General features: G+C 35.1%; 1 protein-coding gene and 1 non-coding gene across 3 annotated transcripts; one reads left to right on the top strand and one right to left on the bottom strand.

Annotated features, from left to right (window-relative positions):
• Positions 1-32,756: 32,756 nt before the first annotated feature.
• On the bottom strand, positions 32,757-66,728 carry LOC149411931 (endoplasmic reticulum metallopeptidase 1-like). Of its 2 annotated transcripts, none has more exons than XM_089646434.1 (18): positions 66,585-66,728; positions 64,647-64,889; positions 63,479-63,658; positions 59,968-60,124; positions 58,976-59,103; positions 57,371-57,499; positions 56,841-56,961; positions 55,907-56,061; positions 55,399-55,546; positions 54,192-54,332; positions 53,743-53,966; positions 53,102-53,282; positions 52,777-52,958; positions 51,709-51,864; positions 49,756-49,955; positions 47,955-48,079; positions 47,101-47,273; positions 32,757-33,347 (listed from the first exon to the last, which is right to left on the bottom strand). In XM_089646434.1, the coding sequence occupies exons 2-18, from the start codon at positions 64,881-64,883 to the stop codon at positions 33,186-33,188; spliced, it is 2,799 nt and encodes a 932-aa protein (XP_089502560.1). In that variant the 5' UTR covers positions 64,884-64,889; positions 66,585-66,728; the 3' UTR covers positions 32,757-33,185. The 2 variants fall into 2 exon arrangements, with proteins under 2 accessions (XP_089502560.1, XP_089502561.1); XM_089646435.1 differs by having other exon boundaries at positions 66,604-66,642.
• Positions 39,343-39,414, top strand: TRNAG-UCC (transfer RNA glycine (anticodon UCC)). The gene has a single exon. It is a non-coding gene; the product is annotated as a tRNA-Gly (tRNA).
• Positions 66,729-72,089: the final 5,361 nt, after the last annotated feature.

The following is a 72,089-nucleotide window of genomic DNA, read 5'->3' as shown; positions in this document are numbered from 1 at the left end:
GTTGGTTTGAGAAGGGGGAGTCTGGATTTGAAAGCGCTGGGAGACGGTCAAAGCAGTCAGCGTTGAAGGTCGGAAGAAGCAAGTCGATAGTCGTGGTTAAGGAGCGCGGGCGGGTAGTCAGTTTTTGGGAGTCTGGATTTGAAAGCGCGGGGAGACGGTCGGGACAGTTAGCGTTGAAGATCGGAAGGAGGAAGTCGATAGTCGTGGTTAATGAGACGGTCGAGACAGTTAGCGTTGAAGAACGGAAGAAGGAAGTCGATAGTCGGTGGTTAGAAAAAGCGGTTCAAGATAGTCAGTTTGAAAACGTTGGGAGGCGGGAAATACAGTCAAGGGGGTCAGAGTTTCAAGGTCTGGGAGACGGTCAGGAATAATCAGGATCGGTCAGCGTTTTAAGATAGTCGAGTTAGTAAAACTAGGAAGCGCGTCAACAAGAATTAATCGTCGGGACGCGAACACGGCTAAAATCATTTAGTGTAGAAGGTGCGGTTTTCTAACAGCATGAGTTTTCTGCATGTGACTGTGTTTGTGTTTTTTTAATTATTTGGATTGTTGACACTAAGATGTATCGGTAAGTCTATTATAATCTAATTATTAACACTTATTTCCTTAATGTAAACCGAATAATCCAATTGTATTTTGAAGTAAGGGTATTTAACTTGAGCACTATAGGTCCGGACCTGTTAGCAAGGGAGGCCATAAATCACCTAATGCATTGAAGTGACCGGGTCTTGGCGATTACAAAAGGACTAAGAGCGGTTACCCTGAAGCCGCTTAAGATCATTCAACAATAGACATTGTTTATGAGCTAGACAATTTTGTTTTCTGCAATTTAAGATGATTTAATAATTCTCCAGTAATAATATTTAACGATTAGGTTATACGGAATTCATAAAATATATTTAATTAAATATAACTTATTCAAACATCACTCTTTTCATTCATTTTGAATCGGGATAACGCAGCGGGTTACAGCTAGCCGCCGGGAGAATTCATCTGTCTGGCATTCCTATTCTATGAAGTGAGATTTTCATTTTTCATAAGTTTGACGGGGACGGAGTGTACGAATTTTCCGTAGGCTGTCCTATCTTACCAAAGCGACAAAAGCGAAGGGAACGAAATTTGTAATTTGGCTTGCCTAATAGGGACTCTTGTGTTAGCAAAGTCGATAACCCTGGATACCAAGAACGTTGAGAAACATTACAGTGATGCCGTTGGACCAGGAGGTGAGGTATTAAAATGTTTTACATTCTGTTTGGTTCAAGACAATGAAAAAAAAAATATAAAAAGCCAGGGCTAACAGTTCAGTATTTTAAATACAAAACTGCGGAAGGTAGTGAATTTCTACAATAATAGTTGAGCCATACGTGAATTTATCACTAGGGTAAAAATTAATTTATTTAAATTCCAAATAAAAATATACGAACGAAATTTTATGATGTTATCCAACCTCCGATAGGACATAGTGAGTAAAGGTATTACATTGTGGAGGGAGAAAATAGTTCCTTCAGTAGTAGACCTAAACCAGCGCATTAGTTTATTTGCTTTAAATGCAAATTATCCGAAATAAAAATATCTGTGAATTATAAGCAGAGAATAAATTAGTTTATTTAAATTTTAAATAAAATTGTATCCGTAATAAAAATATCCGTGAATTTATCAGTAGGGAATAAATTAGATTATTTAAATTTTAAATAAAATTGTAAAACAAAATTTTGTATTGTCATCCAACCTCCGATAAGACATAGCTATTAAAGGTATTACATTGTGGAGGGAGAAAATAGTTTCTTCAAGTAGTAGACACAAACCCAGTTCATTCTAGAGGCTGATGTCCAACCTCCGATAAGGACTGAATTAACAGATAAAACTTTTTTTTTATGTTTCCTTATTCATTGAAATTATTTATTAAATGCATTTAGGATTTTTTCGACCACCATGCTAGGCACATACCCGTGTTACTTTGGGGGTAGAAAACCAGGGACAACAAAAAAAAAATCACTTATGATAACAGTTTTTTTTGAAGTTCAACTTTGAAAGGAGACGGAAGGGAGAGTGCAATTTAAACAAAACATTTTAAAGTCAATAATAGGCGTACGGTGAGAAAGACCCTAGGGCCTAAGACGGTTGTAAAATCTAAACAAAGATGTATTGTACTACTAGACCGGACCCTCTCCCCGGGGACAAAAATAAATAATAGCTTATTACGACACTTATTACGAACTTGACCGTTATAAGTGGGTCGACGGAACAGATTTATATTATCTTGAAATGTTAGAAAAAATTCAGTGAACAATAAAAGTGTGCACTGGTAGAGTATTTATGTTTCGTTACCTAACGGGTATTCTTCCATGAAAAGAAGGCCGTGTCCTTGTGCAGTGAATATCTACAATAAATTGATTCAATTTTGATATAACCTAACTTGCTAATTGAATAAAGTGATGATGAGGACATTACGGCGTGAATCAGTGATTAAGTTTTGTGATTAAACCAATTAAATTCTTTTCAAATTAAACAAAAAATATGTACTACAATAATAAACGGAGGGATCAACATAATTTAATAATAAAAAAATAATCTAACTCATCTTAAGCACAGTTCGAATGTAAAATCGATGGGGGCCTTCAATTCAAAACGGTTGAATAATAATAGGATTCCTGAAACGTAATAGAAACACGAGTGTTAAGATTTTAATAAAAGTTGCGTATTGAAATAAAGGGTTCGATAAAAAAAAAATATGTATACATATAAACATATTTATACCTAGGGTTTCCCTGATAATTTTCAGACTCCCCATCGAATCAACATTAATTACCTCGGTAGTGTCATCAACATTACTAAACCTTTCCCTGTCCCGATTTTCGACCAACGATTAAACTTCATAATTGGAGAATTAGATAGTTTTGCTGTAATAATATCACACAAATATTAGCAAGCCGAAATGGGTTTTTTTTCCTGCGCTATCATGAGGACGGGGGCTCCAACATAGACTGGGCAGATCAGCGCGGCATACTGAAAGCTTCACTCTTTCGCGGTTTTATGCAATGTAAAAAGGAATGACAGACAGGGTGAGAAGACATGAGAGACTCTGGGATGAAAAGAGTGTAATTCGCTGTTGGAGGCGTCTAGCTGAAGGTAACCTGCGAGGTTCCTGCAAGGTTATGTGGAAGAGATGTTCGCGCGATATTCCGTAGGAATAAACCCGTTAAAGTTCTATCAAATACTCCAATGGCGTCGACCTGGAACCTGATGTAAGCCAACGCAATCTTGGCTTAATTACAACAGATTCTAAGAGGTGAAGTGTAGGTCTGACAGCACGTGGAAGGAGGGCTTCATCAGACGAAACTTACATGACACATTTTCGCGTCAGCATCGTGATATGGGATGCAATTACTTTCCCCATTTAGAGACAGTAAAGTAGGTTCACAGAAGTGAATACGCTGGAACAGTATCTGGAAGTGTTGGGAAGTCTCAATTCGTTTTCCTTCAGGCGTGGTGGGTTCTGGTAGGTCACGGTACCTTTGAGAAGTGGGTCGCCAGCTATTAGAGTATAGCCTAAGACACGCTGAGGTCAATGTTTGAGTTCTGATCACCATTCACCGTTATTGTTTGGCTAATGTAAGACAGCGTAGTTTGAAAGAGATTTCATTTGTATAGTTTACCCCTTTTTCCTTCCCCTCCCCCTCCACACTTCTTTTCACACGCCCTGGGATAAATTTTTTTTATTGTTGATTTATTATGGTGGGAAAGAAATTTTCAGTTGATTTCACGAAGTAGGAGTTTACCAGATGTTGGCCTTAAAGCTGCTTTAGAAACAAGTGTTTAGATTTATTAGGGTAGAGAAAAAAAAATGGGAACATGCACTGTATCGGCAGAGACCTCCGTGATGGTGGTTGATAATAGTAAGCCGAGCTAAAATGCTGGTGGGCCAACACGCCACTGGACTGGGGGTAGTCAAGTTTCATCCTTTGAACAAAGAATTAGACTTTACTGGAGAAGTAACAATTTATTGGTTTTGAAACGATTTAAAATTAATGTGACAGGTTCTAGGGCCATAATTGATGTGTTCCTTTAGTGCATTTCTGTCTTTTGAAAACAAAAAGCATTCAGAATTCAAAAGAACATAAATTAGAAATCGCATATGGTGATTTGGGGGGTTGGTTTGAGAAGGGGGAGTCTGGATTTGAAAGCGCGGGGAGACGGTCAAAGCAGTCAGCGTTGAAGGTCGGAAGAAGCAAGTCGATAGTCGTGGTTAAGGAGCGCGGGCGGGTAGTCAGTTTTTGGGAGTCTGGATTTGAAAGCGCGGGGAGACGGTCGGGACAGTTAGCGTTGAAGATCGGAAGGAGGAAGTCGATAGTCGTGGTTAATGAGACGGTCGAGACAGTTAGCGTTGAAGAACGGAAGAAGGAAGTCGATAGTCGGTGGTTAGAAAAAGCGGTTCAAGATAGTCAGTTTGAAAACGTTGGGAGGCGGGAAATACAGTCAAGGGGGTCAGAGTTTCAAGGTCTGGGAGACGGTCAGGAATAATCAGGATCGGTCAGCGTTTTAAGATAGTCGAGTTAGTAAAACTAGGAAGCGCGTCAACAAGAATTAATCGTCGGGACGCGAACACGGCTAAAATCATTTAGTGTAGAAGGTGCGGTTTTCTAACAGCATGAGTTTTCTGCATGTGACTGTGTTTGTGTTTTTTTAATTATTTGGATTGTTGACACTAAGATGTATCGGTAAGTCTATTATAATCTAATTATTAACACTTATTTCCTTAATGTAAACCGAATAATCCAATTGTATTTTGAAGTAAGGGTATTTAACTTGAGCACTATAGGTCCGGACCTGTTAGCAAGGGAGGCCATAAATCACCTAATGCATTGAAGTGACCGGGTCTTGGCGATTACAAAAGGACTAAGAGCGGTTACCCTGAAGCCGCTTAAGATCATTCAACAATAGACATTGTTTATGAGCTAGACAATTTTGTTTTCTGCAATTTAAGATGATTTAATAATTCTCCAGTAATAATATTTAACGATTAGGTTATACGGAATTCATAAAATATATTTAATTAAATATAACTTATTCAAACATCACTCTTTTCATTCATTTTGAATCGGGATAACGCAGCGGGTTACAGCTAGCCGCCGGGAGAATTCATCTGTCTGGCATTCCTATTCTATGAAGTGAGATTTTCATTTTTCATAAGTTTGACGGGGACGGAGTGTACGAATTTTCCGTAGGCTGTCCTATCTTACCAAAGCGACAAAAGCGAAGGGAACGAAATTTGTAATTTGGCTTGCCTAATAGGGACTCTTGTGTTAGCAAAGTCGATAACCCTGGATACCGATATAACGTCTATTTTAGTATAGCAGCGCCGGCTTTTTCCCCTGCTATTGGTGTGGTTGAGTTATTCCCGTACAAGCACCGGTTTCTGTCGAAGGTGTTGGCGGACCAGCCTTAGATAGTCACCTGGAATGGACCCCTGTTTCGAGTATTTTCAGCTGGTGAGAGGACGCTTTCACTGAGTTCAGATCGAAGGGAACGAAAATTGCTAATGGGCTTTCCTACTTGAGTTAGCTGGTAGACGAAGGAACAAAGCGGATAAGGGCTATGCTATTCTTGTCTGGCGTATGGTGAGGATTTTCTCGCTGACAGAACGAAGGGATCGTGACTAATATGAAGTTGTTTCGGCGCTTTCTGACGTCCTTCCTGTCAAATTCAATAAGTATTTACCCCACTATAGGAGGAGAAGTCATCCAGAATTAGGTTGGAAATTGACTCCGACTGAAACCGTTTGAGCTGACGGAGATCGGATGATTTCAGATTCACGACCTGATGATTCCAGTATCCCTGATCCTTAGCGCCGGAAGTCGAGGATATCAATTTCTACCATTCTTTGATATTTGAAGCGAACGGAGGGTAACAAACGATAGAGCGAGTGACCATGACTTTGAAGTGGGGTAAAATCTCCCGTCTAGGAAACTGTGATGGACTCGCCCTGGGATAAATTTTTTTTATTGTTGATTTATTATGGTGGGAAAAAAATTTTCAGTTGATTTCACGAAGTAGGAGTTTACCAGATGTTGGCCTTAAAGCTGCTTTAGAAACAAGTGTTTAGATTTATTAGGGTAGAGAAAAAAAAATGGGAACATGCACTGTATCGGCAGAGACCTCCGTGATGGTGGTTGATAATAGTAAGCCGAGCTAAAATGCTGGTGGGCCAACACGCCACTGGACTGGGGGTAGTCAAGTTTCATCCTTTGAACAAAGAATTAGACTTTACTGGAGAAGTAACAATTTATTGGTTTTGAAACGATTTAAAATTAATGTGACAGGTTCTAGGGCCATAATTGATGTGTTCCTTTAGTGCATTTCTGTCTTTTGAAAACAAAAAGCATTCAGAATTCAAAAGAACATAAATTAGAAATCGCATATGGTGATTTGGGGGGTTGGTTTGAGAAGGGGGAGTCTGGATTTGAAAGCGCGGGGAGACGGTCAAAGCAGTCAGCGTTGAAGGTCGGAAGAAGCAAGTCGATAGTCGTGGTTAAGGAGCGCGGGCGGGTAGTCAGTTTTTGGGAGTCTGGATTTGAAAGCGCGGGGAGACGGTCGGGACAGTTAGCGTTGAAGATCGGAAGGAGGAAGTCGATAGTCGTGGTTAATGAGACGGTCGAGACAGTTAGCGTTGAAGAACGGAAGAAGGAAGTCGATAGTCGGTGGTTAGAAAAAGCGGTTCAAGATAGTCAGTTTGAAAACGTTGGGAGGCGGGAAATACAGTCAAGGGGGTCAGAGTTTCAAGGTCTGGGAGACGGTCAGGAATAATCAGGATCGGTCAGCGTTTTAAGATAGTCGAGTTAGTAAAACTAGGAAGCGCGTCAACAAGAATTAATCGTCGGGACGCGAACACGGCTAAAATCATTTAGTGTAGAAGGTGCGGTTTTCTAACAGCATGAGTTTTCTGCATGTGACTGTGTTTGTGTTTTTTTAATTATTTGGATTGTTGACACTAAGATGTATCGGTAAGTCTATTATAATCTAATTATTAACACTTATTTCCTTAATGTAAACCGAATAATCCAATTGTATTTTGAAGTAAGGGTATTTAACTTGAGCACTATAGGTCCGGACCTGTTAGCAAGGGAGGCCATAAATCACCTAATGCATTGAAGTGACCGGGTCTTGGCGATTACAAAAGGACTAAGAGCGGTTACCCTGAAGCCGCTTAAGATCATTCAACAATAGACATTGTTTATGAGCTAGACAATTTTGTTTTCTGCAATTTAAGATGATTTAATAATTCTCCAGTAATAATATTTAACGATTAGGTTATACGGAATTCATAAAATATATTTAATTAAATATAACTTATTCAAACATCACTCTTTTCATTCATTTTGAATCGGGATAACGCAGCGGGTTACAGCTAGCCGCCGGGAGAATTCATCTGTCTGGCATTCCTATTCTATGAAGTGAGATTTTCATTTTTCATAAGTTTGACGGGGACGGAGTGTACGAATTTTCCGTAGGCTGTCCTATCTTACCAAAGCGACAAAAGCGAAGGGAACGAAATTTGTAATTTGGCTTGCCTAATAGGGACTCTTGTGTTAGCAAAGTCGATAACCCTGGATACCGATATAACGTCTATTTTAGTATAGCAGCGCCGACTTTTTCCCCTGCTATTGGTGTGGTTGAGTTATTCCCGTACAAGCACCGGTTTCTGTCGAAGGTGTTGGCGGACCAGCCTTAGATAGTCACCTGGAATGGACCCCTGTTTCGAGTATTTTCAGCTGGTGAGAGGACGCTTTCACTGAGTTCAGATCGAAGGGAACGAAAATTGCTAATGGGCTTTCCTACTTGAGTTAGCTGGTAGACGAAGGAACAAAGCGGATAAGGGCTATGCTATTCTTGTCTGGCGTATGGTGAGGATTTTCTCGCTGACAGAACGAAGGGATCGTGACTAATATGAAGTTGTTTCGGCGCTTTCTGACGTCCTTCCTGTCAAATTCAATAAGTATTTACCCCACTATAGGAGGAGAAGTCATCCAGAATTAGGTTGGAAATTGACTCCGACTGAAACCGTTTGAGCTGACGGAGATCGGATGATTTCAGATTCACGACCTGATGATTCCAGTATCCCTGATCCTTAGCGCCGGAAGTCGAGGATATCAATTTCTACCATTCTTTGATATTTGAAGCGAACGGAGGGTAACAAACGATAGAGCGAGTGACCATGACTTTGAAGTGGGGTAAAATCTCCCGTCTAGGAAACATTCGTTATGTCGGATGGACGCCCTCATCCAAATTAAATATTGACATGACTATTTTGAGTGTGGACGAAAGACTTGAAGTATGTTCTGTATTGTACATATGATAAATATGTGTCATTACCTCTACTGGAACGAGAAGCTGTATAGACTGGAGCCAGGAGCTATTTGGAGTAGCGTGACTGCAGAGGCGAAGTCGAACAAACTGAAGCTGAATTCATCATTATCCTTACGAGCGTAAACCAGAGGGGTGTTCACGGGACTCCCGAACTCCTGACGTTGCTGATGCAAACCACTTCAGTATATGTTTATGTTTGAGGTTAGTAGAGTGGACTCCTAATTTTCGGCATGCTGGCGAAGCTCAACTCATCATCGATTTGGGGGAGGTTGACGCGACCTAAACCTCGCGCTACCCACGTGGCCCAAATGGTTCCTGACACCAGGCTATCATGCCACCGGACCGGAGCAGCCCCTTGTACCTAACGGTATAAGATGAATCTTCATCATTCATCATCAACATCAACATCAACAGTTACCACCAAGGACCCACATTCCACCTTCATCACCCTCCGGCAGGAGGCAAAACATGTCATTATTTCATCTGTCGCTGAGCGATATTCAATTCATTTCTGGAGGTGTTGGGATTGGACCATCAACTTGGCTGCTCTCGAGCTGGTCACGTTGATGGGTGGGATTTGGACGGAGACCAATCGAAAGCAACACATGTTTTGTCTCTAGCTATTCCCGAAAATACCTACTCATAGAAATAACTCACAAAACTAACAATCCATAGTCAAATCATTAACTTAGAATCTTGTGCATCTTGAATTGAATTGTCTATAGTGAATTTTATGTACTTAATTTGTAATTAATTGTCTCATTATATTAGCACATTATCAACTGCAGCAACCGGAAACGTTTGGGCGAGCAAACAAGGTAGGAAAAGGTAGTTAAAATCAGGGTAGTCGGTCATTGTCTTATTTTCAAACCATACAGAATGTAACACGCCTCATCTAAAAAGAACCAAAGTTACCACAACCAATTAACAGGATCCTTCAATGAATTAATCCCTGTCGAAACAAAAAAATTGACACAACGTGACATATTAATTCGTTAAGATTGAAGGGTTGATAAACCGCGGGAAGTTGTAAACCAAAACGTGACAAAAGATTAATCCGTTAACGAGAACGTTGAGGGAGGGGGAAAACATTACACATTATATCCAATTTTTATGTTTGAACTTATTCATGTTTATTCAAAAATGCGTATTTGCGAATTCTTACGTTAGTCGTTATATTTTAACATTAGCTCTACGCAGAGGAAAAAAATTCCCCTCAAAACTTATTTTATCTTTGGATGTGCTGTGTGATGGGACTTTTTTATGAAAGGATGGAGAAGAAAATTTTGGAAGGACAAATGTATTAAGAGTAATTTGGGGATCAATTTGATCAGGTGTGACGGACTTATGAATTCATCCCTCTCACTGCGGTACAAGCTGATGTTCCGAGAGAGTCCTGCTGGAAAGGTCAAAAGGTCTCCCTCAACAAATCTCTCCAGATTCAGCCTGCGATGCATTTGGTTTATAAGATCCGGACAAACCTCACCCATGATTCCGAGGACCCCTGCTAAGTGAAAGAAGTTCAAACAATTTTCTGGTGGTCTAAAATAGGAAATTAAAATCAAACGTATTTTATTTGGTTACTGCATTATACAGATAAATATTTATTTTTCTGGTTTTGACTTGCTTGAATAGACTTAAAATGGAACTTTAAAAAGCTAATATGATATCAAAAACACACCGTCAGTCATTTTCAATTCTGTAAAAAACTTATTATCATAAATCAACGGAGGAAATATGTAATGTGTTAGAATTTACGTGTTGCAGAAAGATGTTACATTTTGTTTTGTGTTCCTAGTTGGTACATACAATGTAATAGTAGCGACAATTAGGCGGTTAATTACTATTATGCATTACAAACCTGTTGAAATTGTTTTTCTATTCAAGAAAATAATGATATTTTAAAACAATTAATCGATTTCCCCAGAAAAGAGGACAAATTCAGCATACTTCGAAGACACGTACAACTTATTTACATATCCAAAACACAGTTATTTTATCTCAATGGCGTTAAAACGTGTAATATAAATTAATTAATCAAAACGCACTACTCCATTTTATTTTTATTTTATTTTATTGATACATGATTTAGAAGAGTACATGTGGTTTTTGGTGTTGTTTATTTCACCCTCGATGCTAGGGATAACCCTGTGTTATAGCGAGTGAATTTCACAGTTTGCGGACATAGAATTTATACATTACTATAATATAAAAAAAGAAATATGATGTATAACTAGTTTGGATTACAAGAAGAGGAAGTAGAAGTTAAAGAATTATAGATGAAAAATTTGAGAAATTATTAGTAAATAGATCACACTAATTAATTATGTACATACTATACCGCTAAGTTAGGAAATAAGGATACCTACTTTAATATTTATTCTTAAAAGAGAAAATTGTATTCATATTTTTAAATGCTTGGACAAAAATAAGATATAATTGTTATTTTCAGATACGAATGGAACTCGTAAAGTTGTGAGTATTTATTAATCATTTTGTTTATCCACTTTGCGGAGGTCAGGTGAGCTCCGAACAAGTTTCAAAACTCGTTAAGGCACATAACTTTCCAGGGAAAATTATTAATTCCTTAACGCTGTCTGCCGACTTTATTGAAAACTACTAGTTTTCCGACAATTTCCATGGCGCTAAACGGGAATTCGAGGCTGCAGACTTTTAATGTTTTTCTACTTCCTTCATTTTGATTATCTTTGCAATGCGAGCATTCATTTTATGAACTGGGAGATTTTCCGATGGAATAAACAATTAATTTTTCCACATCATTCTTGAAAGAAATTTATTTGTAGGTTTTGATGCCTATTTTTAGCTTGCTTTCTTTATGAATAAAGTTCTGAAATCAACCCAGACGTACCTATACATTTTATCAGATAATTGGTTCATTAAAAAATAAAGGGATTATTCTAGTTTATATTATTCCTTATTAATAAGACAATTTGTTTGCATGATTTTGCCTATATATATACGGGAGTCGGTCGAATATCCTCCACAAACGACTGCTTGCGCATTTTTTGTTTGTTTTTTTTTCTATTATTATTTATTACATTATTAACGCCCTTTTTATGGGCTTTTACACATGAAAAGAATAACTTATATATTAATACAACACATAGTTATTATACATAACTAAACTACCTCAGTAACAAACTTTTGTATTTATTAAATGATAAATTGAAGATGTCCACTGACCATTACTGATAGTAAGCTATTTCCCCTCCATAAGTATTCTGGGCCATGAAGAATACAAATGGTAGTTAGTACCAGAATTTCTGCACTGAAATAAATCCCGACTTCGTGTTACGTAGTTCAATCCGAAAGCTTATAAATTATATTTATTTATGTGCCTATCTATAATAATATTAACATAACATTTATATAGCGCAGTTAAGTGTCATTTCATTTTAAGTTTGCTTTATACAAGAAACTTAAAAACGGTAATTTAGTATTAGTAGTAATGTTCTTGAAATCTATGTATTGTTATTTTGGAATGTATTGCATTGCATTTCTGGAAAAAACTACTATTGTTATTATTATAATGAATTTAATGAGATTTCAATTAAAAAAATTAAATTAGAATTTGAAAATATTTGTCTTAAACCAACATTTATCGATACACATAGGAATATATTTACACTTATACACAATACTCATACATATTATTCCACTCTAAATAATTAAATATTTTATTACATTCATATTTGGTTAACTTGATAAAAAAAAAGTTATTATTTTGTTATTTAAAAATAAGTAATCTCCTCACAGAATACAACAAAAAATAATCAGTAGTGTTTGTATGTAACAAGTGGAGTATGCACAAATACTATAAATTCAACAAAACACCGGCACACCTGGAAAATTTGATCCCTGAGTTGTTTAGATATACTGCAGCTTCTAATGGCAGCAGGAGCTTTGTGTGACTAGTAGAAAGATGGTCAATTAAACGACGTTTAATTTTTCCCGAGTACTGTGAATGAGGAATGACTGCTTGTACCAGCCATTTCTCTATTTATTGGAAAAAATTGTGCATTTACCCAATGTGTTCAATATGGGTGGTTATTTAAATCGGGGTGACCATCCTTGTTTCCTAACAGTAATGCCTGAGATCGCAGAGTTGAGACTTTATTTATTAAATTCCTGATTTGACAGAAAATTCATCAAAATTAATTGCAATGGTCCCATGATTCTTCGGTTAAAAGGATTTTATCAAAGATGTGCAATTGAACACAAAAAAATCAAAACCTCCTTATATCTTTTATTTATTTTCATCGCTTCACTCGCACATCCTTCAATACGGACAGCTCCCAAGTACAGGGTTTTCCAATAAGAGGTGTTATTTTGATATTCAATCGTAAAAGATCAATGGTTTCGTTGCTTGTGTGGCACGTGGTGCCGTTTTTTTGAAAATAAACGTTTTCCAGATCAATATCATTCAATTTCGGCCATAAAAATAAATTAATCATCTCTCGATAGCGCAATCCATTCTCCGTGACTGTTGCTCCAGCCTCATTTTCGAAAAAGTAAGATCCAATGACTCCGCCGGACCATAAACTGCACCAAACAGTCACACGTTGAGGATAAAAAGGCTTTTCAACAATAACTCTTGGGTTTTTTGAGCCCCAAATGCGACAATTTTGCTTGTTGACGAAGCCACCGAGGTGGAAATGGGCCTCATCACTCAAGATGATTTGCATTTGATTCACTCAAGTAAATTTTAATAGTTTCAATTCGTTGTTGAAGCTTTTATTGTTCTTTTTTTATTAGTACGTAGTTTCTATTTGTCAAATCTCAAAAAATAACAGCTTTAAAAGTAACATCTATTGAAATAGCGGGCTATTCAAAATAACACCTCTTATTGGAAAACCCTGTATTTACTCTTGTCACTTAGCTACATCGCAAACTTATTTAAAGTACTTCTTCAAATTTTTCAAATTCCCTTTGTGGCACCATTTTATTAATAAAATAATTAAAACACTTTGTTCTGACCACTTCTTTAAATTTTTCAAATTCACTTTGTGGCACCATTTCATTAATAAAATAATTAAAACACTTTGTTTTGACCACGAAAATAAAGATTAAATAAAGATTATCGTGGTCAAAACAAAGTGTTTTAATTATTTTATTATTTAAAGTATTACACGTGCAAAGAGGTTTTCGAAATCAAGATAATATTACTGGTGTACATAGCGATAACAACCATCCACACAATAAACATTTTTTTAAGAAGGTGCTACTAATTCTGAGATTCAATCATGGTCAGTGTTTAAGATCTTCTTCTTTGAATCCGGAACAATTGGGTTTGCATTCCGACTTGCACAAGTTGGTTTCTATTTATTTCATACGCATTATTAACTCTTGACAGGCCAAGATGCCAAACCAATTGGGTCTTCCGACGACCCCATGCATTTTTCTGTCTTATGGGCTTTTAAACTATAGAAATCCCAATTATTCAATCAATTATTAATTGTAACATGTGTTTGCGCAAATACTAAAATGATATGTCAATTATTCAATCATGCATAAGCAGGATAGTAATTTTGGGGACTACTTACTCCCCCACTCGGCTGCGGGATAGTTAACATAAACGATCACTGAAACTAAAATTATTCATTAAAATAAATAAAAAATCGTTAATCTTCATTATTCTATACTTCCCCATCTTCCTCTGTCCCTTCCCCACTTACCTTCAGCCTCACAACATCCCCCAATTGGGGATGCCATAGTCTCACTGGCTCCAGACTGGAGCAGCTGGGACTCTTGTGAGGTATTCACTGTAAAAAATATTTTTAAAAAATCTGACGAAGAATCCATTGGCTTTGATACGGGTAGATTATTATTAATTAAATGTGATGTATACAAAATATATCATTTTTATATAAATAAAATGACGCCACAAAGTAATTTTGCAACTATTGAAGAATTTTATTTATTTTCAAGCATATTTGTGGCACATTCCAGAGTGGTATATGCACTCCGTTCCCCTGGCGAAAGACATGGCTTTACATTTGTTTGGTGACTAGATCTTTTAAAGCTTCTGGCTAATAGCCGGGTAAAGCCTATGTTTCATCTTCCCTACACCTTGAATTCATGACTTCAATAAATATTTTTTTTAAAAACAAGTTCATAAAACATGTTTCTTGTAATCCAAACAAACGGGGTTGCCAAAAACTCACGCCCGAAATTTTATACTCACGCAAACCCGTCTGATGTATAGACTGGGGGCTAAATCATGAAATTTAAATACCATCCTCCAATTGGCCATACCTTTGGGTACATAACTGCAAAGGATACAGCAAAATTTTGAAATTGTCAATATTGCCGAATTTATTTAAAAAAAATTACAATATCTAACATTTAAATTAAGAATATAATATCAACCTAAAAAAAGGTACCATTTAAATGTGACCAGGCTTTGATGTCTTGTACTGATTTTTTGATAATATTTCAACGTTCGCTTATTAGTTACATGTATATAATACGAATACTACTATTACGCCTGTAACAATTTGTGTAATTATTTTGGAAACTTGTTTGTCTCTTTGCGTTTAAGACGTGTATTCAACCCAAACATTTGGGCGATATTCAACATTTCTGCATCTTTTGTTTCATTTCATCTTTATATGATGATATACGTACAACACAACATTTACAAATACCTGTAGCAACTGTAAAAATGGCTTTTCCGGAAACTTGAGTGTTTTTATGCTCCAAAAATAGGGGAGTGGAAGGAGAAAGTAAAAAAGAATTTAGTAACATTTGGTGGCAAAATGTGGTTTTATGCAATTTCAGCAAATCTTTCAACTCTGGTTAGTAGACATCTGAAAATATCACTATTACGATAGCGCGAATTTTTAAACAAAATTTGAAATTTTTGTGCAAAATTGCGAATTTTTATTTTACACTAGAATTTTCGAGCAAATCAAGCAATTTTTTGTAGTAAAATGTCAAATTATACTTTTTTTATTTGTCTGTGGTATTGAAAAGCTGGAAAAGATACCGTGCTGTTAAATAAATAGCTCAACATTTTCGCTGCAAAATACTAAACATCATTTTCGTTTCATGACATCATAACATTTTATGAAACTAACACCGCTTTTTCTAAAAATATAAGGCAAATTTAGTCAAAAATAACGCGAATATCACTGAAAAAATATTGCGTCCCTATATTTCCGTAGTATTTCACCGACTGAACAGATATCACTAATGAGGCTTATTGATACCTATATACATTTAAGGGTAAATGTAACGTAAATTGTAATCTATGCTTTCACACAAAGCACTGATATGAAAATACACTTTTTGCAAGTTATGATTTTAAATATTAAGACAAATTATTTGTTTTTGCCCCTACATACGCAATAATAATATGAATAAATAGTTGTGTCCGTATAAAAACTCAATTCAAGAAAGGCATACAAATACAATTTTTGATAGATACAATATTGCATTTGTATGCCTTTCTTGAAAGAATTGGGTTTTTATACAGACAAAACTCTTTATTTATTTTTAACCGTACATGTAATAATTGGTCTGAGTATTTTATAACATACCTTGCATAAAGTGTATTTTGATAAAATAAGAGGCAACACAGGTACTTTGTAATACTGATTTAGTCGGTAGAATTTTATTAATGGTAACTTTAAACGTACTGCACAGATTTAATTTTAGTTTGAGTTTGTTTTTGTAATAATTTTGTAGGTGTATATTTTCAAAATTATAATATTAAGTTTTCATGTGTTTTTTTTATTTACTATAATTGTAAATCTGCACATCTCGACATAGAAATTCCCTAGTGAGATGAGCTGCCAATGATTTTATTTTAATATACAATTTTTTTAATTAATAAATATATATTCGATACCTACTAATACCATATTGTAAGAAGCAAATGTATTATACTGAAAAACTATGTGTTTTAATGGTTCTTAACAAAACAAATAAAACCCAAATAAAATGTAATTTTTTTTTACTTTTCATATACCAATATCTATATGAGTCTTTATGTAATTTTCTTTGAATTTCTAATTTTTTTATTATTATTATGCTGTCTTATTAAAAGAACAGTCAGAAGGAGGAAATCCTTAAGTGGTTTTTATTGGCTTTACTTTACATGTACATATTATCAGTATATACTTTCTATTTCAAGAAAATAAATAAATAACTCTGCCTGTATAATGTATCCTTCCAGAACTAAGATGTTTAGCGTTCTGTTTGCATGTCATGATTATTTACGTAATTGTGAAATAATTCTATCATAGTATTGATCTGGACAAATCTACATCCAATCAACTCATCCTCTTTAAAATTGCATCTACGAAATCCGGCTCGGTCGGATAATTTTAACGTCGAATAGATTACAGGAAGTCGTACTGCCATTTTGGCTGTGGTCCAAATATGGCATTTGGTCAGCCGCCGGTGGCAATGGGCCAGTCTGCATTTACCTTTCCGTCTCTGCGCGATAGATGTCAGACAATACTTACATCATAACCTAATCTACTAGTTATTGTATGCGGTTACGTTTTACAGAAGCTTAGAGGGTGACCTACTTTAATACATTGCCACAGTTTATTTATCCCACAAATATGGAGAGCTTGGCACATCAAAATGGCTTCGGGTTACTTATCAGAACTATGCATTCCTGAAATTTCACATTCTCGACAGTCAATTCTTAGATCAGCTACGTCATCAACTATCAGAAGTTTAAATGAACCGAAACCCACACTTAGTTAGGTGAACATGCTTTTGGAGTGTCATGATTCATGACATAAAGCCTCAAATAAACTGCCACACCATTTGAGGATGATTAAGGACTCGACAAAGATCAGAGCGGAGCTTCAAACCATCAAAATTAAGTGATTTTCCCTTACACGAAATCTAGGCATCATTTAGACGAGCTTGAGGCAAACCACGTAACCATCTTTTTGGCAGGAAGTTTTGATAATGCTTTGAATAAATTAGTCATACACTGACCACCGAAGAGCGCACATTGAAATAACCAGACCATGCGTAGAAAAGTAAAGTTTTTTAAAGTAAACAAAGGTTTGCAGCGCTGTCCACTGTGCAACTTTTATGAGTAGGATCTCAATATTCGTTCTTAAATAACATTAAGAGAGGTGGGTAAATTATAACACATTCGTAAAAGTGTTTAACTAAATAGTATATGAAATTTTGGAAACTAGCCAGATCTTTTATTTTCTTGATTTTGGATATTTATTTATTTATTGTTTCTTTACATTGTATATTTTTACGTTAGAATTTTTAACCTCACTATGACAAGCCTGTGTTGAGGTTAATAATTTTACAAAATAATAAAAATAAAAAATAGCACAAAGATTATATATTAAGAGAACAATATTCTACATTCACGTTTCTGCGAATTGGGTACCTACATGGTATCTATTAACCTAATTCCAGCCAATTCATTTTTGTATAATGTAGTAAACATGTAGGGTAACCATGATAAATAATAAGATTTTATATAAGTCCCATTTACTAAAAACTGAATGTCACCCTATCTGTCTTTATTATCTACTTTGCTTCTTCTTTTGAATAATGATTAATGATTAGTTATGGTTCAAATATTGTTACAATATAATGTCAAATTACCCATCTGGTAACACATCTAATACTTATTTTTTCTTTAATTTTGAAATATTTTGTGTTTGTATGTAGAATTAATTTATGTTTGTGATTACTCTTATGTTTGCTTCACTCAAATGTAAATTTTTAACCTCGATATAGGCTTAGTCCTAGTGAGGTTGATTTTTATGAGAAAAAAAGTGTTTTATGTATATTGAGATGCAATAAATAAATAAATATTCATTGAAATTTAATTCCAAGAAAAAATATAATAAACTATTATTTTAAATAGAAGAGAAGAAAGAAAGAGAAGAAAAAAACATTATAAAAGGAAAAGGATGAAAAAATATTCATATACAAAATATTATGCCACAATTTAAAAGGACGAAGAAGAAAGAATGTGTTGTGAAAGAAGTGCTCGGATAGCTCAAATAATTTAACATTATTTTAAATATACACAAAGAATTTGACGACTTAATGTGATCTGGAGGTCTATTAAATAGAAGTGGAGCCTGGTACAAATAATGTCTTTGCCCAAATGAGTATTTAGGGTAAATTGCCATAACGTTCAGACCTGAGCCAATTCTTGTAGTACAAAATTTGCTACGTTCTTTTTGCAGAACTATTATTGTAAAAAAATCTGCACAGCTTTGTGTGATAATTAGAAATGTGTAGAATATCTAAAAAAAAATTTTGTGCATAACTTTGAAAATCAGTTTTTGGGTAATATTAAGTGGTTCTATTACAGTCTTCAGGCAAGAACCCCAGCAGACTATAGTATACGAAAGTAGACACTGAATTATGGCAAAATAAAATGTTTTTAATTTTTTTCTTTCTTGTCTGAGATCTTTAAAAATGTGAATAAGTCTTATAATTTTATTTAACAACATTTCGACATGATCATTCCACCTCAAAAATTTATCAATTTTTACCCCCAGGTATTTGACGCTGTCCCACCCTTTCCAAGAGGTTGCAGTTACACGTTTGCACATAATTATGAACAGTTAAATTATGAGAGGTAGATGGCTGACTTTTATAAGAAATGCTAAAAGTTATGCATTTGGTTTTTTTGTGTGTTCAAAGTTAGAATATGAAGATTGATATTACTCATATGATGTTAAGTTTTTTACGTAGCCAACAATTTGCGCACCATTGTAAAAAGGAGTAATTTGTAAGCCGATTTTATTTTCGAGAACTAAATATGAGAATGAAATTTTTCTGTATACCGTCAGATTCATTTTTTGACAAATCACGTCGCGCGCTCTGCGCGTGTTGGTTTATTCTTCTTTCCTTGATCGGCTCCTCTACTTATTTGAATGTCTATGCTTACAACTCATCAAGCTTGTACAGTTGTAAACCTAATTTACATACCTTAACTAGCCGATTAATATCTCGCGATACCATACAAGTGGGCTTGTATTTTTGTTGAATCAAGAAATGAGTATTGGAATTAATTTTCAATTCAATAGTCAATCCGGCGCTTAGAGATCATAGCACTTTTCTTTATTTTTTTCCGACTTTATGTCCGGGTTAAATCTTCCCTATAGGAAAAACTAAACCCTTCCACATACTTTTCCATAAATGATCATCTAGTCCAGTCATACTCAACTATTTTGAGCGAGCTATTTTGTGCGGCCCTCAATACATTTAATATCAGGAACATGATTTACAAAATCTGGCATTCTATGTCACGTTAATTTGAGATTAATTGCGACTTTGACGTACAGACATTGAAACCCGAATAGGATAGTAAAAGTATAATATACTATCTATATAATATTACTGCACACAATAACTGCACACCATAATAATTTTGCTCGTGGCAACACATAAATTTTTGACAGTTCCAAAGCTAAATGGTTACCAGTGTTACTACCAACGAAAATTTTTTGCGGCCAGAAATTTTCGAAAATGGAATTCCGTAGCTACCCCCCCCCCATGGATTTCGAAAAATTGTTGTGGGGAATTACATATGATGTTTTTGGCTGTGCGGAATTTTTTTTCAGCGAATTTCTGTAACAACCCCCCCCCATGGATTTCAAATAATTTGTGGGGAGCACTCATTTTGAACTTTTTTGTGGGGAATTATTATGTTTTACAGAAATTCTCTAACAACCCCGCCCCCCAAATGGATTTCGAATAATAAAAGGGGGAATCAAGCTCACGCCGTTGGCAACACTGACCAGTATAGTGTTGCGGCCCGCGTAGCTTTACAAACATATGAATGTGGCCCGCAGAAGAAAAAGGTTGAGTATCACTGATCTAGTCAATCCACATTATGCAAGTGCATTATGTAAGCATAATAAATACAAAATAATGCAAAAACAACACGTCAAATCACCAGAGATCAAATGGGAAAATAATTCACCGACTCCAGATATTTTCATATCAGAGTGTTCGGTTCGGTATAACTTCTAATTGGACCTATAAATCCTACTGATCCCTCAATATAAATATCTTGCATTATAATTTATAATATCTTTAAAAATGGAAAAAATATATATGAAACCATTTCGAAGACCTTTTTATTTTGGGTTATTTTTTTTTTTTTATTGAAAATAAAGACAAACGTTCCAGGGTTACGAATAACCTGACAATATTTGAAAATCTCCTACTACCACCACAGTAAGCGGAAAATGTTGCTTGTGTTGTGATGGAGGACTTAGCCGGCCGAGGAATTGAACACACTACGCCTGGGTGAAACCCAAGCGCGATGTCAACTCGGCCACCGACCGGTTATTTCTTATTATTTGCCTATCGCTAATCAGACAAACATAATTTGGTTAAAATTAGAAGAATAAACGAAATAATTTCATTTTATTTCGTTTTGACTATTTTGCAGAAATAGGTTTTCAACTCATAATTTCGAAATTTGTTGTTCTGTAGTTCCGATGCAAAATGAAATTTATAATTGAAAATAACAATAATTTGAAAAGTTTTAATTGTGGTGCAACATTGTTGAGTATCATAGATATACAAAACACTGGGTTAGACCTCAAATGGCAAACTATGTTAAAAAAGCTCAGTTGGTCTTCATTGCTACTGAGTTTACGAATCAAATTGAACGAGCGATAAGGTGAATAAAAACTTGCTCTTAGTTGAATCTAAAGATTAGTTAACATAGCTCTTATAATTGAGTTTGGAAAAGTGTGACGTAGATGCTCGAATGAGAGTGCAAATGTGTGAGTGCCACCTTTAATGTAAGCACCATATTTAATTTTTCTATACGATGAATTAGTAACTTTCCGAGAGATCCCTCTGGAAAAATATGAGATTTTAGTAAAACTTTCAACTGATTTTAAAATAAACTTCTCGGGAAGATCTATTTTCCAGTCCTGCTAGAGCAAAGTCGACCGTAGGTCGTCCATTACGCCAGGCCGCGCGCCGAATATTATTTTTACACGATTTTATTACTTATGTCGTTAAGATTACCACGATATTTCATAGATTAGATTGAGAAAATTCCATCACAGATCTGCTATCCAATACACCAAGGCTATAATTTGGTGAACGGCTGCTTTAGTGACGTATTTATTTTAGGGTATTGTCTCGTCTTAAGTCTTTCATTGTGTATCGTGATCTGATTAATATATTCTAAGGTGAAGCTGGACTTATTATTAATTCATCCAGATAAACCTAGGACATTCCAAACAGAAGAACTGTGCAAACTTTAATTTGCAGGAGTTCGCCGTTCGAGAGCTCGTAGAGGAATATAACTTCACTAGATCTTGTTATAGAAATATATTTGCTAAAAGCATTATATTTGTTTTCCTGTACTTAGATTACTGTTTATATAAACTAAAAATAAATTTAATATTTGTGTGGTGTTGAAAAAAAAATCATCATGTACATGAGTGGTAGATTGTTTCAATATCACCCTAGGGAATGACCATTAATCATTATCAAAATGCCGTTTATTGTTTCAATTGGCTACAACAATGTTAAGTGACACAACAATTCCCTATTTCCAATCTTAATGAAAGAATTGCAATATTAAGAGCTCAGATATGAGGTGAGAATCCTGTCGTCCTTCTATCAGTATTACTATGGAAGATTCTCCGAGAAACTAGCCACGTCGATCCCGTTGGCACTGCTGAATAGTCATGAAAGACGCCAAACACGCTCTCAACATTTGTATACGGTTGACATTCTTGAGTTCAACAGTTCAGTTGTGGAAAGATTTGCCACCTTGTGTTTCCTCCCTCTTACGACATGGGTCTATTCAAGTCCTGTTCACTCCTTATCTTCAAAAATACACTCCGCACAGTATCATCAAAGATGATAAAGGCCCTGCCAACTAAGCCTATAACCGGTCTAACTTTGTACTAGGATTTACCAGGCATCAGTCTGCAGTATAGGAAATTACTTTAAGAAAATATGAGATTTGATATTTCTGCAGAACCATCCCGTGTGCTCTGTAACATTGCAACCAGATGGTTTTTATTAATGAATCCGTTTCAGAATGGGTGAAGTTTATGGAAATGTTCATTATTTTCCAAAAAGCAATTATATATTTATCGTTCTCTGGCATACAACGATGCGAGTACCGAAAGGACGTTTGTGCAATGGCGCCATCGAAATTACAGTCAAACTTAAAAACTTGCTTAACGGGAAGGGTGTGAAAATACATAAAATTAATTTTGAACTTCTTAAAAGGATCAGCTACGCGGTCGTTCTCATTCAAAACTTAATTATTGTTTCGAGGCTTTAATAACCAATAAAACTGAATATATATTTGTTAATCAAAATTGCCAACTGTCCTATACGGATATGTGCCAGTTTAATGTATTCTTGTTTTAATCATAAAAATAGGCCATTAAAAAATTCAATTTTTCACGATTTTGGAAGAAACTTTTAAATTTTTTTTAAATGAATGGTTAATATTGAAAAAATAATCTTGCAGAATAAAATGAAATACAAAATATAATTTCGTAAAGGAAGGTATATTGGATAGTAATTTTAACTTAAACAGGGTGCTCGGGGGTGAAGTGCACTAAATTCGGGGGATGATTCTTTAGTAGTAGAAAAGAAGTTCCAACATTTTAAGGTAATTTTTAGGTAAAAAAAGAGATAAAAAAGATTCTATAGGGAAATAAATATTCTGCTATGGAAAAAAATATAATAATGCCAAAAAAAACTTCTGATTTCGAAATGATTTTTTTGTATTTTTTACTTCTACCATTATGTAGAATCAGCCCCCGAAGTGCGATATAAATCGATTAGAAATAAATCTGATTGCTCTCGCCTCATGTGCCCGGTGATTAAAATGATTAGCAATTTTTTAAAATGTCAATTATATTTTATTTTTGCTTACTTTGGGTACATACAAAACGCCCACAACACACTTTTATGTTATTTTTAATGATAAACTAATGTTTGGCGCCTACCAAAATACGATCCTGCAATGTACACTACTTCAAAGCTAAGCAGTTTGCTGGAAATCCTGTTTTAAGGCGTAATTGACGGACGCCTGCCAAAACACATTCCCGAAATCTACACTATTTTTAAGCAATGCAGCTGGTCTGAAGTCAAGTTTCAAGGCGCAATAAATAAGCGCGTACCAAAACATTATCCCGAAATCTACACAACTTTTAAACTATGCTGCTGGTTTCTAAAAAATATGTTGCATTTCTTATGTATTACTTGCGTCTCTTATTTCTCTATTCATGTCTTTTTGTCTATATTGTATTTCTCATACGTTCGTAGTATCCTTGAATACGCATCACAAGTGTGGAACCCAGGCTATACAATACATAAAAATAGAATTGAAAGTGTTCAAAATAGATTTTTAAGGTACCTTAATTTCCGCTCTTTTCGATCTCATATTAGTAATAATGACTCTGCAAAGTTCTTCAATATACAGACGTTTTTTTTTTTTTTTTTCCATTATTTCTGGCTTTCACCCTTCAAGGGTGTTCTTGGCCATCATTTAAAATTATTGAGAAAGGTGTATTGAAAGGTGAATTTAAATATTAATTTTATTTAAATAGGCAAATTTCAAAATTATAATGAAAATTGGAGTCGAGTTCAGACTTAAAAGAGATGAAATGTTGAATGGAGGGGAGGCAATTTTAGTTAAGGCTTGATAGAAGAGAGGATATTTGTTTAGAGAGGGACAACCAAAAAATATGTGATCTAAAGTTCCCACTTCTAGACCACAGAATGTACAATCTGGGGAGTCAAGGACGTGAATTTTAAAAAGATGGGAAGGAACGGAACAATGACCGATCCTCATTCGAATGAGTGAAGAAATTTCTTTTTTGGAAAAATGAGGGAATTGCTGAAACCACGGTTTTGATGGTATAGTCTTTTGTATTGAGGCATAGCAGGCTCCCTTGGATTGACTAGCAATGTGCCAATACTCTGACCAAACATTGCGGGATCTTTCTTTGATGATGGAAAAAATGTCAGATAAGGGAATGTGGTTTACGAGGGTAACAACAGGGTTGGACGCTCCTTGTTTTGCCAAGGCATCCGCAATATCATTACCCATGACACCAACATGTCCAGGAATCCAAATCAGAGTTACAGATTTACCAGAGCTTTGAATGGATGCTATCATCTCTCGAATAAGGCATACAAAATGATCATCAGGATGAAGAAGAGGACTGGATTTAAGTTTTTGGAGGGAACTGAGAGAGTCAGAGAGAACGAGGGAATGTTCAAAATTATTTTTGATTATATATTTGAGAGATTCTATTATTGCAATGCACTCAGCTGAAAATATTGAAAATTGATTTGAAATTGAATGAAATATTCTATCATTAGAATTATTGTGGTAAACGTTAATACCTATACCACAGTTAGGAGAGTCGGGAGATTTGGATCCATCAGTAAATAAAAGAGAAAAGTTGGGCCATTTAGATAAAATAATGTCATTGAACATATTATTGACAGTTCGGGCCGGGAGATTGGAATGACTTTTAAAGATTCCGATCCCTTCTAATATTGTCGGGGATAGGGTGACGTGACTATATTTTAGTTTGTATAAGGGAAGTAGATCATTTTGGATGATGTGGAGCTCTGAGAGAGACTTAAAATTTTTACAGATGTCAGGAATAGGTTTAGTTGAAGCTCTGATTGTAGATGAATGGTTTGAGTCAATGAACAACGAGACGCTGGGGATAACCTGATGACATTTAGAATTTAAACATTTAAGAACAAATTTGTCAGCAAATAGTTGACGCCTTAAATAAAGAGGAGGATCAGAACATTCTACTTGAAGGGAATTGATGGGTGACGATTGCATCGCTCCAGTTATTATTCGCAAAGATTTAGATTGAATTTTGTCTAATTTATTAAGTACATTTTTTGAGGCAGTACTAAAAAGTGGGCAGGCATAGTCGAGATGGCTTCGAATAAGTGCATTGTAAAGCAACTTAATGCAAGTAGGGTGAGCTCCCCACCAAACGCCAGATAATGATCTGATGATATTTAAATTTTTTTCGCATTTAGTAACTAAATTATTAATATGGGGAGACCATTTAAGTTTCCTATCAAATGTTACTCCCAAAAATTTTACTTCAGAAGCGTTGGAGATTGGAGAATTTTTAAATAAAATTTGAACGGGGGGGTTTTTATGGCGGTTTGAGAAGGTGACACACTGAGTCTTTTGGATTGAAAGTTCAAGACCATTTAACGTGAGCCATGTGCTAAGGGCATTCATGGCTTCGTTAAGATATTTGACGGCAAGAGGGATGATTTTGGATGATAAGAAGAAAGCTATGTCATCTGCGAACTCGATAATTTTTATTTGTGGGGGAATAGTGACATGCATATCATATGTGTATATATTATACAGTAAGGGGGACAATACATCGCCTTGTGGTAAACCCTTCCAAATAGACCTACTTTGAGGAGAAATATCTGGAAGTTCAATGAAAATTTTTCTATCTAGAAATAGATTAATAATTGATTGGACAAACATGGGGGGAAGGCCAAGGCCTAGAAGTTTTTTTTTCAGGATTGGGATGGAAACATTGTCAAAGGCGCCTTCTATATCTATAAAGACGGCAAGACAAACTTCCTGTTTAGAAATTGATAAATTAATATCAGTGCTGATGATGGCAAGGTTATCCTGAGTGGATTTTTTTTTCCTAAATCCAAATTGAGATGGAGAGAGAAGCTGTTTACTCTCGACAAAAAATTCTAATCGGTTTTTAATTAATTTTTCATAAAGCTTACTGAGGGTGGATGAAAGAGCGATTGGCCTGTAGTTGGATCCAAAATTTGGAGATTTGTTTGTTTTTAAAATAGGGATGATTATTTGAGAACTCCAGTCATCAGGCATTATACCAGTCTGGAAGATTTTATTTAAGATGCTTAAGAAGTGGTTTAGAACATTATCATTACTATTTTTGATTATGCTGTAAGGTATACCATATCTGCCTGGAGATGAGTCCTTGACTGTTGATAAACAATTTTTTAGCTCAATTAAGGTGAATGGAGAGTCTAGCCAATGATTAGACATGGGAGTATTATAGATGGGCGTTATTTCATCTAAGTTAGGAACAGAAGGGGGGGCAATTTTGTCCAAGAATTCATCTATCCATTTAGAATGGGACGCTCGAGGAGATGGTGAACTGAAGGAGGATCGAAATCTTCGGATCATAGACCAAACTTCCGAAATTGGAGTGTTCGGAGATACTGAACTACAAAAGTTGTACCACCCGGATCTTTTTTTTGACCTCAATACCCTTTTGGCATTGGATTCAGCGTTTTTGTATATAAGATAGTTCTCCATAGTCATATTGTAACGATAGGAAAGAGATTTAGCTTTCCGAATTCTTACTACTTTGGAACATTCCTCATCCCACCAGGGAGTTGGAGGGAGTTTTTTGAGAGATTTAGTTTTAGGGGGAGGATTTGATTTATTTATTGCAGTTATGAGCATTGATTTGAAGTTATTATAATCATCTTTGACGGAAAATATATCGGTGGCGGGTGAATTTAGTAGGAACTTGTCCATATGAGAGTTAAATTCATCCCATTTGGTGTGTTTCGTTTTAATCTTTGTCGAAATATGAGACTTGTCCGATTGGAAAGAAGTTTGATAAGTAATGATGATCGGGAAATGATCACTGGAGCAAGGGTCGGGGGACACCACCCACGAGGAGAGAGAAGCCAGACTAGTAGAACATATCGAGAGATCCACTGCACTGGGGTTTGTGCTGGGGCGTGAGATCCTAGTAGGAGATCCGTCATTCAAAAGGAAAAGGTTGGATTGATCTAGGAAATCCATCACACTTCGACCATCTCGGTCGGAGAAAGCAGAACCCCAGACGGGGGAATGGGCATTAAAATCGCCTAATATAAAGAAAGGAGGGCTTAGTTGACTTACAATTTGCAACCAAGTTTGTTTATTGAAGTGGGCTGTTGGGGGAAGATAGACTGAAATAAAGGATGTGTCCTTTATTTTAGCTGCAACATCAACAGCTGTTACATTTGGAAGTCAGCATTGGGGGGTTTGATATTATTTATTGGGGAAAATGATATGGATTTTTTAATAAAAAGGGCAGCACCGCCGCCCGAACCTTCCGGGCGATCGTCGCGGAGACAGGAATACCCTCCCACATTAAAGTGGGTGGATGGAGTAAACCAAGTCTCCGAGATAGCAGCCAAAGAAATAAAGTTGGAATTTAATAGGTTAAGGAGATCAGATTTGTTAGAAATAGCACTTCGGCTATTCCACTGAAGTATTCTGACATCCTGAAGAGCCATTTTGAATAAATGATTTTAATGTGGAAATAATAGTAGCAGCGTGTGACGGTAGATTAGTTTGAGAAGAAATAAGGTCAATTAGAAGCATAATAAGAGTTTGGATAAATGAAGAATTGTCTTGGGAGAGTTTTTCAGAAAGTTTAAGAGAGTTCATTGAGGACGGATTATAATTATTTGCACACCCATTTGTGGCATTTGAAAGAGGTGAACCATTGGGATTTAAGAGCAGTGAGTTGTGTTGTTGCTGATCGTATCCAGGAGCCGGTTTAGAGATAGCGTTTTTGTATGTGAATTTAGTTGAACGAGAAGAAGTTGTTGTAGTGGAGGGAAGAGGGTTGGATGAGGAGTTGCTGGATAAAGCCTCAGCAAATGATTTTTTGACAGGCGGGAATAATTTAGAAGCCTGCAGAAAAGACAAGCTCTGAGAGGCCATTGAAATTTTAATATTTTTTTGGCGAGATTGTTCTGGGCAAGATGTGTTGATAGCTGTATGTGAGCCTGAGCAGTTAAAACATTTAGGTGAGGAGGAAGAAGGACATTGGTCAGCTGCGTGGTTTTCTCCACATTTAAAACATCTGGGTTGAGATCTGCATGCAGCTTTGGTATGACCAAAACGGCAGCAATTGAAACATTGAGTGGTGGGATATGTATACATTTCAACTGGTAATGAGTTGAAGAATAAATATATATGGGAGGGAAGAGATTGACCTTCAAAGGTGATAACAACAGATTGGGAGGGCTTCCAGGTAATTATACCCTCAGAGGAGTCCTTGTAATTTAGCCTCCTGGCTTTTATGGGATTGCCAATGTGTTGGGGGGTTGAAAGTGAAGACAGAATTTCTTCGATGGACAGATCGGTCGAGATACCTCTGACCAGGCCCATGCGAGTGACATTGAAAGTAGGGATATATGCCTTGAACTTTGAATTAGATGAAATGAAGATATTTTTGATGAAACTGTTGGCAGCTGGCCCTGAGAGGAATTCGACGGAGATTCGGAAGCGACCCTCGGCTTTTACACCTCCAGGCTTGATTGAAAGATTCTTGCTATTTGATAGGAATTTGCCAAATTCAAGAGGGTGGATGGTTTTTCCTTGCTCAGTTTTTTGGGCGTATGCTATGAATGGGCCACGGGAATGAGGAGAATAAAAGTTTGTTGGAGGAAGTTGAGAAAGTGCTGGTGGGGACAGTGAAGTCGAAGGCGAGTCAAGTTTTATTGGGGAAGAAGGAGTAAATTTCCTTTTTTTGGTCGATGTCAAGATGACAGAATCACTGTCAGAAATTTCTACATTTTCCCCGTCTGGGGGGTCTGGAGAGGGATCTGGGGGCTTTGTAGGGGGTCCAGGAGGGAAATCTTCCTCCATTATTCACAACAGTAAACAACTACAATAATAGTATGAAAAATGACAGAAGTAAAAAAGTTTATAAATATCTGGAAATCAGCAGCGAAAAGTGACTCCTGGAAGATCAGGAGGGAGAAGAAACCTCAAGGCACAACACACTACACTTTTTTTTTGCCAGAAAACAAAAAAGAATAGTAAAAAATTAATTTTAGATAGAGCAAAACAAAACAACTGATGACAGCCAAATGTTATTGTTGCAATCTATACAGACGTTAACTTTCCGAAAAAATATAGCAGATTCGGTAATGTTATTTAAAATTACACACATTTTAATCGATAGTCCTGATCTTCTTCAACGCCTATTATTTCATGTTCCCAATCGCAACAGCAGACAGTCGCTCACTTTTAATCTCCCTCATTGTGAGACCAATTCCAAAGAAAACTCATTTATCTACAGATCCACACATTCATTTAACTTTACGCGACATAAAACAAAAACTCAATAATCAACAAAACTCAAACTAGAAGTTCAATTCCTATATATTCTCGTCCTTTGCCTCTTAATCCTTATCCTATATTTCTTCCTCCCCCCCCCCCACCCTCCTTTATTTTAATATTTTCTAACTAAACAAGAAATTAATTTAAGAGAACATTTCTATGACATTGTACAGTTGTACACCTTACCATTAACTATTCATCAGTGGAAAGTTAATAATTGGCATAATTAATTATTTTATTATTGTATCGTTGTATAATTAAAGATTTGCTGTCAACTTTTCCTGAAATATATAAATAAATAGCTTATTTTTGTATTATTTGTCATTTAATTGAGCTTCATACATTTTCGGGTTTTTATTAAGTTGATTTTAATCTTTATTTATATTATATTTAAAATGCAAATTAATATATGCTATGTCTGAGTAGATATTTGTAATTGTGTGTGTATTAACGAGTGAGTTTTTTTAAACTGGATTGTTCTATTATATTACAACCAAGTATAAATATATAAATAGATTTATAAATTCTTTCTTGATCAGAATTTAGATATAGTCCGGATACACGGTGGAAAAATGATTCTGTTAAAAAAGTGACAGCATGCTAAGTTCTTGATAAAATATTAGTCATTCAGAATATATCGAGAACACGTGTTCTTTTCTGAAAATATATCATGACAGCATGCTACAATATGAGTATACAGTATTTATATCCGTATAGTCTGTATATTTAAAGGTCTTTTATAAAAATTACGTCATTATTAATGTGTATTTATGGGTAACACTTCTTTTCAATTATTTTTTTATCTCTGTAAATATTATCATTTTCATTAAACGCCTAGCCCAGAGATCAAAATACATTAGTAAAACTCATATTCTTATTTTTTACCATTGTTTTGTCCTCTCCTCGTGTATCCCGGTCTATCTTGGTCTGAACCAAAGATATTAGAAGAACGAGATGTGCTATGAGCAGTTCATACTGTGTGGAATTGTTTTGCCCAGTGTCGCCGGTTTTGTTCACCAATAGTACTGCACACCTTCGCTTACGCTAAGGTATCCGCTCTAATACATGGAACAGATTTCTGTGCGTACACGTCCCGATAGTATTCAAAGTACCCTAATTAGGTAGTACTCCGCCTACGGTCCGGCGGCCAACATAGCACATCTCGTTCTTCTAATATCTTTGGTCTGAACGGTCAACTCCCCCCTCAAAAAATTCGTAATACAAATATCTAGGTTAAATAAACTTGGAAACTTGTTAACCTTTAATATTAGGGTGTGAGAAAAAATCTGCAATAAGTATTTTCCCGTTTTCTCCTAGAGGGGTGGCTACAAATGACCTAGCCCTAAATAGGCGTTAAATCCCTTGGTCCAGGGCTAAATCTTCGCTAACTCCACGATAAGACTCACCAATTTAGGGTTTGGGTTCTTTTTCTCAACCCTAGATATCGCTGAGGGGTTGAAAAAAGATTGTGTATTTACAAAAATACACACTTAGGTAATACGAGTAAAACCAAATAATAGAAAGTTGGTCAAAAGGAAATAATTTTAAGAGAGAAAAATTAAATTTATCTTTCGCTTAAAAAAGAATTTTGGTGTTTTAAATTTTTTTATCAATTACCTTACATTATGCCATGTTGCATATCCTCTTTCCTTAGAGCAAATGTCACACTGATGATGAACACTATAAAGCTAGCACTTTTAGCCGTGAAAATCTAAAATCAAAAGTCCACCGGTTATTTTCACAATTTTATTCTTCTGATTTTTAAGAGAAACCATGAAAAAAAAATTTCTTTCTTTCTTTTTTGAAAATTTTTTTTTTTTAACTATGCAACCGTACTAAATTCGGTTGTCTCTGCGTGCGTTGGTTAGTCTTGCGTAAAATCTGGTTCACAACTTTGCTTTGATTGAGAGTATCAATTTCAAAAATATAATCAGCTTAGTGACGAATTCACAAGTAATATAGTGCCTACCTATAATGTATAATATTTTACTATTTAAAAAATTGGAACTGATTTGTCAAGAATCAAGAAACAGACTTTTCTAGTTTATATTATAAGAAGCATGTTTTCATAATCAACTTTTTGGACAGTTTTCTAGGAATCAAAGCTTTCCAAAATAGGGTTAGAATCCACTTTTCGCACATTTATTCCAGAATACTTGTGGATGTCCGTCCTTTTTCATTAGCTAGAGGGCTGAGATTATCTCCTGGAAGCTGTCTTCTGTCGCCTTGCCTCCAGAAGTAACTTCCTATCCCTGGAAGATTACGAAGAAACTTTTTTTTTCCAGAAGGTCTTCAATAAATTATCAGATACATTTCCCATATGAGAGAGTGTCGCGTTCATTAGAAATGATGACATTGTTTTAAAAAAATGCGTGTTCATATAATAATAATATTAAGAGTTTATTCCAAAATGTATGCAGGGTGTATGTATGTAATATACTTTATTGACGTTTCGTCTGTCTGTTAAGTTGTTTAGAGTCCGTTTCAAGATTACGGCCGTTTAAATCGTTCAGTAAAGATTGGTTTAAATGGTTCTGTAAAGATTCGTTCACATGGTTCTGTAAAGATTTTTTAAATAGTTTAGTAAATATTCGTTTAAATGATTCATTAAAGATTCGTTTAAATTGTTCAGTAAGGATTCGTTTAAATGGTTCAGTAAAGATTAGTTCTTCGTGATTTTCGTTTGCAATATTAGAATACATGATATTTCATCACGTACGCGTTTGATTTTAACCAGTGATTTCTAAATATATTTGTAGTAAAAAAAACAATTGTTATTTTGCTGTCCGATGATTTTTTTAATCAATAAAATATTTATTTTATTAATATAGCAGCACGGTAACAGACCTGTGACGTGATCCACAGTGATCTGTTATGACACGCGACGTATTACAGTGTGATCAATTGCGCGTGATAAAAAATAAACAAATTATTTTTGATATTAACAAAAAAACATCATCGGACAGCTAAATGACATCTAAATTTTTACTACAAATATGTACAGGGAAAAGCGTACGTGCTTTTACACCCTGTATTATAATATAGCAATCTACGATTTAGTCGCAACATGCGTTTTTCTAAAGTTAATATCTATCTTGCTTAGCATAAAGAATTGCTCACACCCAACAATTTTTCAGCAGAGCTATTTAAAATGTATAAAATGTGAGTTTGTTGGTAATTCTATTGGGTGATTGAGTAACAAATGCCTATTTTTAATTGAAATATATTTTTAATACCACGTGAAGATGAGAAAATAAAATATTTAATTTTTTTATACTCAACATACCTGCATATATATATTCATACAAACATTGGATTTAAAGATTTAAAATGCACAAATTTAATATGCTCATTGTTCATGTAATGGGCTGTAAAGACCACCATTTTAGGTAACAAACATTTAAGATCCTAAGTTACATTGAGACCCTAACACATTTTTCGATTTATGTATTATTTAACTACCTTCTATCAATTAAATTTGCATAAATTCTGTGTCAAACAAGCAGGTTGTTGGCAAGCGGAGATTATGTATTTGTCAAGGCATTCTTATAATTTAAAGTTTTGGATCAAATGGTTCCGGAAAAACCTTAGAACCTGATTTAATTGTATCAAATATATATTGTAATTAAACTGAAAATCAAGAATTATGTTAAGAAATCAACCAAGTTAATCAAAAGACGTAAGCGGTGTAAGAACTGATCCATGCAGTCATCTGCGTCCAGTCAGCAAATCCATAGAGAAAGTTTTTGTATTCCGAAGTTCTTTGGTCATCGTGGTGAATATAGTTCCCTGCCAGGCCCAAATCCATCAAAGGTGATACCAGATTGACTACCTGAAACAATAAAATATAATTAATTATCTAAATCCGATATTTAGTAACACTATTTACAGTTATTTTTAACTAAAGCTTCCAAAGATTAAATATCACCATCATCAGATTGGTATAGTACCTGGTATCTACTATCTCCCTTGTAAAATATCATCATTGTAAATCGAAACATTGCTGGAATTAATAGTCATGTTTATTGACCAAATCTGAATAACCAGGTACTTCCCAACCTTCCTCTCCTCTCATCTCCTTTCCTCTCCGATTCCCATTTAGGGATGGCAAAGTCTCACTTATCCGGACAGTCGGGAGCAGTTTTTTTTAATTGTAGTAAAACCATAGACTAAATTACATCAATGAGTAAAATCCTTGGAGAGTCCGTTCGCACGTAAAAAAATGATCTTGTCAAAAATGTGATAGCATGCCAATTTCCTGATAAGATATTAATCATTCAGAATATATTCCTTATAAATATCAATCTAACGTTAAATAAATAATATTATGTTTTACATAGAATCCATTACGGAGGGAAAATAACCAAGGCGCACAACCCATGCCGCTAGGAGGCGCTATTGCAGCTTGTTGCCATCAGAATGTATGCGAAGTGTCAGAAGTTGGAGGGATTATTAATATTAAAGGGTATTTGCTGCAACTGATTTCTGCACCCCGACCAACGAAGCTTTAAAATATCGTTAAATAAAAAAAACGCCATATTTTCAACGTAGCAATTTTTTTTTAATTAACTTCATACGGGAGACCCTGGGGCCGAATAATTTCACACAGGGCCTGTCATCTTTGGGGAATTGAAACGTTGCTTTAAAAGGCTTTAGCCGTGTTTGATGACCAGATCTGAATAGCCAGGTACTCCCCCACATTCCTCTTCCCCATCTTCAGCCACACAACATACCCCAATTGGGGATGCCAAATTCTCACTGGGTCCAGTTGGGACCCTTGAAATCTATCAAACGTACCGCCGGTTTCCACACTGAGGGAATGGGTTCTTTTTGTCAACTCTCAGCAGTTGCGTACGATAAAAGTATCTGCGGGCTTTGTACAGTATTTTACGTAATATTATTTTCAACTGTAGGGCGCATTTGCAATTAGTATAGGGTCAGTAGTTGCGGACGACTAAACTATCTGCGAGCCTTGTATAGTATTTTACGTAATACTATTTTCGTATTCCGCCGTCCTTCATGAAACATTTGCTTTTAACTGATAGTTTGTTAGGAACACTGACAATTCGTTCGTTAAAGGCCTGCAGTCCCGTCGGCGGAACATGTGTTCATACAAATACTGATATTGATACTGACATACTTATATTTTAGCATTCTGTCGTGATATCTATTCGGAAAAGATATAATGGGAAATATCACTTTTTTAACAGGGTCATTTGTATTCGTGCATTCCCTCTTCTCCACTATTGTGCAACTAAGTTTTCCCATATTTTTGCAGCTATCTTTTTGAATGATAACAAAGTTTAAAATAATTTGTTTGTAACCTAGATAGTTTCTCATAAACATATCCGTATTTTATTTATATGGTATACCTATATACCATATAAATATATAAATATATAAATAACAATAAATATCACTGACAGCTGTCGAGTTTTTTCTGTGTCTTACTAGAAACTTATAAATAGAACAACAAAAAACAGTGTTTTTAAACAAGTTTCAGTATACTGCAACATAATTTAGTGCACTACGTTTATTTATTAATAATCATTTCGAAATCATCGTAAATATTCACCATTATTATAAAATTTATAAATCAATTTGTTTAATAATCAATTGTGCACAGTGTTCCCTACGTCTCGCTCTAACAAGTAACAGGATAAGGTATTCTCTCCCTCGCACTTACTGGATAACACTTGTGGACGCTCCCGCTACCTACTTGAGTTAATTACCTGTACATTGCGAGCAGGGTTGTCACTCATATTATTTTCTTATAAAAAAAAAAATTTAAATTTAACTTTCGAAATGAATAATAATGAAGCAATTGCTTTCCTAAACAAAGCTAAGGAGGAGATTAATAGCATCCACAATGCCATTACCGATCCTGTCTTAAAAATAACAAAAGACCAAATGGCAAAAATACTCAGTAAACTTTCTAATCTATCTGGAACTATGCAAGACCTAGGAGTAACTGTTGGAGTTCTTGAAGGAAAAGTTATGACATTCGAAAAAATCATTGAAAAGAAAGTATTACCACAGGAAACAACGCCAATTTGTGAGGTGCTCGCTGAGATAGAGGAACGCAAGACCCGCTCGAAGAACATAATTTTACTCAACGTCCCCGAGTGTAATTCGAACTCAACTACAGTGAGCGTCTTGGAGGATGGAAAAAAGGTATTAGCAGCTATTAGTGAAATTAATAGCGAGTTCAATCTAGAAGATGTGAAAATTTACAGGCTCGGAAGTAAAATTCCAAACAAAACCAGGCCAATTAAATTAGAATTTGATGAAGTCAAACAGGCGAAACTAATACTCTTTAACAAAACTACTCTGTCCAATGGAATTATAATCAAACCTGACAGGACACTACAACAAAGAAATCACTTAACTGACCTCTGGAAGGAATTAGAAGAGAGGAAAGAAAAGGGCGAAGTCGATTTACGAATCAAACATTTCAACGGAATTCCCAAAATCATCAAAACCCAAGCAAAAAACTAAAAAACAAACAGAACAGATTTTCTAGACTTACAGGATATTATCAAAATGTACGGGGAATGCGTACAAAATTGCACCAACTTAAAACTAACTCCCCAATCTTCTCACACGATATTCTGTTTTTAACTGAAACATGGTTAAATGCTGATATCAGCTCGTCAGAATTAGGCCTACATCAATATACCACATATCGTTCTGATCGAAATTCTATTACGAGCAAAAAGTCTAACGGAGGAGGTGTGATGCTGTGCGTATCCAAGAATATATCATCTACTAAATTACCGGTAAAACACAAAAGTGTTGAACAAATTTTTGTATTGCTCAATATACCTAATGGAAAAATTATTATTGGCTGTGTCTATATCCCACCTGCATCGGATTTGCAAACGTATAAAAATCACAATGAGGACATAGAAGTACTCAAATTCAAATATCCTAAAGCAAAATTCATTATTGCTGGTGATTATAACCTTCCTAACTGGACCAGCCAAGATGACAACGGACCTGCTACAAACCAAGCCGATTTACAGTGTGCTAAATGTAGTGAAATTCGTGATATGTCTTTATTTTTGGGACTAACTCAATCAAACAAGATTTTCAACTTTAACAATCGAATGTTGGATTTAGTGTTTTCAAGTGATTCGAAAATAGTGGTTGAGCTATCCGACGAATTATTATTACCATTAGATCAACACCACCCACCGTTGGACATTATCATAACAAATAGGCCTTTAACATCTTCAAAAAAAACAAGTGTCCCATCGTATAACTTTTCCAAAGCTGAATACCATCATATTACGGAGTACCTTGCCCAAACAGATTGGTCCTTTTTAGATGAGGAAAATAATATAAATGATCAATTAGAATACTTTTACTCGATTTTAAATACCTCTATAGAACAATTTGTTCCCAAGGTTAGCTTTACATCATCTAATTATCCGAAATGGTTTACAAGGGAACTAACTAATTTAATTAATAAAAAAAAATGTATCCACAGAAAATATAAACATACCAGAAATTCTAACGATTATATAGCATTTACTAAACTACGAAAACAATGTAAAGAATTATCAATAAAGTGCTATAGTGACTATGTTAACGTAATTGAAAATGAGGTACATCATCACAATGTGAAAAAATTCTGGAATTTTACTAAATCTCAACGAAAAGACAACTGTGGATATCCTAATAGCATGTTCTTTAAAGAAAAATGTGCCGACAGTATTGAGGGTATAGTTAATCTTTTTGCTGACTCATTTAAAAGTGTCTACGACAAAGATATTCCCATCAAAGCAGTCTCCAGTACGTCAGTGGAAGAGTCATTAAACCTAAGTCAATGTTTCATAAAATTAGATTCCATAGAAAGAAGCATAAAAGCACTAGATAGTAATAAATCTGCTGGACCGGATGGTATTCCTCCCATATTTTTAATAACTTGCATTGATAGTTTGATATATCCCTTACATAAACTTTTTAACAAATCCTTAGCGTCTGGCTGTTTTCCGGCTCTGTGGAAAAAGAGTTATTTAACGCCCATTCATAAAAAAGGCGACAAAAGCGATATATCTAACTACAGACCTATTTGTATTATGTCTGCTTTACCCAAACTTTTCGAGTCATTAGTATTAGATACCATTGTAAAACCTATCAACAATATTATTGTTCCTAACCAACATGGCTTTATCAGAGGTCGATCTACCTTAAGTAATTTAACTATCTACAATAATTACATATCTGAATCGCTCAGTCTGAAACAACAAGTGGATTCTATATACACCGATTTCAGTAAAGCATTTGATAAGGTTCGACATCATATTCTTATATCCAAACTCCGACTGTTAGGCATCAAAGGTAGTTTATTGACATGGATTATTAGTTACCTCAGTAATAGAGTTCTTTGTGTCAGGATTAATTTTATAGAATCCTATGTATTCGAGGCCACAAGTGGTGTCCCGCAAGGGTCCCACCTTGGCCCAATATTATTCTTAATATTCATTAATGACATTGTAAACATATTTAAAGATGTACAAGTCCTACTTTTTGCAGATGATCTAAAATTGTTTAAAAGAATACGAAATATATATGATTGCCTAATTTTACAAGCTAATTTAGATAAATTTTTTAAATGGTGCGAACAAAATATGTTATTTTTGAACATTGAGAAATGTCAAGTAATACGATTTTCCAGAACTCATTCTCATATCTTACATGAATATAATTTAAATAATGTTAAATTAACACCAGTATCACAAATTCGTGACTTGGGAGTTATATTCGAATCAAACTTAACATTCACAGCGCATATAGATGATATAACTAATAAGGCTTTAAAAGATTCTTGGCTTCCTTTGTAGAACCCTAACTGATTTTAAGTCATTGGATTGCATGAAAACACTCTACATTTCACTAGTTAGAAGCCAAGTGGAATATAATTCACCTATTTGGTCTCCTTTCTATAAAGTACACTCTAACAAATTAGAACGGGTTCAACACAAATTTCTTAGGTACTTAAATTTCAAGCTTAAAATTCCAATAGAAAACATTAATTATGTAAATTTGATGAATGGACTTAATTTAATTACGCTGTCTGACAGAAGAACCATTTCAGACCTAATTTTATTATACAGAGTCATGAACAACCTTATTGACAGCCCTGCCATCGTTGCTGCTATTAAACTCTATGTACCGACAATAAATACTAGACAAAATACAACATTCTTTTGCGACACATATAAAACCAACTATCAGTCAAACTCACTTACCAATAGGATGCATGATTTGGGCAACAAGTTTGGTGGTATTATAGATATATTCCATGATTCCCTTTATAATCTTAAATTCAAATTAAACCAACACTTTGTGGAATCATACAAATTATTGTAATAGATTTAACGATTAGATATGTTATTGTAATGTTTTATATTATATTTTGTTCTTTGTTATTGTTAAATATTATGTTGTTTAAAATGTTTCTTTACGCCATATTCTTCAAAAACTACTTGTATATTTTTTTAAAATTCTTCACTTTTATAACTCTTAGTATAAATTCTAACTCGATAACTTATGTAAAACTTATTTATAATCTATGTAAAAGCCCCTATGGGCGTATAACAACAACAATAAACAATACCTGTTAACATTTTCTAAAAGTCTAAATAAATATTTTGAAGTGAAACTTCTTTACGCGCGTCATGCAATTTCGAGGACCGGAGTAAAACCGACTCATGACCGAAACGAAAATGCGGGTACCCCCACCACCGATTAAAGTTCATTTGATCTAGTCAAAGTTTTGAAGTAACATATAAATGCTTCTTAGCTCATCCCGACAACTGGCGTTGGTGGTGTAATGGTCAGCATAGTTGCCTTCCAAGCAGTTGATCCGAGTTCGATTCTCGGCCATCGCACATTATTTTTTTGTTTTTAACGCCTTTTTCATTCAATATCTTATTTTTTAGTAGGTCAGAACATTTTTTAAAAGAAAATAATATTGCAAAATAATAAAAACACTTATCTCACTGTGATAAAACATTACTCCGCTAGAGCGCGCTTTGCGTTATTGTGTTGGATTAAAATTATTATCTAATCCGTATATTATGATAATTGTATTACATTTATTTAATTAATTTATTTATTTTGATAATATGTAATAATTTACAGAAAAAAAAATTAAAACTATCTCCCTCTGATAAAATATCCGTTCGCTAGAGCGCACTACGCGATCTTGTGTGGGATTCTATTTCTGTACATTGTACATTATTTTTAAAAATATATTATATTTTGGGTGTGATGTAGGTAACATTATAAAACATAACAAGCTCTCATATTTTCAGAACCTACATAATATAATCAATTTATGCGGCTTTGCTTACAGTTGGTGCTCAGCGTGGTTGGCTTTCAATCAGTTAAGCGAGGTTCGATTCTCGGCTGTGGCATTTTTGAAGTGAAACCTTGTTGAGGTGGGGGAGCCGCTCACGAACGTTCTCTCTCTTCTCTTCTTTCCTCTCTCTCAGACACCAGCGAACTGCGCCACGCCAAGCATCAGCTGAAACTAGAAGTTTCACTTCTGTCTTGCGTAGGCTTGACACACCCACTTTTTTATTTTTTTACGCGAACATCTTTTCTTTAATATCTTTTAAATTTTAAAAAATGTTATAAACCTTAAAAATATATCATGGATAGCAAATCCCCAGTTAAAATCCTTCGGGTACGTGCTTATACACCCTGTATACTAAAATAAAGTGGTTTCTGGTATTGGCTATTGCATTTAGAACATTATTTCTTAATTCCATTGCCAATGCTGCAAACAGTGTACTTGCCACTATAGTTTATCCTTGGGACGTGGCAAATTGAACTCCAAACAATACATAAAAAACTAAAAAATAATTTAATCTCTCAATTTGGTATTTTAAAAGGAGCAAACATATCCGACTTACGATCAATCTAACAATATTTTTGCCCGAGCCACTGACCGGTGTATTGTAATTTGCATTTTATCTTATATTAGCATTCTACTCTTGAAAGATGAGTCGCAAATATACCAACAAATGTGTTCACCTTTTCTGTGTGATTTCTAGACTTTTGACATCTATATAATGATGCCTGCAGATTCATATTTGGATATTCTGTAGGAGGCCCACCACTTCCCCGCCCTGTTTTAGGTACTGATGGTACCCCTTCAGAGCTCTCGCAAGGACGCTAATTTTTTTGATATAACAAGTCTACATTTAAAATTTCAAAACAAGACCTCCAAAATGTCCATGCATACAATGTTATTCGCAGTATGCAAGTGCTGCGTATTAGTAACTTGTTAGTAAAATCTACTCTATTTGGTTTGTTTAACAGGTCATATGTACAAGGTATCAACAATAACAGGTAAAAATAATAATTTACAGCCACCTGCAAAAACGAAAAGTTATGAGACAAAAGAATATGGTGAAATGTACACCTCATTTTTTGTGAGGGGGTGTCGTCACCCGCTCCTAGGCAGTCCTAGGGGGAGAAAGCAGGGCATTGGATAGGTTTCACGAGGATCAGGTTCCGCGCCCCTAAGCCAGGAAACCGGTTGTGCCTCGACGAAAGATGTAAGTTGGGGTTGGGAAGATCCCAAAGACCATGAGGAGAAAGCGTCGGAGAACCTGGAGGCAGGGCGGAAGGTCACCAATTAACGATCAGCCCATCCTCAGTCCCGTTCCTGACCTCAGGGGAGGCACTGATGGCAGGCGACGGCACCAATCCCTCATCGCGAAATGGTCGTCCAAGATGGGTATGCACGGACGAGGTAAATATATCATATTTGGATATAGAAGATACAGCAGCGCATCGACAATATTCACAGAACTAGGGCTGAATGAATTTGCCGTCTTGATGATACACGGGGTCACAGGAGCCAGGATGTGGCTAATGGCCTACGCCAATACGGTGGTGACCGCAGCTACCAGCACCAAGCGCCACTCCTGAGTGAGCGCTTGGCCCAAGCTCACTCAAGACCACGCCCGATATAATTGTCCTTAATTGCATCTATTTTTGGTTTTTCTTGTATCTCATAAAGTTCATTGTCCCAATTTCTGTTAAAAACAGGACTACAGGTCTTTAATTAATGAATTGACAGGTTTCCTAACAATCTCTCAGTAAAACACTAACATTTTGTGGGGATGAGTGAACACGTGTTTATAATAATTTTGATATTTTCGCATTTCGTCTTTATATTTATTAGGATAAGCGCAGCTGCGTAAACACGTGTTCAGATATATTCTGAATGTACTCATAGTTTGTTAGGAAATAGCGTGCTATCATGTTTTAACAGGATTTTAATAAATCACCCATGCTCATTTTTCTCTGCGTATTTATTTATTTATTTATTTATTTATTTATTTATTTATTTATTTATTTATTTATTTATTTTTCATGTTCTCCGTAAAACGGTTATTCACCAATACATTATGGAGAAGATTACAAATTGGACAAAAAGTATAGCAAAACACATAAAAAGGTCAGTTTCACTACTTTGTGACATACGTCAAAAGATAATTGTTAAACTGCCTGTAGGTTACGTTAAAAATGTCGATGGTCAATGCAGACTCGTTGAGCAGTTCAGTCGCTCTGTTGACTGGGGCGTTCTGATAGGCAGAAGTCCTCGCTTTTGGAGCATAAAAAAGGGTATGGGACCTTCCACGAGTATACTTGTCTGGGACATATAAGTTAATCTCTTTCAAAATAGGTGGATTATGTATAGTTCCAGAGATTATCTTAAAAAAATGTTTTCCTAAAAATATTTTTCGGCGGGCTTCTAATGTATTAAGATCGAGCATTCCTGCTAAGAATAAGGATGGATACAGGAAAGGGTAGTACATATATTCCCTCATATATAGGTAACGCATGAATCTCTTTTGTACTTTTTCTATTTCGAGAATATGGTTTTGCTCAGAAGGGGCCCAAATAATGGAGCTATATTCCAAGATACTGCGAACAAGTGCTTCATACGTTCTTCGGATTGCGATTCCGTTGGTAAATGATCTTGAATTACGAAGAACAAATCCAAGCATTTTGTTGGCACGGGAGACAATATCAGATATATGGGATTTGAAAGAGAGATTTGCTTCAAAAATTACGCCAAGGTCTCGAATCTCATTTTTACGTGTTAATTCATGTTTATTAATGTGGTAGGGGAACAGGAATGTATCTTTGGACCTTGTAAATGTAACGACACTGCATTTCTGAATACTGAAGGGTAAGTTGTTCAGTTCCGACCATTTGACAAGAGAATCAAGATCGTTCTGCAGAAGAATGGAATCGATGTAACTTTTGATTGCTTTGAAAAGTTTTATATCGTCAGCAAAAAGGAGATATTTTGAGTGGTTTATAGTGTTGCCAATGTCATTGATGAATAAGAGAAAGAGAAGGGGTCCTAGATTCGATCCCTGGGGAATCCCGGAGTTGGTTTTGTATTCGTGAGAGATATGGTGTCCGTAACTGACATACTGACGACGATTGCGTAAGTAGCTAGCCACAAAAGCGAGGAAATTCTGAGAGAATCCGATGTCACTTAATTTTTTTAATAAAATATCATGGTCGACTTTATCAAATGCTTTCTCGAAGTCTGTATAAATCACATCAACAGGTACAAAATTTTCAAATGAATTATTAATATAGGTAATGAGATTCATAAGATTCGTTGAAGGTGACAGTGTGGGACGAAATCCGTGCTGATTTTCGGTGAGTGCGTGTTTTGTTTGGTTATATATCTGTGAATAAATTATGGTTTCTAAAAGTTTTGCGGGTGCTGACAACACAGCTACAGGTCTGTAATTATCTATTTCTGACTTTTTTCCTTTTTTATGTATAGGCGTTACTTTCGTTAGTTTCCACATTTCCGGAAATATATTTTTGCGAAGTGATAGGTTAAAAATATGTTTTAGAGGTTGAACAAAATAACTTGCATATCTTTTGAGGATTATAGGTGGAATACAGTCTGGGCCGACGGAGTATTTAGGTTTTAGCTTATGGAAAGCTGTAATAATATCGTCATCGTTAATTTCATGAATTTGTACAGGTAAAGAGTTAAATGACGATGAAGCTATAGAGGATATGTCAAGTTTGGGGATATTGTCGCTAAATACTGATTGAAAATAGTGTGCGAAACCTGCGGCGATCTCAGACGATCCATCATATTTATTGTCTTTGTAGTCCATGTGGTTAAGTTTGTCACAGCCGCGGCGTTTATCGTTAGTGTAAGACCAAAATCGAGTTGGGTCTGTTATTATACTGTTCTCGGCCTCACGTGTAAAGTCAGTGTAGGCCTGACCAATTAACCGTTTGATTGATTTTCGCAAAGTTTTAAAGTTAGCTAAGGCATGTTCGGATTTTGTTTTTTTCCAAAGATAGTGCATTTTAGTTTTTTCTCGTATGAGGTGAATGATTTCCCCATTAAACCATTTCGGATATTGTCTAACATCTTTGAGCATACGTGTAGATCTTTTCTTAAAACAAATGTTGAAAATATTATTGAGCTGTTCATAAAACATTTCGACAGCTAGATTTACGTCAAGGCAATCGTAATGATTCCAGTGATGTTGTTCTAAGGCATTCTTAAGTGTGTTATCTGAGCTTTCGTGGAAAATCCAACCCATGTTTATGTCTGGAGGCAATGTGTCTGTTTGTATATGTGATTGAGTTGTGTAATCGAATGTGAATGAAAGTGAAGGGTGATGAATATCCTCTCTGACTAATGGGGAGTTATGGCGGCAGATAACAGCATTTTTAGAATTTACATTACTTAATACTAGGTCTAACATGTGTGCATTTATGTTATAAACAGTGTTGAATTGTGTTAAATTATAAAAAGAACAAAAGTAATCGAAAACGTCAATTGGGTTTTTCCCTGAGGGAAAGTTAAAATCACCGAAAATAATAATATTTTTTGATTGTAACTTTACACTTTCACTTATAGTTTTGTCGTAAAATAATTGATACTGTTCAGATGTTGTATTTGGAGGAAAATATACAACACATATATAAATGATGACATTTCTATGCGATACTTTCACCCACAAGTCTTCACCTTGGGTTTCTATGCAGTCCATTCTTTCCGCGTGTGAGTGGCTGTCAGCTCGGAGGGCTAGGAGAGTCCCTCCTCCGCGACTGCCTCTATCCTTCCTGTAGACGTGGTATAGGTTTTCGAATAGCTCCGACGAAAAGGTGCTTGAAGTTAGCCAAGTTTCGGTAAGAGCAATCAGAAGTGGTTTCTGGCACATTACGTTTGTCATGAAGTCGATAATTTTATTATTCAGACTTCGAACGTTCTGGTATACTCCACTAATGTCTATCTTTTTCGGACGTCGTATCGACCGTCCTAGTTTGGGGTCGTGGTCTCCGAAATGACCATTCGTTGAAGGCCACGTTTTCAGGCCAGATCGTGGGGTCCAGGAAGAAGTGGAAGTAATTTTCCGGTATGCCTATTTTGAAGGCAGCATAACGTTCATGCCTCGTAACCAGTTTTTCGACAGTGTAAATTAAATCCGGCTTCTTCTTTTTTAAGAATGAAGATATATTTTCTTCTGTGGTATTCGGGTGAAACATGAATACATGTAGATGTAGGTTTTTGGGAATAGTGACCAAGCTGTCGTCGATAGACCCTGTCCCTTTACAGATTGGCCGAGATCGTCGTCTACCGTTGACGAGGGCATCGCTATACGATGTTATTGGCTGGGTTGGCAGCTTGGGCACAACAGGCTGTATTGTACTCTGTGGTTGTGGAGGAGAAGACGCCGCTGCAGCAGATGTGGAAGCGGAATGTAGATCTTCCTCCGGTTTTCCTTTTTTAGCAGTGGATCTTGTAGTCATTTTGCGGGTAGTGAGCGGCTGGACGCCGCTAACGGGAAGGTGAGTCTGGCTGGCTAGAGCGGCTGAGGTAATAGCAGGAGCGGGGGCGAGGCCGGGGGGCCCGGGCGGTGGAGGTATCCCAGACGGCTGCTTAGTGATATCGCCGTACGCTGAGCGCACACACACATTTAAGTCTGGCGCCGGCGCTAGTACCTGGGGAGTACCTGCAGTTACGTTGTACGAGTACTTGCATGAAGGGCACACAATTTTAGCACTACCGTCACTTAAAATTGAACGAATCGTGGTCAGTTCGCTACCGAAACCCTCGATTTTGCCACTCAAAACATCGACCGTTTTAATCAAGGACTGAATGATATCACCAAACTCTTCCATTTTGTAAATAGACTAGAACGAACGATTAAAATGAATACTATCGAGAGCCGATGACAGAAGACGTGCGTCGCGTGTTGCGTGCGTATTGTAATGCCCCTAGGTAAATGAATTTCACTATTTCCAGTAATTATTACAACGATTTTAAAATTTCTGTTTGTGTTTTTTGACTATACTCAGAGGGGAAGGAGATGTGAAAGTACTTGGCAATTCAGATCTAGGTCGCGGGCTCATATCCCGGCGTGTGCAAGTAAATTTTATTTGATTAATTTTACCATTTCACAATTCATGCATTTGAAATAATATATTATAATATATAGTATACTCTCAGTATTGCCTTGGTGTAAGACGTGTTATGAAATGAACTTTCCTAAAATTAAAATATATTTAAATTCTTTCATATAGTAACCCCGTGGCTGCGTTTAAAGTGGGTGTGACCATTTCCGGGGAGGCGGGGCAAAGCCGCCGGATCCCCAAAGGTGCAGGCGGGTAGGGTTCTCTTGGGTTTTAGCTTTCGTAGCGAGATGGTGTTACGCTCTCCGCTTTGAATTCGAGACTTGCTTTGCTAAACAGTGTTTTGAAAGTGTTTAAAAAATTAATTACTAGTATACTTCGATTCAGTTTTTTTTCTGCCTGCCCCCTGGACGTCTACAAAAATACCTGCGGTATCGTTCCATGCTTTATTCTATGAATTTTTGACTCTGCTTTCTTCCCATTAATTTTACATAATTTTTCATTCTTTTAACCGTCCACAAAGAGATTTAAGCTTTTCCTACGCGTAGATTCCAGTACTGTAATATAGGTCTTTTTGAAGGCATTTAAAAGCACCACAATAATAGTGTTTTATTTCCGAGAAATCCCTTTGTTCTATTCACTTCTAGAAGGCGTCTGTTCTCTCTTAACTCAAACGAACTAAAAACACGGAACCTGCTTGAGCTAGCCAGGTATTCTTGAATATATATTACATTTCTATACGCGGCTCGATTCCGTGGAAACCCTTTATCTAACAGACGATAGAATAGAAACTTGTCTGGTGGCCAGATCTGAATGGCCAGGTACTTCTCTACCTTCCTCTCTCACATCTTTTTTCCCTCCCCACAACCATTAGTCTCTCAACATACTCCAATTGGGGATTCCATAGACTCACTGGCTCTAGACGGTTGGGAGCAGTTGGAACTCTTATGCAGTATTCTTATTTTTTTTGAGTCATTTCAAGCAAAGTTTCGATTCTGAATGGATCTACTAATGTATATATTATTTCGAGTGATTTAATTAGCGAAATAACATAAATCGATTAGGAAAAATTTGAGCGTGTGACCTCCAGATTCATAGCTAAAAATCATAAGCATTTAACCACGAAGACCGTCAGTAGATTGTCTTACATTGAAAGTGATTGAAAAGGGAAAGTCCTGCTCCTCGCTTCCTCTGGCGATGTGTATGAAGTAGGATGGTCTCCCTTGCCATGTTGAAGAAGGCAGTGGTATGGTTGGGAGACTCCAGCTGGCCACCGTCACTCCTGCCCTTGGAGCGATGGTCATCGTCAACCTGATGGGACCTACAAATCATAACAATCATTATACATTACCTTACAAGGTATGCACATCGTTAAACATTTTCCAAAGACATGAGGACATGAACGTTGAACATGCTACTTTAATTCGTTTTTTTTCCAGGCATTTAATCACGGTCGTAATATAACTTTTTCAGAATTGGATATAAGCTAACGGAAGAAAATTTTATCAAAAAAAGTCATTAAAGTTATTCTTAATTCAAAGCTTTTTTTACATACGCTATTATTATTATTCCAATAATTTACAACATGTTACCAAACTCATTAAATAGCTGTGAATTGACTCACAGAAGGAAATTTATGTTAAAAAAATGGTTATGCAAAAGAATTTTTTTGTAATAATGTTATTATTTGTATACCTATTTTATGTAGGTACTTGTTAAAATTGTATATGTATTTAAAAAGTAATTGTTAAAAGAACCCGTTGACAAACTGATATCAATCAGTTTAACGGGACTTAATAGAAAAAAATGTATTTTTGAAATGTAATAAATGATTAAAAAAAAATAAAGTTTTCTAATTAAGTACGAGTCATGAGCCATGAGTCCACCGTCTCCTGGACTCCAGTATGTACTGTATATAAAAATAACTTTGAGATTGGTCAGAAAAAAACTATCGTCGATCATTTTTATGAATTAATGTTATTTAATCATGTTATTATCTTACCTCTTATAACTAAGCTCACAGTGCATTGTGGAGGATTCGGTTGGCATGTTTTCTCTTGGAGTGTGAAACCGGTGACTGGTGTTGGTATGTTGGGAGCTGTTGAAGGAATCCAGCTGCTAGCTCGGCTAAAATAAATAATGCATAAAAACACGGATTAAAGTGCATGGAGCTATACAGATAGAGATGCTAATGAGTATTATTTCATCGAAACGTGCTTCACTATTAAAATGCGATAAGCGGTGCGCATAGATCGGATTCGGTTGTTTTAATTAAAGCATTGGGAGCGATGGAGGTCAATTGGAGGTAAAAAAGTGTAACCCATTTTTTCGCTTCATATATCATCGATATAATATATTTTTTTTTATATTAACTCCACACAGGAGGCCCTGAAGAAAATAATTTCCCTCAGGGCCTAGGTCATCTTTGGGGATGCTGTGTGGAGGGTCTTTTTGTGGAGAGGAAGAAGTGAACATGGGTCTTGAAGAGTTCCATGTTGTAGGAGGAAGGAAACACAGAGGCCGGCAGTTCGTTCCACAGCCGAGCTGTTGAACTTAAGAACGAATTGTAGAAGCGACCCGTTCTCATGTGACAAATGTCAACCGTGTACAAATGTTGGGCGCGCGTTTAGCGTGTATCCCGACTACGCACCGGTGCCGAAGGGATCAATGACGCTAGTTCCTCAGAGCATCTTCCATTGTAATACCGATAGAACAAGGACAGCATACCTACCTGACGCCTGTGCTCTAAAGATTGCAGTCCTTTTGTTAAGATTGGGGAATCTATCAAACGGACCGCCCGTTTTTGCACTGAGTCAAGGGTTTTTTCAGGTATTTAGGGGCTCCGGACCAGAGATGGCTGCCAAATTCGACAGTAGGGCGCACTTGCGATTTGTACAGGGTCAGCAGTTGTGTACTATTAAAGTATCTGCGGGCCCTGTACAGTACGCCCAGCTTCTGAGAGGCCAGCTTTACTCTGGCTTCGATGGAGCCCCCATACCTGAGCTGGTCACTTATAGTTACACCAAGCATATCAATGGAAGGCCTGTTCGGAAGATTGCTTCCGTTGAAGGAGACTAGATTGATTACATCAATGTTAATCCTTTAAATATCAGGAACCCAAATTCGTATGATGTTTGGGGACAAATTTGGTCTCCTAATAATTAAAGGGTTTACAACAGTAAATTAACTACGTCTAAGTAAGTAGGCAATTATCTATTGCACTTTCGTTTTTAAAAACAATCTGTTAGATATCCCTTTCTCGCTAACAACGATTTTAGATTTTTACTCTGTCAAATGTGTATCCACATCATTGATGTATTATATTTAGATGAGACAGAAAGCGAAAATAAAGGTTATATTTTTGTAGAAACGAGATCCCTGAGACGTATGTGTGGTAAAACCATGTATGATCTTGTGAGAAATGTGGAGATCCGCAAAGAACGCAAGGCTTATGTACGCATTTAATAGGATTTAGAAAGGGATGCTTAGATCCTTAGATGGTTTGGGCATATAGAGTGAATAAACGAAGAAAAGAGTGTAAGGAGAAAATATGACGCAAATGTGATTGGTAGCAGAAGTCCGGGACTCAGAAGTGAATCAGACTGGAGTTGGGCCATTTCAAGATTCAAACTAATAGAATAGTATGTATGAGACGGTGTACGAATGAGAATGAGGTAAGGAGTGTGTGTCAAGTCGGAGTTGTTTGGCGGCCATCCTCTTTGCCTACCCCCACGGGGAAACGGCATGATGTTTAGTTAGTTAATTAGTGACAAAAACGATATGCAAACTTCAGACTTTCTTACCCCAAGGTATCAATAGACGACATAATTTCCAAAGGCACCCCGCAGTACAGGTACTCATCGCAATCATTCTCCAACGAGGTTATGGAGCGGCTTCCAAGATTTATGGTCCTCGGACTATTACGGTCCATATTGACTACAAAGAAGCCGGACACGTTTCTCTTCAATGTCTTGTTCTCGTCATAGAAAGTGCGAGTAGAATGCTTTAAAAGAAGATTATCATGTTTGTTCATTGATTCCATACGATAACCATATCATTTTCAAAATGTTCCTCAAATTTTCTAAAAATATTTCATTTTTAACAGTATCCTATTAGTCAGAGACGAGGTACACAAATCAAAATTCAATAATAGCAGAAATTATTTTGTAACACGATCGTTGATTATTTACTATGTCCAAAAAATTAAATACAGTTGCTTTCATTAAGAACAGAGGTCCACAAACTTTTTTGTCCCGGAGACCACGTTCCGACTTTTTTTGTTTATGCTAAACTCCCTCCTTTCCAAGTATTGATTTTTCAGAACAAATTTTTACTAAATTTCAGTGTTCTCGATTGCGCAGCACTAGAATCCCCACAATATTTTATTTTCGAATCCACTTAATATTTTCAAATATACTCGTATATCAATCCGATGAGATGGGGGTGGCTAGAGAACTTCAGAGAAGAAATGTGAAAAAAAATTCGTCAGATAATTTGAATGTTTCAAGATTTTCACTAGAATATTTGAGATTTCTCCAGTTATATCTCATGCACTCCCGTTTTTTTATTTCATTGACGTGGACTCCCTGCAGGTCGGAACCGACCCCTGGGGTTGGATATAAACCACTTTGAGAATATATTTATTTATTAATTTTGTGTTTAATTCGGAGAACTTGTCACGAAGCAGATATTTCAAACGCATTTTAAAAACCCAGCGAAACTAAATTTAACGTAGATCCTGGAAACACAAAGCGACGCGCATTCTATTGTTTTTTTTTTTCACCGGTTTTTGTGACCGGTGGCGATCGCCATTCCAACTCTAGCCTTGGTCTCAACAACACGTGAGGTTTGCAACTCCAAAACCAGTCTCGGACGCTGAGCGCCGGACCCTGGTCCCGCAACATAACCAAAGTCTAGCACGCGCCCGTTTTGCGCGTGTAGACGATCACAACCTTGGTTACAACTCCACAATGACTGGGAGTAACACCTCACTGGCCTCGCAACTCCTGCATCCCCCGGGACAACTCATGTAAGCGTATACCAAATCTTTGCCCCATTATGTGCCTTCTTTTAATGTCTGTTAAACACGTCTGCCAGACGAAGAATTTGACGCCCATATAGGCGCCCCGTTCGTAACAAACTCCATTTAATTTTTTGTTTTAGTTTTTTTTTTTAAATTTAACTAAAAACAAATAATTATTAAGTTCTGGAAGTATTTTTTGGTTTTTGTTATTGTTACAGCTGTTTCAGCTTTCAATGCCATTTTCAAACTGACAGTTTCAGACAGTTTGAAAATGGCCTTCAAAGCCGAAACAGCTGTAATAATAACAAAAACCAAAAAAATTTTGCAGAACTTAATAATTATATTATTAAATTTCACTTTGAGAATTACTGATTTGGAAGAATCGAATTCATTTGACGTCAATGAAATCAGCAGTTTTCCTTCCTATAAACTAAAGATATCAATTTCCATAAATTTCTGTTGATCGTCAAAATTCTAATTTCAAAGTAAAATTTCGCATTTTATGTAAAAACAAACCCGATTCTAGGGGAAAAAACACTGTTAAAAACCACCATCATGGTCAATTATGTAAACAAAGACGTCTTGAAAGAAGAAAGGAAAACAGATTGGAATTGAGATTTTTTAGATACAATTCATATCTGCTATTTCTTACCCAAGACTAATATTTATCGATACATGTTGTAAAAATGATAAAAAAAATTATCAAAATTAAATATAAAAAAACTATTCTAACCATAATCCACATTCTTTGAAGGGCTGGATCCCCAGGTCCCGCGTTATAAGGCTCACCCACTGAAGTACACAAAGATATGGGCAGCATCACAAGACCAAAACCCAGTAGCAGACCTAGCACAATACCAGATTTTCTCACCAGACCTAGTAGTGGAATCTGAAAAATAGATGACCAGACATAAAATCTAACAACAGGATAAAAATTAGATTAAGTATTCAAATTGATTAAAATAATTAGTTAGCTTTGGAACCAAGGCACAGGCAGTCTAGATTTGTGTAAAATCTCCGCACTCAAAAGGGACCATCCTAAACCAGTAGTACGACTTACCGAATGGCATCTTTGATCGAAAAAGTAAAGTTCTCCAAAGATTAAATAATCGACAAAAAAGAAAGCCGACAAAACTGAAGACATTTGAGGGAGGCTTACGTCCAGATACGTAAGAATAATTGTGAAGTGTTTAACATGTTTATAGACTTATCTGTCATGAGAGGGGCACTATTACGGCCAAAATTCGTTGACTTCAACCAAAAGCTGTTCCATGATAACTCAACACAGTAACAATTCAACACACTTTTAAAAAGTGATATAAAGTCATTAGAAACGATGAAAAAATAAATTTAAACCTTACCTAACCTAAGCTAACCTAACCTACTTAACCCAATTAATAAAGATTTTATTTTTCGGAATAACTTTATTAAGTAAAACCTCAAATTGTAATATTTAATTATTGAAGACAATGTAAGCGATGTGTCCCGGCAAGACAAGGGTCCTGGGTGCGTGTCCTAGATGTGACCGTATCCTTTTCTGATTTTTCTGTTTCAGATTTTCGTTTAGAAATCGCTAATATTGTCTTCAATAATTAAATAAAGTTTTTGTTTCATCACTTTCCATGACTTTATATAACTTTTAAAAAACCATAGGTACGTACTTGTAACACTACACTTGTCGTGTTTATACAAATTATAAATGTTTTCAGACTCTTCAACCCCTATTTGAAAAAAAAAAATCCATTAGGTAAAAAACATTACATAATTGGTCGTCAAAAATATTAATAATCGTATTACTCACTGCAAAGTACAGCATGTACAAAATGAGTCCTGAAGTAATAAGTGCGATGGTCAAGTCAGCATTGCTGGTTCCAGATCGGCCCATTGTGGGTAGGAAAATAACGTAGGCCAGCAGGCACACGTACATCTGGAAGATCAGGGGCGGGATGTGGATAGCCAGGTATACCCAGACCCACGAGTGCACTAGGAATAAAACCAAGATCAATTATAGACACTTTCACACCCTGTAATCACATTTCGTGACTTTCAAAAAGAAGATCAACGCCATTTCGACTCGGTAAAAAAACTACTATAATATTCAAATTATTAGAACATTTGCTGCTTACCTGTGCGATAAAGTGGAGTCAGGTGTATCAAAATATTGGCCAAAGCAGAAAACAGAACTGGAAACATTACCAAGGCAGCTGATCTGATTCCCATACAAGTCAGGATTATAAGAATAATAGCCCAGGGTATTTGAGCAGCCACCAGATTTAGTTGGCAAGTCATTGATAGAGACATGGAACGCTGAAATAGGAATTAGATAATTGTGTGGAAAATACTTGGTAAGTAAAGTTTTAAAAACGCTAATTAATAATGAAACATGAAAAATTCTCTGACCAGGCTAATTTTGCAACAAATCTAGTCATAATGTTTGTAACCTGCAAAGTTAATAAAAAACTACACTTTATATTGAAGACGAAATGTGAACAACACAGAGGGGCAAAAATTGATTGACCGCGTGGGTTAAGATTGGAGCAGGATTGAGAACTGGAAAAGAATGGAGAGTAGGTTAAGATTTATTAAATATACTAAGTCAAACTCCAAAATTATCTGCATTTCAGTGACTGTTCAGAGGACTGGAAAACAATGGATAGGAATCTGAATCTCGTGGAGAAGCCAAAGTAGTGGTAGGAGCCAAATCAACCCTGATAAATCTCCATTTACGAAGGACAAGAAGACAGGCGATATAATTTATTTTTCTTACCTTCTTACTTCTCCACCAATCAACAACCATCGGCACAAATGCGCATCCGGCTAGGCAAGGGCACCAAAACAGCGGGAAGATGATCCAGACGTTGGAGAACCACGGCATTGCCAGAGTTGCCACCCCGTCGATGAAGACTCCCATTATGACGGTGATTGTTACACCCACCAACATTCCCCCAATGTTTGCGCAAAGGGCGAAGCCTAACTCAATCCACGGGAACCCTTAACGAGAGAATATGGAAAAGCTTTGTTACAACAATGTAAGATGACTGTATTGTAATTTTAGAAGAAGAAAAAAAACATTTGAATACCGCATGCAAGATTCCTATCTGCCTGGGTAACTATTGCACCCCTAAGTTAATTATTTTGTTAGACCAAATGATGACTGAGAAAGGATATAGGAAACAGGAAGTTTGAGAAGTTATTGGTTTTTTGTTTAACACTTACAGACGCCTTGTTCGAATTCATTCTCTGTCTGGTTTGATATCAAGTCACGCTCCATTGGATCTTGAGTGCTTTTTTTACAACACTTGAACACCTTATTCCAGAGCTTTCCCATTATTCCCATAGATTGTGGAAGCCATTTCCCTGAAAACAAAAAAAAAATTATCCAAAAGATTTTTTTAGTTCCCACCCATCACTTCATGTCATTCACATATTACTTCGCAGTGCAAACGTCCCACTTGTAGATTTCCCTGTGGCCTCATTCTTCAAATGTTAGAGGAGAATTGGTTGAGGTCTTAATGGGGTGCAAAGATACTCAGCCGATCGTCGGCATTGAAGGTCGAAAGATTTAGCACAGATGTACCTTCGGGAAACTGGTGGAGTGGACATCATTGAACGATATTATTATTACACAATCACAATATTTCAGATTCCTTAAGACCCCGTAGTAATCGTTCAAAGATGGTTTGAAAGGGTGATACGTAAATACGAATGTTAGAGGGAGCGCGCTAATATTAAAAACACGATAATAATTTAACGAAAATGCTTAAAATATTTAATAAAACATGCCTCGTTTGAAATAGAGCAAAAATTTCCTGACAAGTTGCATTTAAAGATACACTGTGATTTTATCATGCCTATAACTTATTAAATAACAGAAAAAAGGGTTTTTAATAATTTTCTGAGCTAACTGAATCTATCTATAGAGAGAATTTCATGTTATTAAGGTTTCGGCAAAACAAATGTTTGGATATTATCTTAAAAATAACTTTTTTTTTGAACCTTGAAAGCTTAAAAAGTTAACGAGAAACTTGTTATGTAAGTTGGGTATGCGGAAGCTTAAGTCCCCTTTTTGCATCATATTTGCATAACGACTGTGATTCACACGATATCGTTTAGTGAGGCCCACGTCTTCTGAGGGAGTGAAAACGTTTGTAGTTTAATTATATGGTTTACAATAAGCTACTTATTTCTCCGAAGTCTGCCACTGATTTTGCCATAATTCCTTAGGAGAATATCTTGAGTAAAACGAACTTGCGCATCCAGTCCAAATGGTTTACTGGATGTGAATAGGTTATTCCTCACACCCAAAAAATACATTCCCCTGCTGCATATTTTTGTAAGTAAAATTATTTTTATTAATGATCATTTATTATTGACAAAGAATTCATGTGGGGAGTTGATCTGAATTAAATTAAGTTTTACTTACACCTCGCAACTCGTCCAATGAAGATGACTACACTTATTACAGATATTAAAAATACGATAACGTTAATGGCTATTCCAGCGCCCTCTGAATACCTCACCATGAACCATCCTAAGTAGTCGAAGTACACCGGCTTTCCTTCTGCGTGGTCCTAAAAAAAAACATGTCATATTTTAGTTTGAGTTTACATTGTATTAACATATTCTTTACCTTGTTTTAATGATGTATTAACTTTGTATTAACATAGTATTAACATTGTATTAACATTGTATAAACATTGTATTAACATTGTATTAACATTGTATTAACATTGTATTAACATTGTATTAACATTGCATTAACATAGTAAACATTGTATTAACATTGATTTACACTGTATTAACACTGTATTAACATTGTATTAACATTGTATTAAAATTGTATTAACATTGTATGAACATTGTATCAATACTGTATTAATATTGTATTACACTTCTATTAACATTGACAATGGCTTCATAATGTGACTCACCTTAATATTATCTAATTCTGGTGCATTTCCTAGAACCCTCAACAAGGCTAAGGTATTATCTCCCATATGCTGATGACTGCCCATCGGTACATACACTTCCTTGTCAAATCGCGAGTGGTACAAATATCCATTACGGATGAAAGCAATATCTAAACCTGAAAGTAAATAGAAAAAAACACCGAGATAAACCACGCTTCCTTCTTTTCAGATACTAATCCTACAGTGCCATCATAATAACATAATAATACGTACTATACTTTTAGATACTTTTGACTAGTTCAACTTTTTTTAACACCTCCAATAAACTCAACATCTTAAGTATTTTCTTTGGAATTATTTATTTTTTCGTTTCGTTGCAGATCGGTCGGTAGAACGCGACCCACAGGGGTCCGTCACGAAGACATGAAAAATGCAAACTCATTTAATATTCTTACGAATCTTCTTCATAACGTACCGTACACTAAGGCATTATTTTATATTAAACTAACTTTCTGTTCCTTTAAGTGGATGGAACCCATAACGAACTTCATATCGAACTTATTTTATTGATTTCGGATTTTTTTCATTAGTTCCACACAAGACCCCAGAAAAAATTCTCAGAAACCATATCATCTTTGGGGATGATGTGTCGAAGATAAGAAGTTCTTGGAAGGAAAAAGTCAGATGGTCAGGTCAGTGGGAGGAGTTAATTCATCCCTCCCACTGCGGTGCAATACGACGGGTTAATTGAGTGCTGCTGGAGAGGTAAAAACATCCCTCAACAAGTCTTTAGAAATCATCACATTAGGTGGGCAGACGTATCTACGTAAGACCTAGACAAACTTCACGTCATTAAATGGCATAAATACATTTAAATTCCCGGGGCGGCGGTACCCGTACCCGCCTTTGAATTAGAACAAGAAAAAACAAACAAAAATTAAGATATTTTTTTTACCAGGCATGTTTCCGAAGTCTTTGAAAATAGCGTAGTCTGTCACTGAAGGAATCACTCCAGTCTGAAAGAGCTCTTCGCCAAGAATCAGTCCATGTGGATGAGGTACGCTGCTGGCATAGTACTAAAATGTAACAAAATTATTAAAATTTCTTACACAAATCTTTAAAACAAGAAAAAGTAAAGAACAAGGGGAGTTATTTTTAATAACATAAGGGTGACTTGCAAGTAGTTTTAAAATATGTAGGAAATACCCGAGAAAGATACAACACTCTCAAGTAAATCAAATTAAGTTACAAAGAAAAACATAAAGACGAAGATGAATTCGTTGTCAAACAACCAAATTTCGATATGCAGAGGACAGATGATGTTCGAGGGGAAAAATAATATTTATATCATCACCATTATTCCCCACGAAACTTTACGATATTATCATTTGACAAACCAAGGAAGTAATTTAACGGATGTTGATTAAGAAGACTGTAATAGAAAAAGAATAAAGGTAATTCACTCGTTCAAGCTTATTTTCTCACATTGAAGAGCCAGGCATTTTTTGGTCCTGACTGGAAGAGCATATCCCTCCCACCAGCTCCAGCGCCTTCTAGGTTAATGGCAACTCTGGCTGTTGAAGCCCATTTGTGTTTCAGGAACATATGAGAACCCTGCAATCAACATACAAATAAAATAGTATTAAATCTAATTCAAGAAGAAAATATGTATGTTTATTATGCTGACGATAACGATGATTGATTTTTGTGTACATGCAAATCGATTTGGCTTAAGATTTTATATATTTTGATTATTATTTTTTTGGTAAACTAATGTTTAAGACAAGGTTTTTTATGCATAGCACAAAGGGTGACAATTATTTTATAAGCAATAATTATTAGCCTGAAACACTCATCCACATTGAAAAATTTCGTGATAAAATATACATGACGCCAACGGGACAGTGGTCAGAGCTGTCGACCGGAAATCGAAAGGACACGGGTTCATGTCCCGTTGGCGTCATGTATCTTTTATCAGGAGATTTTTCAATGTGGATGAGTGTTTCAGGCTAATAATTATTGTTTATAAAATAATTGTTATATATTTTGGTTTATTTATGTACACAACACACAGAACATAAAAAAATTTCCAAGTTGTAAATATTAACCGTGCAATAAAGGAGTTACGACAGTATTCATATACAAAACAATAAGTGCCTATGAAAGAAAAAAATACAAAACAAGAGACAGTAAATTTTGAGGCAAGTAATATAAGAAAAAATAATAAATTTTATAAAGTTCTAGGGGCTGTCGCTAAATATATCCGGAATCTTTTCACTGCAGTCGATGTAGAATATAATAGACACATTTAGAGAAAAGATTGGAAAATAACGCGTACTAATAATTTTCATGCGTAATAATAATTACATAGCAGAACTTGCTTAAAAATAAACTGTTTTTATAAATCTAATAATAATATTATTGAATATATAAAAAAAAATATTTAAAAAAAGTTGGAAAATCGTTTAATTGGTTCCTTGAAAAGGAATATGGAATGTTTTGGGGTTTTTCAGAAGACTGATAATAATTTTAATTGTGGCCAAGGGAAAAGATGGTATATGGTTATTTATTTATAATTTTTTCAATTTGATTTTTTTTTTGTTTTCGTGAATGAATGCAAATCTTGGAAGTGTAAATTATCCCACTTTCCGACACGACATCCAGTCGAGCTAAAACTCGGCAAATAAATTTGATGTCGATGACAATCCAATTTATCAAGTTTTGGCATATTATACTCATTTTTTCTGATATTGGATGAAATTTTGGTGCATTGTTGCGCCGTTTTGAAACAACGAAAATACAAACCGTGGCGGAATGTCCAACTGTTTCTTACTATTATTACTGCATAATAAAAACAGATGTTTTAGGAAAAAAGTTTGTTTTTACGGGTTAACTTTTCAAATTAATGTTAATTTGAAGCGGTTTACGAACTTATTTGCTTCCTTTATTAACATTTAAAGCTTTTGTCATCTTTTGGTTATGGGTTTATACCAAATCTGTCCAATTTTCGATTCTTGGCGATTGCCCTACATTCATAACCAGAAGTTTTTTCTTGGTTGTATTCTGAAGCATTGATTAAATTGTGTTTACCTGCAGAGTTGTTTCTTCAGCACCATTGAAAAGGAATATGATGTTGTGCTTCAGACGAACTTCAGATTGTGTCAGGACTCTTATTAACTCCAGCATCACAGCGCAAGAAATTGCATCATCTGTTGCACCTACAAGAATAAAAAGCATCATATAAAATGTATTATTATTAGTATTCAATTAAACAATATCCCTTTGTTTAAATCCCAATATTTTTATATTAACGCCAACCGGTTTCGGAACACTTTCTTTGTTATTTTGTTTGTTTTTGTTAACAAACAACTTACATCCCCATATTAGATATGTTTCCATTCAATGTCGGATTTATTTCCTCCCCTCACTCTAACTAATCCCTAGTCACGCCTCCACCCCACTTTACACCTTATATACGTTAACATATTCTTTTTTTCTCTAAGCGTTTATTAATGATATATAGTGGCTTAAACAAAGTAATATTGTTTCATTTAATTATAATGGACAGCCACAAATTTATAGCTACGTTCAATAGAATTTATTGTAAGTCCAGAGGTCAAGAACTTAACAATTTTCTAACAAGTTTATCAACTAAATTATATAAGTACTTTTTCGTCAATATTCAACAAAACGGGTAATTTCTTTCAATCACGATGTTGGTCGACCAAATACAGATGAGAACGGCTGATTATTACATACTAAACAATCCTACTTATTATTTGGTATTAAAAATAAATTTACATAAAACTTCTTCATAGTTTTGTTATATCCAGCTTTAAGGAATAAATTCTCCCCAAATGTCTCAATGATATGCTTATACTTCAGCTCATATTCGATTCAAGTGATTTTCTTAGTGACCTCATTATATTTTCTTCGGATAACCTCTGTTTCTTTTTTCTAACGACGTAAGTTAAAATTTGACATGGAAATTCATGATCAAATCATTTTAAAAATTGTTGTTGTATCCGATTTTTATTTTATGGAAGCGTTTTAACCAATATTAATGTTAAAAAAATACATACCATCACTCGTAGGAAGGGAATCGTAATGACAGTTCAGCAAAATGCCATTGATTTGAGCTGATCCCTCTATTATAGCTATAACATTCTGGATTCCATCATAAACATTTGTAAACTGGGGACTGTATTCCAACGTGTAGGCACCGCTCCCTTTTTGAATCTGACAAACAAATTGGTGACATTATTACAACCAGTGCCCACTGTTATGTAGCGAAAACCCAGCGACCAACTATTGCTTTAATGTGCTTACTCTTTGCTCGCATTCGCTGGGCAACATTATTTTTACATAAAACAATAAATATTTATGTTTTTCAGTCTGAAAGCTTTATAAATCAGATCCATGAGGCTTATGTGTATAAAACTATGAAACTAGAAATTTGGATATTTGCAAAGAATACAAAGTTAATCGATTAGATGGTTTGGGCATATAGAGCAAATGAACGAAGAAAGGAGTGTTATGAGGATGTACGACGCAAATTTGAATGGTGATAGAAGTCTGGGACGCTCACGGAAAACACGACACGATCAAGTCGAGTCGAGTCGGGGCATGCCAAGAATCAGAATAACAGAAAAGTATGAAAAGTGTATTAGAAGATATATGAATGTGATTAAAGGTGAGTATGTGCCAATATCGAGTTGTTTGGCGGTAAGTTCTATCGGCCTAACTCTGCAGTGAAACGGCGTGATGGTAAGTTTTTTTCGTTTTTTTATTATAATTAATAAGTGGTGGATAATTTACTTCAGTGTCATTCTATTAAATCACCACCAATTAGAATCAAAGCGTTGCTTAAAATGGCATAAGCCATATTCAGCCTCCCTCTTCTCTTTAGCCTCAAAACATAGGCATATATTTGTGTGTACATATATATGTATGTGTATGTGTCTATATATATAAATATGAATGTGTGTATACGTGTATTTACGCGCTTATGCATGCATGCACATGTTATCTACTTCGTGTATTTTATTTCAATATATTATTGGTATAGAATTTGGTTAGAAAGCCTTTGAAAAGTCCTTCAAAATTATGATTTTCTCAAATTATTATCTAATACTCGAAGGCATGCTACATATTTGAAATATTTCAAATCAAAATTTTATCTAATTAGCAAAGGTTTAAAAATAGGCAGATTACTTCGTTTGATTTTGAATGGAATGTTTCATAATCGTGGGATTATATTTAATCAAACATCAATTTGTATGAGTAATATTGTACGAATTGGTGTTCATTGTCAATACCAAAAATATCTGCTTTTTTATGATTTAATATATATAAGTGGGTGCAGGATATAATTTTTTTTATTTTTTTATAGTGAATACCTCACAAGAGTCCCAACTGCTCCCGTCTGGAGCCAGTGAGACTATGGCATCCCCAATTGGGGGATGTTGTGAGGCTGAAGGTAAGTGGGGAAGGGAAAGAGGAAGGTGGGGAAGTACCTGGCTATTCAGATCTAGTCACTAAACACGGATAAAGCCATTTGGAGCAACGTTTCAATTCTGAATGGTGGTCTTACACCAGGGCGATACTGGTAGTATCTTCCACTCTGGAACGTGCCGCAAATATACTATATATTATTTTAATTAATTAATTGTGAAATAACACAAATTAATCAAATAAAATTTATTTGCGCACGCCGGGTTCGACCCCGCGACCTTCGGAATGGCAGTCCAATGCGTTACCACTGGACTATGGCGGCCGTCAAATAATAATATGATATGAGTACATAAAAAATATATTTACATTACAAAATATATTTATGTTCGCAATCTCACCAATGAAGAAACTGGTTCTTGTGCTTGGTGAGAGAGTTACACTAATTATAAGAAAAATACAATATCATTGCGCTATGAGTAAATATATATAAGATAGGAACAATATATAAAGAGACAAAATCTAAATACAGTGGAGATGAGTATAGACTGATAATAAATATCAATGAAGGGAAAAACACGCAATTATTTAGTTAATTATTTCTGAAAGAGTAACTTCAGTTTTAGTTTAAGTATGTTAATATCCTTTAATTTCTTTATTTCAATCGGAAGGTTGTTGAAATACTTTATTCCTAAATATTTATAGTTATTTTGCATTTGTTTGGTATTACATTTAGGAATTTTGATATTGTATTGATATCTTTTAGATAAGTGGGTTTCAAATTTTTTAATTATATTATCTTTATAAATTTGGATAATTGCATTTTTCTTGAATATATCTTCTACTCGGGGCACCCCGAAATCTGAAAATAGGGTTTCTGTTGGATACGTGGACGGTTTCTTGAGGATTACTCTGAGGATTAGCTTCTGTACCACTTTGATCGGGGTTAGGTTTTAGATGCTTTATATAAATTGAAGGTTTTCTTATCGCTTGATTCACATACAAATAAAAAATTAATTACTCAAAAAAATATATAAATGATAACTACTAAAAAATTTTTTTTCAATAGAAATGTATGAATACGTAAAGGAAACAGCTTTAAAAAAATACAGTATTATGGCTAAGATTATATGTGACAGTTTCACTTGATTAACTTTTTTGCTTTCTTGCAAAATAAATAAAACTAGTTTATTGCTTGACATCGAACGTTTCTTGACTCCGTTCGTCAAGCGATTTTAATGCCCATTACCTACAATATAAAGTATACCAAAAATATACACAATTTTGGCTTGTAGCTTCCTCTGAAGTGACATTGTAAAAATTAAATGTAAGTATTGTAATTACAGAAAAATCACGCATTCTTTCTTCCATATTCTCGTAAACGTACCTTAAAAATTATAGTATTATTATATTTACAAGTACATACATCGATTTATGAATGCCGAAATCATATATTTCGTACTTTTTTCAGAAAATTATCAAAAAATATCAACAACGACTGAAAATATTATGTTCTTAAAAATTCAATACATTGAATGAACATTTCCACTTCTTATGAAAATATATTTTTTAAATATTTGATAGCACAATATAGGATTAAATGAGAATTTCTGAACAGAGGGGATGGATTTTTTTCCATGCAATAATATTTTTCCATAAAAGAATATTTATTTTTACATACTAACAATTCATTTTAACCTGAAAACTTCCTTAAAACGATAGAATTACTAAAAAGTTTATTTATCTTTTTTACTTTAAACCTACACAGGATGCCCCGAGGAAAACAAACAATTTCCCTCAGAGCCTTTGTCATCTTTGAGGGTGCTGTATGGTGGGTCTTTTTAGTAGAGAAAGTTCTGGGAAGTAAAAGGTATGAGGTAAAATAATGTTTACAATGACGCGATGCCAACTCAGCTAGTTAAATGACAATTATATACAGTGAATTTTTACGGGACTGTGCTAGTTTGTGATAAAAGTGTTATGTCATCTGCATGCCATTGAAGTTACAAGTGTATAACTAAATAATTTGAGTATCAGGTAATAACAGGACTTCAAGAATAAATATTATTTATAAAGACTTGAATAAAGATTGAATGGAAATGATAATCTGTATATTGTGGTTAAAAGTATACATAATCTTACTTCATAAAGCAGTGACTGGGAAGAATGAGCTCTTCTCTTAGCCTCTTCAAGCTCATCGGTTATGATTTGTGGTGCTATGAGCATATTCTCTGGAGTTCCCACAACTCTTGGCCCCATGCTGGTCAGACTACGTAGGGTGTTTCTGGATCTCTCACCGCTGAAAACATTGTTTTTGGTAACCTGCAACGTAAAGAAGAGAAAATATTTTTAGTTTAAGGATTAAACCGTGTTGCTGTTGTGTTTTCAGAAGATATTCCAGAAAAAATAAACTGTAGGATGCAAAGTAAAAAATCAAATTGTCTATATAGGACGAATGGGGCAGATTTCAGAAGTAATTCCTTAGTATCAAATATGATCAATTATGCTAAAAAATTAGCAAATAATATTTATCATAAGCATATGTAAAGTCTGAGACGTTCTATATTGCTCCCATACAATACTCTTAAATTATAGGAATATGCTTAAATTGTCACACAGAAGGATCGTCACTGATTTGGTATTTCTTAATATATTAATATGCATTTAATAGTCCAGAATTGCTTGCAATGATAAGCTTTGTCGAAAATTCAAAGTCAGGGTGTATTACCACGCAGAAATTCTGATATACCATCTGATATTACCACGCAGAAATTCGGATATACCATGTATATCCTCATTGCCCAGAATAATAATGAGATCTTCAATAATAATCTTCAATGTATCACTAAACAAACAAAAAATATTGTTATTAAGGCCGTTCAGTTATGTGTAATAAATACTGTATAATTTTTATTATTAACGTGTAAAAACCTCTAAAAAGGGCGTTCATAAATAAACACCTAATACACCTAAACAGGAATATTGCAACTTTTCCTGTGTTTTACCTGATTTCTACGACAGACCAGACCGGGTTGTCAGTAGGAATTTGGCAATGTTTTCTGGTTTTATAATGTAGCTCCCAAGAATCAGATCGTTTTTCTAGAAATACGTGATATTGACACTGTAGTTGAATCGATTTTTCTTAAATTATTTTCACATTCAATCAATTCCCAAAGTTGCATATATCTCCTGATGTGGCGATGTCCAGTTCATATATCATCCCGGTTAGTTCGGGGGTGTGATTGTATATATTGTGATATTCCCTTTTATATATCTTACAGGAATGAAAACATAAATGAAAATGGATTACCGCTTCTTCCAGAGTAACCACTTTAGGCAACTGATGATCAAGTAGATGGACAATATAGTAAAGCAGGCATCCTATAGCTAGCATAACCACAGGCCATCTCCAAGATATGGAGTGGACGCTGTGACGTGTCGTCCGTCTGCATTTATCTGGTTTGACCCTGTCTGTAAAGGGGATAGGCTGAAGTCCCAAGTCGATGGTATCGGACATGTCCAAGGAATGCCTCCTGCTAAGAGACATCGTATCCTGAAAATAAAATAAGATTTTTAAGGAATTCACATTCCCGGCGACTGTTTGTATTCACTTCTATGAAATAAAATAACATTATTGCAAAGCACAATTCGATTGAATTCACCCGATATGACGATAAGGTTGAAATTTCCACTAAAATCTAACCGCTTTTTGGGATTTAACCAAAAACAAAATTTTATATATCACCTACAATGAAAAAACTTAATTTACGACATTTCCAATAGATCCAAATAAGTATCTGAAAAATGTATAGTATATGTAAAATAGTATTTTTAGTAATACAGATTTTTATTTCGAGTTTTTAATATTTTCTCAAACATTCCATTCTCAAACGAAAAGTATATCCAATATATTCATGTATATTTTATTAAAACTGTATGTATATTTTTTAATTAAATCTAATATATTTTTTTAATTATATTTTTTATATTTATCCAAAACAGAGTCTAGCAAAAAAAAAAATATATATAATGGTCAGAGCACTTTTCCGACAAGCAATAGGTCCTGGGTTCAATTCCCAGATGCGACCGAATCTTTTTCTATCTTTTCAGTTTCACATTTTTCGTTTGAGAATCATTAATACTGCCTTCATTGATCAAATATTACGATTTGAAGATTGACTCATCAAGTTGTTCCAGTATACAAATATTGCATATACTAAAAATATATCTTTTGGTTAACAGGGATAATTGAAAAATTCAAAGTAGATCGAATATAAGATGTTGAGCGTTTAGTCTTTCACCATCATTGTTTAAGAAACATTTGCTGCATATTAAGACGAGACCATATCCTAAAATAAATTCAGATACTTAAGGACGTAAGTGAAGAAGAGATACACAAAAATATGCGACGCGGGGCTCATCTGTATTGGAGAGACTTACAGTTGAATTTGCCCTATAAAAAAATATGAGAATCATAACGACATAAGTGATGAAGTCGTGTAAAAACTATTTTCGACGAGAGGCCCGCAGTAATGGACGGACCGACGGTTGAATTTGCCCTGGCAGGCTTAGAAAAATTATCTTTCCTTGGGGTTTATTTTAATTAGTTCTGATGAACGTATCAATAATGTTTCTAATTCAAAAAATTAAATCTTATGATTGCCGCTAATTTTATAGTTGTAAACCGTTTTATATAATATATTTTAATGGTAAGATACTGTTTTATTAAACTTAAATATAAATTAATTGCATCCTTGGGGATCGCTCTCAAAAAATATGTACAATCGTTACAAATTCGTAGGAATTAATTAAATTGTGAGCATCGTGCGAACCTCCGTTATTAAAATCTTTTGTCGCCAAGGTGGTATTAGGAAGAATTCGAATATTGGCTGATTATTCGTAACCTGCAAATATTTGCCACTTATTGATATTTTATATCAAATTTGTTATTTTGACCAAAATACACTAAGGACGGGTTGTTTCGGAGAATTTGAACAATTCATCAAATTTCAACGTTCATTTTCGGGTTCTGTGAAAGTCATATTCAAGTTTTGTTATTATATCATTGTAGGCTAGTTGCTTGACAAAACTGAAATAAAATCAGAACTTGAAAAATTTTTTCACAGAACTTGAAAATGAACGTTGAAATTTGATGAATTGTTCAAATTCTCCGAAACAACCCGTCCTTAGACTATATCTACTAACAACCTTTTATGTTATATTTTTGTAGGAGAGTTAAAAATCTCACTCGATTAAAGCTGAATTACTAGTTAATCCATTTTTGTTTCAACACACTGTGTTTTTAGTTCACAAAATACAACACGTTTGTTAGATTTTTTTATTTGTATTCATTAAATTGTAAACAAACTTCACTATTTATCAACCACTCAAAACGCAAAACGCACAAAAAATTGTGAACTTGTGCCCAAATATACAAAATAAATGCTGGCAATTTTTATCACTTGTAAGGTGGGGTTATCTTGGTCGATATGAAATCAAGCGTTACTGTTAATTTATTATTGAAAGCAATTAACAAATGAGATTTTAATTAACTTATAGGTAATATTAAAATTAACCTATAGGTAATTCAGTTTATATGAACATAAAATAGATTCGATCTACGACAAGAGCTATTAGCTATTTAGTTTTGAACCCAGGGGTCACGGTTCAGACGGGTAATTTTTCTCAAACTGAATAGGTACCTATTGTTAAAAAGATTATATATATTGCATTACATCAAGGCGCATAGTGACGCCATAGATTTAACAAGCGTTATTTTGTTGCGAGTACCTACACGAGACACTCGACTGAATGCCCTGTATATTGTTCCAAAATCTGCTAAAAATTATTTCGTAAACTCGCCTATTCAAAGATTAAACAGACTTGGTAATAAGCTTTGATTATATAAATGTCTAGATAGAGTGTCGCACTGTTATTCCGACAGAAAGAACAGGCCAGATTTGAAATACTTGTGTGCGTGTCACGCACACAAGTATACGCAACTTATATCGTTGACGTAAGCGTCACTGTAGGCGTATTGAGTGATACCAGCTCCCTAGTATTTCCCAAAAAAGTTGGGAAAAAATATGTTTCGATTTTGCGGGACCTATAATTCGTTTAATTTTGAATTCATTTAAGTAAGATAGTTTTCTTCATAAATATAATGATATAAATGAAATGAAAATCATTGTTAAAAGAGATTTACTTTTATTTGATTATTTTTAACAAATAAACAAGAAATACGGAAAATAAGAAAGATACATTCCTAGACGCTGCCAAATGACCGGCAGGTATCGCTGTGTCTAAATTTAAATTTTTATCATCATCAATTAAAGAAGGTGGCCCACAACCAGGTAAATCTATACCTACCTAAAAAGTAGTATGTGGATACCTTATCAACTTAAATACATAAATATGATTGACCAAATTCAAAAAAAATTCCTAAGGTACGTTTACATGTGATCATACGGAATATATCCGAAATTCATGCATCACGTGGAAATGCTAAAGGAAACAAATTATCAAAGCCTGGAGACCATGCGTAATGCCGGACTCATGGTATTTGAATTAAAGTTATTAAAACATCTTATCGATTGTCCATATCTCCTGTCATGCTGTGGCTTATTCGCTCCTGATAAAATTGTCGAACTCGTAGCCACGCCCTATTCTGCATACCGCACAGATGTCATGGCTCAACATAGCATGACAAGAGGTATGACATTGCTTAATGCCCTACCAGCATGAATCATTTAAATTTACTGAATTTAAAGTTCATGTTCTTTATAAATAGAACGGCGTCATTTGCGCCTTGCAATTTTTACCTTATGTGGGTATTTTAATTTGAAGAACAGGCAACCTTGTAAACAATGCGTCAAAATATGGCGTTGTAAAGACGATGGTAAGACTAAATTACACTATTAAAACTGAATTGTTTCTTTAACTAAGTGGTTATTATATGGTTTGAAAAGGTAATTTACCTATGATAAGTAACATTTTTAGTTATTTTCAATCGTCCTTTGTAATTTCTGCACACTGTTATAGCGCAAATCGTCATTTTCAAATGTCACACAACACGTGTTTACCGCACAGCGATAGTTTCGCAACTGAGCGGACTGAACGAGCTTATCAGCCAACAGTTGGCTTTTCGTTGCTTTGGCGTTTCGTCGCTTGAACGCTCAATCTAGACATTTATATAATCAAAAGTAATAAGTATAGTTCAATCGATGTTTCAATCATCGTCAAAATTTAAACTCAGTTTAATGGAATGTTTACATTAGATATAAATGTTTTTCTATTAGACCTTTTGTCGATGCTCATTCTAATCTTGCGTAATAGAGATTTTTAATTAAAGTTACATATTTTATAGGCTAATGTGAACAAAAATTTCATACTTTTTTATTCAATGGATTTGGAGGATATTGGCAAATCATCTATTTTTATTTCACTTACTTATTTTACATGTTACCTACATTTCGTAAACTCTTTTGTTTTATGTTACCTATATTTTGCTAACCTATACATTGTTAAATCTTATATTTTATGTAATCTCTATATTCCTTTATATTATGTAAACATTAATTTTTTTTGCATTAAAAAAAATGTATTGTGTGTAAAAGCCCTTTGGGCATTTAAATTAATTAAATAAATAACACACTAGCCATATTTATAACTTTCTCAGGGATCGCTAGTTCAGGCCACCTCTCAAGGAACCATCAAAATGAAAACACTTTATAGAGTTATACTGATAAACCATTTATTTGGCAACAAAGTTGTGGACATTATTACGAAATTATCTTCAATTTATTGCATGTAACAATTGCCGCTATGTGTGGGTGATCACCCACCCAGCGGACTGAGGTCCTGACTCCCATAACTGAAGTCCACGGCTCTCGGAACTGAAGTGTCTGGTTCCCGCAATTGAAAATCCCCTCTCCTGCTCTGTTTCTGCCTTTTCCCCCTGTTTCATCTCTCTCCCTCTTATTTCCCCCCTGTCCGTAGTTAATCATTCCTTATATGGGCATGATATTTGCGTTAGCGCTTACTGATGTTTATCGTCGATCACCATATAAGGAGACATAATAAGGTGATACTTCGAGTCCAGGTGACCAAAACATTTTTTACACTATATTGCTGCGTGATCAATGTGGTGTTGTGTCCTTAATGATTTGTAGTCGTGGAGATGCTTGATGAACGGAGGATATGGGCAACTCATAACACTACCTATAAGTTTATTGATTTTAATTCTTTCCCGATTGGAAAATGATCTCACTATTGTTTTGGTAAGAAAACATGATTATTAATTATATTTAATGAAATAAACAGATTCAGTTTTAGGGCCGATAAATTGGCGTTTATTGATAAATTTTTTTAACCATTTCATATACATATAACAATATCAATAGAATCTACGATAATTTGCCTAATTCGGTGCAAACTGTTATGAGGTAATTAAAAATACATTTCATAAATTTATTACATTTTTTGGTTTCATTTTAACGATCTTCCTTATTGCTACCCTAATTTGGGTCGTATTGTAGCAAGTAGTAGTTCAACAGAATTATTTTAAAGCCTCTCTGTTTCCTCCTTCCCTCTTCAAGACCCAGATTCACGCCTTCCACTGTACAAAAAGACTCTCCACACAACATCCCCAAAGATGACTAGACCCTGAGGGATTTCTTTTCAGGGCTTCATGTGTGGAGATAATATAAATAAAGGTGTATCAAATATATTTTGGTAAGAACTTTGCAATCGTTCTGAAGATGGCAGCCTATAAAAATCTGAAGAAAACGATTCTTATTATTAAATTTAATTACTAGAGGAAAGCCATTTGCAACAGTTATTTTATTTTATTTACGGGGTCTTATTCTGTTTTTGATATTTTCATTTTATATCATCATTATCAGTGATTAAATGTTTCATTGAAGTTTGAAATTCAATTATTTAATTATATTTATTTACTGGTTTGGGAAGACCTTCTTTAATTTATTAAGATTAACTTATTGAATCGAATTAACATATAAACCTCATTGTGATCAATCATTGAAAAAGATACTAACAAATCAGGTGGCAATAATTGGTAGAGACGCCAGATCCGGTAGAACGAGAGGATCTTGGTTCGAGATCCCGTCGCGATCGGTAGGTACCTTTTTTTATTCCATTTCTTTATCATCTTCATTTTCTTTGTCTCCTCCCCCGCTTTCATCAGTATCACGTATTCAGTTATAATTTATTAGAATAATGACAGTAAAATTAGTTTTTCGATATTTCCAAAAATGACGAAGTTATGAGATTTTAAAGTGAACTTTGGTAAAACGTATGTAACGGTGACTCGTGACGTCAAACGAGACAGGATTCGAGGACTGTGAAGTCACAAGTTTTTTGGTCGTCTTCATGCGTATATCTTCAGTAATATTCAGTATTTTAAAAAATTTCAAAAATTGGTTGAAAAAATGTTATTTCGATGTCAGAGACGACCTCCTTGTGTCATTGAGTTGACCATTTTACAGAATAGTTTTTTGAAATCACAGATAACAAACGTAATCTTTTAAGCGCGGTTCGATAACGAATTTCAGCTAATATATTATGACATTTTGCTAAAAGCCGATAAATGAATTGAGTGATGATGCATGTCATAGCTTCGACTGCGAACAACAAAATAAAATCGATTTTTGTGAATTTGTTGATTTAAGATAAGACATTCTAGATAAAAAATATCTATAAATTGCCTAATCTTTTTGATTATCCAGGAATGAGTAAATCCACAATAATCTTTTTATGTGACACCGCATCAGAGCAAGTGGACATATGGAATTCCCACAATGAGGTTTAAATAAATTGGGGAAGAGCAAAAGATGTTAAAGAGAATTACCTTTTATTTTTGAAGTGAAACCCTCTAAAAGTCATAACTCTAACTGCTCCCAACTGTCAGGAGCCAGTGAGACTATGGCATCCTAAATTGGATTGTTATGCGGAAGTTAGTGGGGAGGGGAATAAGATGAAGGAGAGGAAGGTGAGGAAGTTCCTGGGTATTTAAATCTAATCGCTAAACATTTTTTATGTAAGTACCGCACAAGAGTCCCACCAAATGTCTCCATCTGTCTGTCCATCTGCTATTTTTAACTATGGCATCCCAAATTAGGTTTTGTTGTTAGGCTGAAAGTAGTGGGGAGGAGAAAGATATGGGAAAGAGGAAGGTAGGGGAGTACTTGGCTACTCAGTCAATCTGCTCACCAAACACGGCTAAAGCCATTTCAAGAAACGTTTTGATTCTGATTGGTGGTCTTTCACCAGGGCAATACTAAAAGTATCTACCACTATGGAAAATGAAGCAAATATACATATGTACATTTTTTTGTTAAACTACACAAATGAATCAAATATAATTTACTTGCGTAAGCCGGGATTTCAACCCGTGACCTCCGGATTCATAGTCGAGAACCACTAATCGAATCTAGTCTAATTTTAGCTTATTTCAATCAATGCATAATTATTTTATACTAAATCATAACATATTTTTTCTTACACTTTTCTCACTACAATCCGTTCTGCTATTTTTCTTTATCTTCTTTTCTAGTTACTTCATTCAGAGGTTGTTGGAATATTTTGCCATGTTTGCGGTTTCGAGTGATCACTTGCCTCAAGAGATAAAGGACAAAAGTGTGTTGTGGGTGTGTCCGTGTGGCCGAAGTAAACTATATTTCAATACTTCTTGTAAAAGTGATCAAACATTTTCAAATATTATCAAAAATCGGTC

This window comes from Hesperophylax consimilis, chromosome 24, assembly GCF_061612785.1.
Source record: "Hesperophylax consimilis isolate HC1 chromosome 24, BYU_Hcon_1.0, whole genome shotgun sequence".
Lineage (NCBI taxonomy): Eukaryota > Metazoa > Arthropoda > Insecta > Trichoptera > Limnephilidae > Hesperophylax > Hesperophylax consimilis.
This window is presented reverse-complemented; position numbering and strand designations above follow the sequence as displayed.

Bases quoted from the DNA above. Each gene is read 5' to 3' on its own strand.
- LOC149411931 (XM_089646434.1), bottom strand. From the start codon at position 64,883: ATGTCTCTTAGCAGGAGGCATTCCTTGGACATGTCCGATACCATCGAC. The intron at 55,547-55,906 runs GTGAGTCACATT...GTTTTTTTTTAG, and splicing joins CAGAATTAGATAATATTAAG to GACCACGCAGAAGGAAAGCC. The intron at 53,967-54,191 runs GTAAGTGTTAAA...TCTCTCGTTAAG, and splicing joins TGAATTCGAACAAGGCGTCT to GGTTCCCGTGGATTGAGTTA.